The following is a 72089-nucleotide window of genomic DNA, read 5'->3' as shown; positions in this document are numbered from 1 at the left end:
CTGCAGTGTTCCTCCATTCCTATGTTCTTATGTGGGACAGTGATGAAGAAGTTTCTTGGCAAGTGGTTCAGCTATGTTATAGAAGCCATTGTTCTGGTTGAAGTTGTTGGATATAGAGATAAGCGATGATTCTAGGATTCTTTGGTATTGAGTGTTGTCTTCTCTGGCGATAATACAACCAAATACAACCATTTAATAAACTACAGAAACTCAAGACTTATCACCAAAGAAGACAACACTCAATACCGAAGAATCCTAGAATCATCACTTATCTCTATATCCAACAACTTCAACCAGAACAATGGCTTCTATAACATAGCTGAATCACTTGCCAAGAAACTTCTTCATCACTATCCCACATAAGAACATAGGAATGGAGGAACACTGCAGAAGGTCTACTCACATCCTTATCCAATCTCCCTTCCAAGCCACCCAAGATTTTACACTCTATAACCCCACTCGGTAAATCATCAAGTGCAGCATTCTCCACCTGACCCGGCATTCTGAACCTGACTATAAATACTCGTGTACCTTCCACCCCCAGGTAGATCTGTTTGTGACTTGAAAAAACCCACTGTGTGAGCAAAACGTTGTCATAAAGGATCACATTATATTGCATGTGTGTTTATATTTCCAGGAGATACTGGCATTGGTTTAGGGTGGTAGAAGATAGGAAGGGCAGCAGTACTGTCAGTAGCCCTATATATCTCTAACAACACTGGAGAAGTTAAGTTTTGTGTTGTCTTTTTCTATCACTTAATCGCTTAACTTACTTGCTACACTGTTAATGCTACACTTTATCACTGTCTGGTGCTATAGCCTTTATTGACTCCTGCTGCTTGAGTACCATGCATATCATAGAATCACTGAAGAAGGCACATTCTCCCCTCTCTCTTCCTTCTTCACTCTCATACTTTTCAACAACTTCTTTCTTAAATTCCAAAGGAACTTTATTTGGGCCCATGGTTGCTTATTTTGCAGTTGCACTCAATCAATAACCACAAAAAACAATGGATTTTAGCAAAATGTTTGGGTATATGAGCAGAAGCTTCCTCACTCGCCCAGAGACACAGCCAGACTGATGCGAGCGGCTGGCAGTGGTGGGTTGATGCGTCCTGTACAACCGATAAGTGAAATAACGGCTGATAACCGGAAGCCAAAAAACCAGCCAATAAGCGAGTTGGCCGATAAGCGGAACGGCCAATAACCGAGGGTCCACTGTACGAGCAAACTGAGTTATGAGCTAGGTGACGGAACAGATTAAACTTCTAAGTCAAGGTTCCACTGTACCACCAAATGCATTAACTTACTCCACATTCTTTTATATCAATCTAACATGTTATAATTTTATTCCCTTTACTTTCTGTTGTTCTCATTACCTTGCTCTTTTCAATATTCACGTTAAATTTTCTTTTTATGTAGCTTTCTAAAATTACCTACTAAGCTCTGCAGCTTTAACTCTGAACCTTCCCATAGCAATGTGATACATTGTCCAGGGCCACACCACTCCTTAACCCTTTCAGGGTCCGTCTCTTAGATCTACGGCTTTGCATTCAGGGTCCAAACCGTAGATCTACGCCAAAATTCTAGCAGCGTCAAATTTAGTGGAAGGCTGGTAGGCCTACATCTGAGAGAATGGGTCTGGGTGGTCAGTGTGCACACCATAGAAAAAATCTGGACGCCCGCATGGCATTGTGGGAATGCCGGCAAAGTAGCTTTGTTCATTGTGCCTGGTGGCAAGGAAGCTCTCACTCCCCACTCACTCTCCGGGCGAATTCTGACTCTCCTCTTCACAACTTACAGTTCTAAGACTGATGGAAGTGGAGCTGAAGACGAATTCTATGGTTTTGAACCATATGGTACAACTGTGCCATATGGTACAATGGTACTATATGGTACAATGGTGCCATGTCATACAATGGTATATGGTACAATGGTATCGTATGGTAGAGTGGTACCATATGGTACATTATACCTTATGGTACAGGGACCCTAATAGAAACAAGTCTATCTGACTTTTTTGGGTTATCCTAGGTTCTCCAAACATATGCTGCTAAGTATGATATTCTATGTAACTTTATTTGTGTATAACTAAATAAACTTACTTATGATGCCACATGCACTTGAGTAAGTTTATTCAGGTGTACAGAAATACAATTACATAGATTATCATACATAGCAGCATACATATAAAATCCTAGGATAACCCAAAAAAGTCATGGTGACTTATTTCCATAGTTATAACTGTATCTGTACTGTATGGTGTCCTGTACTGTATGGTACCCTGTACCATATGGTACCCTGTACCATATGGTACCCTGCACCATATGTTACCCTGTACTGCATGGTACCCTATACCACATAGTACAGTGGACCCCCGGTATTCGATGGCATCGGTATTCAATAAATCCGGCATTCGATGCATTATATCGCAAAAATTTTGCCTCGGTATCCGATCGAAAACCCTGTATTCGATGCGATTCGTACGAGACGTGTCCACGTGTGGCCTGAACTGCCCCGTGTGTGCCAGTGTTTACAAGCCAGCCAGTGTGCGCGCATCTAAGGATATATTCGGTACATTCCATATTATCCATATTATCACTGTTTTTGGTGCTTGTTTCTGCAAAATAAGTCACCATGGGCCCCAAGAAAGCTTCTAGTGCCAACCCTTCGAGAAAAAAGGTGCTAATGACTATTGAAATGAGGAAAGAGAAAATTGCAAAGTACGAAAGTGGAGTGCGTGTGTCGGAGCTGGTCAGGTTGTATAGTAAACCCCAATCAACCATCTCTACTATAGTGACCAGGAAAATGGCAATCAAGGAAGCTGTTCTTGCAAAAGGTGCAACTGTGATTACGAAACAGTGACCACAAGTGTTAGAAAATGTTGAGAGACTGCTATTGGTGTGGATAAATGAAAAACAGATAGCAGGAGATAGCATCTCACAAGCGATCATTTGTGAAAAGGCTAGGCAGCTGCAAGACGATTTGGTAAAGAAATTGCCTGCAACTAGTGCTGATGTGTGTGAATTTAAGGCCAGCAAAGGTTGGTTTGAAAGATTTAAGAATCATAGTGGCATACATAGTGTGATTAGGCATGGTGAGGCTGCCAGTTCGGACCAAAAAGCAGCTGAAAAATATGTGAAGGAATTCAAGGATTACATAGACAGTGAAGACTTGAAACCTGAACAAGTGTTTAATTGCGACGAAACAGCCAAGAAGAAAATGCCAAGCAGGACCTACATTACTCAGGAGGAAAAGGCACTCCCAGGACATAAGCCTATGAAAGACAGGCTTACTGTGTTGATGTGTGCCAATGCTAGTGGTGATTGCAAAGTGAAGCCTTTATTGGTGTATCACTCAAACTCCCAGAGTGTACAGGAAAAACAATGTCCTCAAGGCTAATTTGTGTGTGCTGTGGAGGGCAAACAGTAAGGCATGGGTCACTAGGGACTTTTTCTATGACTGGTTACACCATGCATTTGCCCCCACTGTGAAAAATTACCTAACTGAAAAGAAATTAGACCTTCAGTGCCTCCTGGTATTAGACAATGCCCCTGGTCATCCTACAGACTTGGCAGAGCGACCTTCTGGGGACATGAGTTTCATTAAGGTTAAGTTTTTGCCTCCTAATACCACTCCTCTCCTGCAGCCCATGGACCAGCAGGTCATTTCCAACTTCAAGAAACTGTACACAAAAGCTATGTTTCAAAAGTGCTTTGTAGTGACCACAGAAACTCGACTGACTCTAAAAGAGTTTTGGAAGAATCACTTTAATATCCTCAGTTGTATAAACCTGATAGGTACGGCTTGGGAGGGAGTGACTAAGAGGACCTTGAACTCTGCTTGGAAAAAACTGTGGCCAGAATGTATAGACAAAAGGAATTTTGAAGGGTTTGAGGCTAACCCTGAAAAGCCTATGCCAGTTGAGGAATCCATTGTGGCATTGGGGAAGTCCTTGGGGTTGGAGGTTAGTGGGGAGGATGTGGAAGAGTTGGTGGAGGAGGACAATGAAGAACTAACCACTGATGAGCTGCTAGATCATCTTCAACAGCAAGAGGCCAGACCTGAGGAAACTGCTTCGGAGGGGGGGATAGAGAAACTGAAGAAGTTGCCTACTTCAAAGATTAAGGAAATGTGTGCAATGCAGCTTAAAGTGCAAACCTTTTTTGATGACAATCACCCTAACACAGCTTTTGCAAGCCATGCTGGTGACTATTACACTGACAATGTTGTGAAACACTTTAGGAATGTCATAAAGGAACAGGAGGTACAGGCCACTATGGACAGATATGTTGTGCGACAGAAGTCCAGTGACTCTCAAGCTGGTCCTAGTGGCATTAAAAGAAGAAGGGAAGTAACCCCGGAAAAGGACTTGCTACCTCAAGTCCTAATGGAAGGGGATTCCCCTTCTAAACACTAACACCTCTCCCCTCCTCCCATCCCATCAATCATCACCAGATCTTCATTAACCCTTAAACAGTCCAAACAGATTGACGTTCAAATTCGTAGTGCTACAAAAGTAGATCTACTTTTTTTTTTACATATTTTCAAATGTAACAAAAAAAAAAAAATGTAGATAAAAGTTTTTTTACACGTTTTCAAATGTAAAACAATGTTACGTTGGTTGTCCCTTATTACTTTGATAGTAAGGTTCTCACTACATGTTCTAGTGTAGGGTAGCTTTTTACTTAATGGCCTTATCTGTCTAGGGGTAATACTTATATTATGGCTGATCATCCTGAGTGTCTCTGATATTCTTTCACCAGCCCTCTTCACAGGTTATGTAAACTACTACTATAAAAATATAACTGTATTCTAAATAGATATGTACAGAAGATACAATCACAGCCTCACATGTTCAAAACAAAAATCTACACACTCCATAGCTGTTCTCCCACATGGTGTATCTCATTAACCTTATCCTTCTCTCTTCTTGACATAACTCTGGGCTAACCAGTGTTTTGACACACTTTAGTCACCCTGGGTATGGTGGCCACAACTTAAGTTACAAAAACTCACCCGTGGAGCACACATAATGCCCCAAAAGATAGAAAGAAGGACCCAGAGATCCTGCCACCTCCATGTCAACAAGAGAAGAGAGAGAGAGAGAGAGAGAGAGAGAGAGAGAGAGAGGGAGGGGGAGGAGCCTAGCTAAGCTCCTCCCACACCCACCAAAACAAAAGACTGTTGCCAAGCACAATTCTCCAGTTACCACAATTCTACCACACCTTAATTTTACTTTTACAAAAAGAAATACAACTTCATAAACTACTTATTTAAATTGTGTGTTTGTGTGTCTATAGTATAACCTATTATATTGAGAAAAAAGGCTTGACCCAGCTGCCTCTCAGTCATAAGAGTGATCAGCCCTTATGACATTTAGAGCAAAGTCCCCATCAATTCAATATAATTAGGTATTCCAGAGTAACTGTTACTTATAAATACATGTTGGGTCCTATAGCCCCATAACAAACAAAAAAGATCTTCATTTTTTTACATACTTTCAGATGTTGAAAAAACGTATATATATGTTTGGACCATTTAAGGGCTAAAGGTAAGTGTCAATTATTCTATTGTTATTGTAATTATTCTATTGCATTAAACTTAATATTTCATGTGGTAAAAATTTTATTTTCATACTTTTGGGTGTCTTGCAGGGATTAATTTGATTACCATTATTTCTTTTGGTGAAAATTGATTCGCTTTTCAATATTTTCGGTATTCGATGAGCTCTCAGGAACTGATTAATATCGACTACCGGGGGTCCACTGTACAATGTACCATATGGTACCCTGTAACATATGATACTGTGTACCATATGGTCAATAGGTGTTGGTGGCAAGAAACACCAGCCAAGACTGAGTGAGTGGTGACGCAAGCTAGCTAGTAACTCCACAGTTTCCGAGACAAAGTGCTTTGTCATCCACCTCAAGGAACACGTCAAGTTCCTGTACACTTGTAAATACATAATAAAACATTACTAATATACAACATTTTTGCATATTTTTGTTGTAAACAACTATTGTAAACAAAATAATAATGAAAATATTAGTGTGTTTATTGTGTTGAATACAACAGTACCATATTTATTTATTTATTTATTTATAAATTTTAGCATACATACAGAGGTACAAAAAAATACAGGTAAGAGCAGCATGCCAAAGCCACTTATATGCATAGCATTATGGGCTGGCTTAAAATTAACTTAAGATTAACTAAGCAATGATGAAATCAGTGATAAGACATTATTGTAAACAGATAACTATAAAATACAAATGAGTATTACAAAGACAGGTCATGTGGTTGCATGCATTGCTGTTCATTCAGGTAGTGTATTTAAAAAAAAAATAACAAAGTTAGGTTTAACATTTGTGTGATATAATTGTGAGTAACATTTAGGATATACAATTTATATGGTTCAGTTATTCAGTATTTATTTGGTTTTGAGTGAGTAAGTGAACTTTGAGAAGAGACTTGAATTTATAAACAGGTAGTGTTTCTTTTATATTTAAAGGTAATGAATTCCAGATTTTAGGGCCTTTTATGTGCATTGAGTTTTTGCATAGCGTGAGATGGACACGAGGAACATCAAAGAGTGATCTGTGCCTTGTATTATGGTCATGTGTTCTGTTGAGGTTGGCAAGGAGATGTTTGAGGGGAGGGTTAATATCAGAGTTAAGTGTTCTATGTATGTAATAAGTGCAATAATAAGTATGGATGTTTTGTATGGTGAGTAGGTTGAGTGTTTTGAATATTGGTGGAGTGTGCTGCCTGTAGTGAGAATTTGTTATCATTCTAACTGCAGCCTTTTGTTGGGTAATTAGTGGTCTGAGATGGTTAGTTGTTGTTGAGCCCCATGCACAAATGGTACAATGAAGCATATGGTATCATTGTACTGTATGGTACAATGTACCATATGATACCATTGCATATGGTACCATTGTATCATATGGTACCATTGTACCAAATGGTGCCATTATACCATATGGTACAATTGTATCATATGGTACCATTGTATCATGTGCCATTGTACCAGTGTACCATATGGTACCATTGTATCATATGGTGCCATTGTACCATATGGTACAATTGCACCCTATGGCACCATTGTACCATATGGTACTATATGGTACCGTTGTATTCAACACAATAACCGCACTAATATAATGATAATGATAAACAAATTAGTGTAGTTATTGTGTTGAATACAATGAGTGTACCCTTATACAATATACATTATACTGGTCTCACAGGCCACAAATGTTATTAGAAAAAGAAAAAAATTAGAAAAGAAAAAAATATAAAAACATAAAATAAAAAAATGGGATTTTGCGGAAGTAACTGATGTTGCCACCACCCGGTCATTTTGGGTCAACTTCCCGCCGCTGTATCTCGGTAAGTACTGATCAGAAAACAAAAAATTTTGTCTTATTACCTTCACAAAAATATACTCTTTAATTCTGAAAGAAAAAATAATTTTTTTTTTTCAAAATTTCTTGGACACTGGAGCACCACTTCAGATTTTGGCCTTGGACCCTGAAGGGGTTAACACTAAGTTTTTATTTCTCTTAGTACTCACTTCTCCATTTCATCATATTTTTTTTAGTTATGGTTTGATGTGTGAACACTTGCAAATTTCTCAAAAGAACAGGCTCTCAAAAAAGATAAAATTCCATATTATTATTAGTTTATTTTTATTTTTTATTAACACATCAGCCGTTTCCCACCTAGGCAGGGTGACCCCAAAAAAGAAGAAACACCTCTATGATCATTCGCTCCATCACTGTCTTGCCAGAGGCATATTACACAGTTAAAAAACTGCAATATATCAACACCCTCCTTCAGAATGCAGGCACTGTATGTATTTCCCACCTCCAGGACTCAAATCTGGCTAACCAATTTTCCTGAATCCCTTCATGAATGTTACTCTGCTCACACTCCAACAATACATCAAGTCATAAAAAACCATTTGTCTCCACTTGCACCTATCAAACACGCTTGTGCACAGCACACTTGCTGGAAGTATAAGCCCCTCGTTCACAAAAACCTTTACCCACTCCCTCCAACCCTTCCTAGGCCAACCCCGACCCTGCCTTCCATCCATTACAGATTTATATGCTTCCCTAGTCATTCAAATGAGAGAATGGGTGAGGTTTTGTCAACAAATTTTGTTGAGAAGAATAAAAAAAAATGTTTTGGAGTGAGATTAATAAGTTGAAAAAGCCTAGGGAGTGACTGGATTTAACAGTTAAAAAAAAAAAAAGGGGAGTTATTAGATAATGATGTGGAGGTACTAGGAAAATGGAGGGAATATTTTGAGAAACTGATGAATGTAGATGAAGACAAGAAGGCAGTGATTTCTTGCACTTGCCAGTGAGGTACAACATTTCTTAGGAGTGAGGAAGAGCCAGATGTGAGTAATGGGGAAGGCATGTGAAACAGAGAGTACAATGAAAAGGGGTAAAGCAGCTGGGATTGAGAGGATCAGACTGTGTTGTTAAAAGTAGGTGGGGATATAGTTCTGGAGTAGTTGGTGCTTTGGTTCAGTAAATATAAGAAAAGGGGGAGGTGCTTAAGGAATGACAGTGTGTGTGCATAGTTCCTCTGAATAAACAAATAGAGGATAAAAGAGTGTATAAAAATTATAGGGGAATGAGCCTGTTGAGTTCTAGGTAGTAAGTTGGTAGACAGGGAGGTACCACCATCCTGCCAAGTGAGTGTGAAATGGAAACCTGTAATTGTTTTACACGATGGTAGGATTGCTGGTGTCTTTTTTTCAGTCTTATAGACATGCAAGATTACAGAGTTTATTTAATTTTCCTTGAGAATCAAACCTAGAGTTTATTAAACACTGTATTGGCCATCAATTTAGTGCTGTTTATGAGGGAGTCTACCCCTAGAGTGAAACAACCTCAAAACAACCAGTCAACCTCTCTTTCATAAAATGCTCAAACCTCTCTTAAGAAATCTTTATAACTAGTAAATTCACTTTCACTGGTCTTACCCAGTAACATTACCCTTCTTGTATAACAGCCAGGGATAGATCTTGCCACCATGGCCTGGTGGCAAAAGCTCTCACTCCACATGGTGAGGGTCTGGGTTTAATTCCTGGCGAGAGTTGAAACACTGGGCATGTTTCCTTACATTGGTTGTCTATGTTTACCCTTCTTCTTCTTCTTCTTTCCAAAAAACTGGCCATATCCTACCAAGGCAGGGTGTCCCAAAAGGAAAAATGAAAGTTTCCCCTTTTAAATTCAGAAATATATACAGAAGGGGTTACTAGCCCCATGCTCCTGGCATTTCAGTCTCCTCTTACAACATGCACGGCTCACAGAGGAAGAATTCTTTTCAGCTTTCCAATGGAGATAAGAGGAAATAAGCAAGAACAAGAACTAGTATGGAAATAGAAGAAAATCCAGATGTGTGTGTATATAAATGCTTGTCTATGCATGTGCAGTGTGACCTAAGTGTAAGTAGAAGTAGCAAGATATACCTGAAATCATGCATGTTTGCGAGACAGAAAAAAGACACCAGAAATCCTACCCTCATGTAAAACAATTACAAGTTTTCATTTTACACTCACTTGACACGACAGCAGTACCTCCCTGGGTGGTTGCTGCTCTATGTTCACCTATCAGTATAAAATGGGTACCTGGGTTGCATCCTGGGACAAAATTGACCTAATTTGCCTGAAATGCTCTGCATAACAAGTGGTTTTCAGTATTGTAATATGTCATGGATGTCAGCAAGGCCTGTATACCTTGTACATGTCTTCTTTCTTTCTTTCAATGCACTGGCCATATCCCACCAAGATGGGGTGGCCCAAAAGAAAAAACGAAAGTTTTTCCTTTTACATTTAGTAATATATACAGTAGGTGTTACTAGCCCCTTGCTCCCAGCATTTTAATTGCCTCTTATGACATGCATGGCTTATGGAGGAAGAATTCTGTTCCACTTCACCATGGAGATAAGAGGAAATAAACAAGAACAAGAACTAGTAAGAAAAATAAAAGAAAATCCAGAAGGGGTGTATATATATGCTTGTACAGCATGTGTAATGTGGCCTTAATGTAAGTAGAAGTAGCAAGATGTACCTGAAATCCTGCATATTTATGAGACAGAAAAAAAGACACCAGCAATCCTACTATCATGTAAAACAATTACAGGCTTTCGTTTTACAATCGCCTGGCAGGACAGCAGTACCTCTCTGGGTGGTTGCTGCTCTATGTTCACCCATCAGCATAAAATGGGTACCTGGGCCACATCCCAGGAAAAAATTGACCTAATTTGCCTGAAATGCTCTGTATAACAAGTGGTTTTCTATATAGTAGTATGTCACCGATGTCAGCAACGCCTGTATACCTTGTACAAGTACTTGTAGAAATAAAGATATTATTACAGTGATACCTATCATATCCGAACTATATGAGCTGAGACCGGTTCAGAAATGCGGAGTTTCCGGATACGTGAGGGGAAAAAATGCGCATCTGTACTGTCATATTGCTATCCGTACCCCGTCATATCGCCATCGGCGATGGTGTTGTGGGTTTAAAAAACGAGTCCATCATTGTCTAGAGGTGGGACCAGACACACTGGGCTCAAATAAGAGCCTCCCAGATTTCATGGACCACAGGACCATAACTTTTCAAATGGGCTGTGTGCTCTAAATACTCCAAAAGTGTTTTGACATCTGCCCTTGCTGCTTAAGTTTTTGGTCTTGGAGGCATTGGGTTGTCGTCGTCGTCGTCACTTTTGGAATGTTCTGAGTGCAACACTGATTCTGCAATCTCTGCAGATGCCTTGAAATCTGATAGGTCAATCTGCTTGCTGAGCTTTTCTGCAGCTGTTTTAAATTTGATGTCATGAACCATCATACCACTACCACGCTGCTGTAGGCACCACTTCATCATGCACTGATTGAGTTCCAAACTCTGTGGCTTCACCATCACTTTTCTTTCAGCACTTTTTCCAGTTTTTGAGGCAGCAGAAAACTCACTTGTGTAGACCATAATCTTATCATGAGCCTTCTTGATATCACAGAGGGTCAACTTTGGGTGGCGGGGGTGATGAAGAGCACAGCTCCTAGTAGTCAACCGGTACATTAAAGTGCGTGCCAAGTTTGATTCAGCCTTTTGCCATATTCTAACAGCTGTTTGGATGTCTCAGTAATAATTTTAGAATTTTACCCTTTCCCAGGGTCTATTTGGATATTGGCGAGGTTTGGATAATGGCAGGCTGGATATGTGAGGTATCACTGTATGTTATTATAAGCATAAGGGCCCCTAATCCTAGAGGGGCCCCAGAAGTGACTTTAGTCCACAGTGCTTAAAAATTCTGGGTCTACTGTATGAGAAGGGATTGTGAAGTGGCCCCCCTATAACGGTTTAAGCTTCAGGGCCCCAAAAAAGTAGGTCCACCACTTCACACAGTTGGGTGGTCACACTTGAGGCTCCTATTATAATGAGAGGACAAGGGTTCAGTCCCCTTAGAGAACTGAATCGACAAACGTTTAACACAATTATATATGTAATTCACATCCTTGTATTACACTATTATCTTCCTTTTATTCTAGTTATTACTTCAGCTGCTAGTGGACTGTTCTCATTTTGCACTGTGCAACTATGACAAAAATAACTTGCCTTACTATAATACAATACAGTAAATATATTATGGTTTACCTTTTGTTACCATGGCCTAGTTTTCCATCATCACCTTCTCCCCATGAATAAACATCTCCATCTGCAGTAAGGGCAAGGCAGTGCTTCCCGCCAGAGTTGACTGCAACTTTACGGATAACAATGTGCTGGACTGATTCTAGAAGGGTTGGGGTTGAGACTGATTCTACCCCACCAATACCAAGCCGTCCACCTGCTCCATATCCAGTAGCATAAACCTATAATAAATTTACATATCCATTTCAGTATAAAAAGGCATAGTATTTTGGCAAAGACTGTTGGAGAATGGGCAAACTAGATAATTAACAAAACATAACAGGTCTTTTAAGGCACTTCAGTCAATCAATCAATCAAAGTTTATTCTCAATAAAGATTACAATGTGGGGTTTACATATTATAAAATATTGGTTACAATGTGTGGTTTACATATTATAAAATATTGGTTACAATGTGTGGTTTAAATATTATAAAATACTAATTACAAAGAGAGCCACTATCATGCCTAGTATGACTAGGCATTTCAGGCAGACTAAGAATAATTCAAACTCTATATTGATACAGGTTATGGAGCATATTGATATTAAGCCTAGATAACTGCATTACAGTTCGTAAATTTAGCACTGAGAATGGTTTTGTCTTGGCATGATACATAGTTTCTATTAAAGCTCCTATATTGCAGTATCTCAGGCAAACTGATAACTAGTTTAAGATTCATTAGGAAATAGCTTTATTAGGTAATTTTATGTTTACAGTCATTTGGTTGAGTTTGAGTGTAAACTAGGGGGGGATCACAGATATCGAGAGTAGGTCTAGTTTGTTTTTTGTGTGTGTATGATACAAGTAAGAGAATAAGTGGTTTTCATGTAGTTAGCTGATGGTGGGGTGTGTCATGGAGATAAGATGTTTTCTAATGGTAGTTTTGAACGTGATGGTTGTGTCTGCGGTTCTAGGGCTTTCAGGTAGGGTGTTCCAGATTTTAGGTCCTTTTATGTACACTGAATTTTTGTATAGGTTTAGCTGGACACGGGGAATGTCATAGAGATTTTTGTGCCTGGTGTTATGCCTGTGGGTCCTGTCACAACTATCAAGAAAGTGTTTTAGTTTAGGGTTAATACTGGAATTTATGGTTCAGTAAATGTAGGTTGCACAGTAGTAAGTGTGGATGTTCTGTACAGTGAGTAAGTTTAGATCTTTGAAGAGTGGGGGGGGGGGGAGGGGGTTTGCCTGGGATTGGATTGCGTGATTATTCTTGCTGCGGCTTTTTGTTCGGTTATTGTTGGCCTTAGGTGTGTTGCTGCTGTTGATCCCCAGGCACAAATAGCATAGGTGAGGTAGGGATATATGAGTGAATAGTATAGTGTGAGAAGGGCTGATTGTGGCACGTGGTAATGTATTTTGGAGTGGATTCCAACCGTTTTGGATACTTTTTTTGTTATGTGTTGGATATGTGCTGAATTTCAGGTTGCTGTCGAGGTGTAGGCCCAGGAATTTGCCCTCAACATTTAGATTTAAAGAAAGCATTTGCTATATAGTAATTCTTTGTGGAATTGTAATCTTCAAATTATGAAACACTGGAGGAATAAAAGGCAGATTAAATATTTTGTTTGATTAGAAATATATAAAGTGATATGAGGTAAAAATGTCTGATTAAGTAATGTCACCAGCGGGGTGTTGCAAGGATTAGTGTTTGTCCTTAAAGTGTTTTTAACCCTTTGTGGATCCAAGCTGTAGATCAATGCCTTGTCCACAGGGTCCAAGCTGTAGTTCTACGCCATGAGCTCAACTCACTCATATAAGCTGTGAATGGTAAATTTGTGCCTAGATATGACAGAATGGATCTATGTGGTAAGTGTGCATCATATAAAACAAATCCTGCAGCATGCAGTGCATAATGAGAAAAAAATTGCGACTGTGTTTTTTGCATTAAAATACCGACCTTACATTGTATTTTAGTGTGGTTTTTACAGTTGTATTCGTGGTTTCTTGGTCTCATTTGACAGAATGGAAGATATATTACAGAAATAGAGATGATTTTGACTGGGTTTAGTAACGAAAATAGCTTGAAATTGAGCTCAAATTAGCAGAAATGTTTGATTTTTGCCAATGTTCAAGAGGAAACAAATGATGTTGCGCATCCAATACACGTCACCTGGTGGGTCTAATTTTTTTTTATATTTTTTTTTTATTATCACACCGGCCGATTCCCACCAAGGCAGGGTGGCCCGAAAAAGAAAAACTTTCACCATCATTCACTCCATCACTGTCTTGCCAGAAGGGTGCTTTACACTACAGTTTTTAAACTGCAACATTAACACCCCTCCTTCAGAGTGCAGGCAGGGGTGTTAATGTTGCAGTTTAAAAAAAACTGTAGTGTAAAGCACCCTTCTGGCAAGACAGTGATGGAGTGAATGATGGTGAAAGTTTTTCTTTTTCGGGCCACCCTGCCTTGGTGGGAATCGGCCGGTGTGATAATAAAAAAAAAAATATAAAAAAAAAAAATTTTTTTAGACCCACCAGGTGACGTGTATTGGATGCGCAACATCATTTGTTTCCTCTTGAACATTGGCAAAAATCAAACATTTCTGCTAATTTGAGCTCAATTTCAAGCTATTTTCGTTACTAAACCCAGTCAAAATCATCTCTATTTCTGTAATATATCTTCCATTCTGTCAAATGAGACCATGTTCATGAATGCGCTTATATTGTTTATACAATTATTACAATACTTCCTCTCCTCACTTAGTGACGTACTTGTTTACTGACGCCTCGGACTTACGACGGGCTCTCTGACCAGTATGCACGCCTAAATAAAGTATATGAGAGCTGATTTCCTTTATTCTGTTTATTATAATATACAGTACACTACCGTATAAACATTTAAAAATATACTAGAAATGTTAAAAATGGTGCAAAGGTGACATTAAAACAATATCAAAGATAGTTGACACAAACCCACTACCATTATAGTATGCTCCTTACTTAGCGACGAATTCATTTACCAATGTGGTCTTAGGAACAGAACTCCATCATTAAGTGAGGAGAGGCTGTACTGCATAACAGTAAATCTATTTTTTGGTGCGAATAAAAATTCTTTACGTAAATATCAAAATGGAATTCATCTGTAAAGCCTGGAAACATAACTAATAAACAGAAGAAATGTTATTTTAGTGCCAGGAATGCCTGCACTATTTATTCTGGACCCTATTTTGAAATTGGAATATTTTGAACTTTGTGTGAATTTGGCCAAATTACAAATTTTTGACCACTCTATTGGGTAGTTGAAATAGTTGATTGGGCAGTTTCTTGTGCTCAATTGATAAAACTGAAGTATTACTAGTGAAATAGCTAAAAATTTGGTCAACTGGAATAATGTAATTGGCCTAAAATAGGAGTCAAAGTGGGCAAAATTGCTAATGCATAAATATCACTGATGCAGTAAAATTTTTGAGTGTAATTTCATCAATTTCCCATCAAATTTCATACTTTTTGTTTTATTACCTTGAGAAAAAGATTCTCTACTATTTCATAACAAAAAATAACAAAAAATTTTTTTTTGAAAATTCTTGGACCCTGTGGACAAGGCGTAGATCTGTGACTTGGACCTTCAAAGGGTTAAACTACATAAATAGCCATGGCAGAAGGACTTGGACCTTCAAAGGGTTAAACTACATAAATAGCCATGGCAGAAGGAATAAAAACTATATGGTCAAATCTGTTTATGATGGAAAGACTCTGCAACATAAAAAAAAATTACTGAATCCATGTAAGACCCAGATAGGTTAAGACCCAGATAAGTTGAGCAAGTGGAGTGATAAATGAATGATGGAATATAATGTGGATGAACATCATTACACCTAGGTAGTAGGTTGGTAGACATATTTTCTGTCTCATAAACATGCAAGATTTCAAGTACAGTGGACCCCCGACCAACGAAGGCATTGTCTAACGATAAATTCGACTAATGAAGCGTTTGAGCGTAAAAATGTTGGCCCGACCAACGATGAAAAACTTGACCAACATGATTCGTCCCGAATGCGTCTGCATATCCCATCTGGCCTGAGCACGCCTTAGCTGCCCTGCTGTCAGTTAGTGTGCCAGTGTTTACGAGCCAGTGTGGTCGCATCCACACATACATTCGGTACATTTTGTATTATTCCAGTGTTTTTAGTGCTTGTAACTGCTAAATAAGCCACCTTGGGGCCCAAGAAAGCTTCTAGTGCCAATCCTGTGGTAAAAAGGGTGAGAATTACAACTGAAATGAAGAAGGAGATCATCACAAAGTATGAAACTGGAGTGCGTGTCTCCCAGCTGGCCAGGTTGTACAACAAACCTCAAGCAACCATTGCTACTATCTTGGCCAACAGAAAGGCAATCAAGGAAGCTGTTATTGTGAAATGTGCAAGTATGTTTTCGAAACACATATCACAAGTACAGTGGACCCCTGGTTAACGATATTTTTTTCATTCCAGAAGTATGTTCAGGTGCTAGTACTGACTGAATTGGTTCCCATAAGGAATATTGTGAAGTAGATTAGTCCATTTCAGACCCCCAAACATACATGTACAAACGCACTTACATAAATACACTTACATAATTGGTCGCATTAGGAGGTGATCGTTAAGCGGGGGTCCACTGTACTTGAAGATGTTGAGAGACTGTTACAGGTGTGGATAAACGAAAACAGATATCAGGAGATAGCATCTCTCAAGTGATATGTGAAAAGGCAAGGCAGTTGCATGATGATTTAATTAAAAAAATGCCTGCAACTAGTGGTGATGTGAGTGAATTTAAGGCCAGCAAAGGTTGGCTTGAGAGATTTAAGAATTGTAGTGGCATACACAGTGTGATAAGGCATGGTGAGGCTGCCAGTTCGGACAAAAAAGTGGCTGAGAAATATGTGCAGGAATTCCAGGGATACATAGAGGCTGAAGGATTGCAACCCCAACAAGTGTTTAATTGTGACGAAACAGGCCTGTTTTGGAAGAAAATGCCAAACAGGACCTACATTACACAGGAGGAAAAAGCACTCCCAGGACACAAGCTATGAAGGACAGGGTTACTTTAATGTTGTGTAGTAATTCTAGTGGGGATTGCAGAGTGAAGCCTCTACTCGTGTATCACTCTGAAACTCCCAGTGTGTTTAGGAAAAACAATGTCGTCAAGGCTAATTTGTGTGTGATGTGGAGGGCAAACAGTAAGGCATGGGTCACTAGGGACATTTTCTATGACTAGTTTTATCATGTGTTTGGCCCCACTGTGAAAAATTACCTCCTGGAAAATAAATTAGACTTTAAGTGCCTCCTGGTATTAGACAATGCTCTTGCTCATCCTTCAGACTTGCCAGAGCTAATTTCGGGGGAGTTGAGCTTCATAAAAGTTTTTGCCTCCTAATACAACTCCTCCCCTCCAGCCCATGGACCAGCAGGTCATTTCAAATTTCAGAAAACTGTACACCAAAGCAATGTTTCAAAAGTGCTCTGAAGTGACTGCAGACACTTGATTGACCCTAAGAGAATTTTGGAAAGATCACTTTAGTATCTTCAATTGCATAAACCTTATTGGTAAGGCTTGGGAGGGAGAGACTAACAGGACCTTGAACTCTGCTTGGAGGAAACTGTGGCCAGAATGTGTACAAGAGAGGGATTTTGAAGGGTTTGGGGCTAACCCTGAGGAGCCTATGCCAGTTGTGGAATCTATTGTGGCATTGGGGAAGTCCATAGGGTTGGAGGTTAGTGGGGAGGATGTGGAAGAGTTGGTGGAGGACGACGATGAAAAACTAACCACTGATGAGGTCACAACTGAGGAAATTGCTTCAGAGGAGGGGAGAGAGAAACTGAGGAAGTTGCCTTCTTCAACGATTAAAGAAATGTGTACAATGTAGATAAAGGTGCAAACCTTTATGGAGGAAAATCACCCTGACACAGCTATTGCAAGCTGTGCTGGTGACTTTTACAATAAGAATGTTGTGAACCACTTTAGGAAAATCTTAAAGGAACGCGAGGTACAGAGCTCTATGGACAGATTTTTGGTACGGCAGAGGTCCAGTGACTCTAAAGTTGTTCCAAGTGGCATTTAAAAACAAAGAGGGGAAGTAACCCCAGGAAAGGACTTGCTACCCAAAGTCCTTATGGAAAGGGCTTCCCCTTCCAAACAACTGTAAACTCCTCCATCATCTCCCCTCCTCCCATCTCATCACTCATCACTACATCTTCAATAAAGGTATGTATCATTTATTCTTCATTTAGTACAGTACATAATTTATTGTGCATGTATCCTTCTTTTTCTGTGTAGGAAAATGTATATTTCATGTAAAAAAAATTTTTTTTTTTGGTGTCTGGAACGGATTAATTTGATTTCCATTATTTCTTATGGGGAAAATTAATTCAACTAATGATACATCGACTTAACGACGGGCTCTTTGGAACAGATTAATATCATTGGTCGAGGGTCCACTGTACATCTTGTTACTTCTACTTACACTTAGGTTACACTACACTTGCATATACAAGAATATATATATATATGTACACCCCTCTGAGTTTTCTTCTATTTTCTTACTAGTTCTTGTTCTTATTTCCTCTTATTTCCATGGCGAAGTGAAGCAGAGTTCTTACTCCGTAAGCCATGCATGTCGTAAGAGGCGACTAACATGCCAGGAGCAAGGGACTAGCAACCCCTTCTCCTGTATACAGTACTAAAAATAAAAAGAAGTTTTGTTTGTTTTTGTTTTTTTGGGCCACCCTGCTTCTGTGGGATATGGCCAGTTTGTTGAAAAAAGAGCATAACACCTAGGTAGTAGGTTGGTAGACAGCAGTCGCCCAGGGAGGTACTTCTGTCCTACCAAATGAATACAAAACGGAAGCCTGTAATTGTTTTACATGATGGTAGGATTGCTGGTGTCTTTTTTTCTGTCTCATAAACATACAAGATTTCAGATACGTCTTTCTACTTCTACTTACACTTGGGTCACACTACACGTGCATGTACAAGCATATATATACACACCGCTCTGGGTTTTCTTCTTCTTACTAGCTCTTGTTCTTTATTTCCTCTTATCTCCATGGGGAAGTGGAACAGAATTCTTCCTCCATAAGCCATGTGTGTCATAAAAGATGACTAAAATGCCAGAAGCATGGGGCTAGTAACCCCATCTCCTGTGTATATTACTAAATTTAAAAGGAGAAACTTTTGTTTTTCCTTTTGGGCCACCCTGCCTCAGCGGGATACGGCTGGTTTGTTGAAAGAAGATTTATTATTCCTGTCACCATACAACAAACAACTTCCTTTGGGCTCAAATGTCTACTGCTGTTTAATATTCTATGTATGCCTCTGTTTACTTTGGCTCATGAGTTCTAATTCTTAATTAACCAAAATTTTATTGCAAAACAACAAATTAATGCCATTTGTGGGCTTCGTTAAAAAACATATTCACTAACCTTTCCATCAGCAGTAACAGCAAAAAGTGTCTGTTCTCCACCAATGAGCTGTATGGGTCTGAGTGCAGTCAGAGTATCACATGGGGTTGGTAGTTTAACTTTGGCTCCTTCTACACCACCCAACTGGCCACGGTGGTTATGTCCCCATCCATAGATGCTCCCACTTCCTCCCCATGATAAAGTCCAGTCTTCTGGACGTCTGAAATTTTAACAGTAATACACTTTCTGAGCAGATCTTTCAAACAAAATACATGTACTTTATCAATAAATAACACTGTTGTACTTTAGATGAAAAATGGTATGGAATGTCATTGTTTATAAGCAGTCCATAAGTAGAAAATGAAAGCAATGCAGTACAACACCTCTAATCTGAAAGCATTAAGATGAGAATCTAAGTACAGTGGTACCTTGGGATACAAATTTATTTCGTTCTAGAAGGCTGTTCGAGTGCTGATACTGAACGAATTTGTTCCCATAAAGAATAATGTAAATTAGATTAATCCGTTTCAGACCCCCAAAAATACACTTACAAAAGCACTTACATAATTGTTCGAGTTTTGAGCTGTTTATATCCAGAGGTACCACTGTACTTGATAATATTTACACTTGTATTAACCCTTTCAGGGTTGGCAGGCCCTCTCCCAAACCTGTTCTCAGGGTCAGTAAATATTCGAAAAAAAAAAAATTGCCATCAATACTTATCGAGATATGGAGGGGTGAAGTTGATAGAAATTGAACCGCATACGGGAACATCGCCGACTGCCGGTCACCCAGTAATAGTTTATTTTGTTTTTTTCTACTTTTTTCTTTTATTTTTTAATATTTTATTTTTTCAAGTAACTTTTATGGCCTCTGAGACCAATATAAAGGGTGGCCCGGTGGCCTGGTGGCTAAAGCTCCCACTTCACACACAGAGGGCCCGGGTTCGATTCCCGGTGGGTGGAAACATTTTGACATGTTTCCTTACACCTATTGTCCTGTTCACCTAGCAGCAAATAGGTACCTGGGTGTTAGTCGACTGGTGTGGGTCGCATCCTGGGGGACAAGATTGAGGACCCCAATGGAAATAAGTTAGACAGTCCTCGATGACGCATGACTTTCTTGGGTTATCCTGGGTGGCTAACCCTCTGGGGTTAAAAATCCGAACGAAATCTTATCTTATCTTATATTCACTCACTATATACTACACAATAACAGCACAAACTTTGCTGTCATTATACTGTTTACAAAACATGTTTACACAAACCAAAAATAAAAAATGTTGTTTATTACTATTTTTCTATCATATATATACTCATATAGTCACTGGACAGGCTCCTATAACTACAAGAGGTTCTGAAAACTTGTAGTTGTGTGTGAGTGGACTTGTAAATATGCTGAGTCACCGGTGTGTCATGTGTCACAATGATGCATCGTACTCCCCTCACTAACCTCACTGCCTTCCACAACATCCCTTCCTCCCCACACACCTATCTTGCTTCATTCCATCCTCTCGTCCCTTCCTACCTACCTTCCCTCCTCCTCCTCCTCCTCATCTCTTTCATACCTACTTTCCCTCCTTCCTTCCCTCCCTCCTTCCTTCCCTCCTTTCTTCCCTCCCTCCTTCCTTCTCTCCTTTCTTCCCTCCCTCCTTTCTTCCCTCCTTCCTTCCCTCTTTCCTTCCTTCCTTCAAGTAACTTTTCTGGCCTGTGAGACCAATATAAGGTGCTGCATATTGAATGTATATTCACTCATTGTTTTTTTTTTTTATTATTATCACACTGGCCGATTCCCACCAAGGCAGGGTGGCCCGAAAAAGAAAAACTTTCACCATCATTCACTCCATCACTGTCTTGCCAGAAGGGTGCTTTACACTACAGTTTTTAAACTGCAACATTAACACCCCTCCTTCAGAGTGCAGGCACTGTACTTCCCATCTCCAGGACTCAAGTCCGGCCTGCCGGTTTCCCTGAATCCCTTCATAAATGTTACTTTGCTCACACTCCAACAGCACGTCAAGTATTAAAAACCATTTGTCTCCATTCACTCCTATCAAACACGCTCATGCATGCCTCCTGGAAGTCCAAGCCCCTCGCACACAAAACCTCCTTTACCCCCTCCCTCCAACCTTTCCTAGGCCGACCCCTACCCCGCCTTCCTTCCACTACAGACTGATACACTCTTGAAGTCATTGTGTTTCGCTCCATTCTCTCTACATGTCCGAACCACCTCAACAACCCTTCCTCAGCCCTCTGGACAACAGTTTTGGTAATCCCGCACCTCCTCCTAACTTCCAAACTACGAATTCTCTGCATTATATTCACACCACACATTGCCCTCAGACATGACATCTCCACTGCCTCCAGCCTTCTCCTCGCTGCAACATTCATCACCCACGCTTCACACCCATATAAGAGCGTTGGTAAAACTATACTCTCATACATTCCCCTCTTTGCCTCCAAGGACAAAGTTCTTTGTCTCCACAGACTCCTAAGTGCACCACTCACTCTTTTTCCCTCATCAATTCTATGATTCACCTCATCTTTCATAGACCCATCCGCTGACACGTCCACTCCCAAATATCTGAATACGTTCACCTCCTCCATACTCTCTCCCTCCAATCTGATATTCAATCTTTCATCACCTAATCTTTTTGTTATCCTCATAACCTTACTCTTTCCTGTATTCACCTTTAATTTTCTTCTTTTGCACACCCTACCAAATTCATCCACCAATCTCTGCAACTTCTCTTCAGAATCTCCCAAGAGCACAGTGTCATCAGCAAAGAGCAGCTGTGACAACTCCCACTTTGTGTGTGATTCTTTATCTTTTAACTCCACGCCTCTTGCCAAGACCCTCGCATTTACTTCTCTTACAACCCCATCTATAAATATATTAAACAACCACGGTGACATCACACATCCTTGTCTAAGGCCTACTTTTACTGGGAAAAAATTTCCCTCTTTCCTACATACTCTAACTTGAGCCTCACTATCCTCGTAAAAACTCTTCACTGCTTTCAGTAACCTACCTCCTACACCATACACTTGCAACATCTGCCACATTGCCCCCCTATCCACCCTGTCATACGCCTTTTCCAAATCCATAAATGCCACAAAGACCTCTTTAGCCTTATCTAAATACTGTTCACTTATATGTTTCACTGTAAACACCTGGTCCACACACCCCCTACCTTTCCTAAAGCCTCCTTGTTCATCTGCTATCCTATTCTCCGTCTTACTCTTAATTCTTTCAATTATAACTCTACCATACACTTTACCAGGTACACTCAACAGACTTATCCCCCTATAATTTTTGCACTCTCTTTTATCCCCTTTGCCTTTATACAAAGGAACTATGCATGCTCTCTGCCAATCCCTAGGTACCTTACCCTCTTCCATACATTTATTAAATAATTGCACCAACCACTCCAAAACTATATCCCCACCTGCTTTTAACATTTCTATCTTTATCCCATCAATCCCGGCTGCCTTACCCCCTTTCATTTTACCTACTGCCTCACGAACTTCCCCCACACTCACAACTGGCTCTTCCTCACTCCTACAAGATGTTATTCCTCCTTGCCCTATACACGAAATCACAGCTTCCCTATCTTCATCAACATTTAACAATTCCTCAAAATATTCCCTCCATCTTCCCAATACCTCTAACTCTCCATTTAATAACTCTCCTCTCCTATTTTTAACTGACAAATCAATTTGTTCTCTAGGCTTTCTTAACTTGTTAATCTCACTCCAAAACTTTTTCTTATTTTCAACAAAATTTGTTGATAACATCTCACCCACTCTCTCATTTGCTCTCTTTTTACATTGCTTCACCACTCTCTTAACCTCTCTCTTTTTCTCCATATACTCTTCCCTCCTTGCATCACTTCTACTTTGTAAAAACTTCTCATATGCTAACTTTTTCTCCCTTACTACTCTCTTTACATCATCATTCCACCAATCGCTCCTCTTCCCTCCTGCACCCACTTTCCTGTAACCACAAACTTCTGCTGAACACTCTAACACTACATTTTTAATCCTACCCCATACCTCTTCGACCCCATTGCCTATGCTCTCATTTGCCCATCTATCCTCCAATAGCTGTTTATATCTTACCCTAACTGCCTCCTCTTTTAGTTTATAAACCTTCACCTCTCTCTTCCCTGATGCTTCTATTCTCCTTGTATCCCATCTACCTTTTACTCTCAGTGTAGCTATAACTAGAAAGTGATCTGATATATCTGTTGCCCCTCTATAAACATGTACATCCTGAAGTCTACTCAGCAGTCTTTTATCTACCAATACATAATCCAACAAACTACTGTCATTTCGCCCTACATCATATCTTGTATACTTATTTATCCTCTTTTTCTTAAAATATGTATTACCTATAACTAAACCCCTTTCTATACAAAGTTCAATCAAAGGGCTCCCATTATCATTTACACCTGGCACCCCAAACTTACCTACCACACCCTCTCATTGTATGCTACACAATAACTGCAGTTATTATATTGTTTACAAAACATGTTTACACAAACCAACAATAAAAAATGTTGTTTATTACTGTTTTTCTAACACATCTATACACATATAAAGTCACTGGACACTTCTCAGAACTGCTACAGCTTCTGTAAAGCTCGAAGTTGTTGTGTGGGGGTGGACTTGTAAATATGCTGAGTCACCGGCCTAATTAGTGTCACAATGACAAATAACACCACCACTCACCACCCTCACTGCCTGTCAACACCCATCCCTTCCTCCCCACCCCACCAACCCACATGGAAATAAGTCGCTGAATTTTTTGAGTTACCTTTGGTTGACGGTCGCCTTCCGTTCTTCCCTCCTTCCTTCGTTCTTTTCTTCCTTCCCTCCTTTCTTCCTTCCCTCCTTCCTTCCTTCCTCTCATCTCTTCCTTTCTTCCTTCCTCTCAGCTCTTCCTTTCTTCCTTCCTCTCATCTCTTCCTTCTTCCTTCCTTCCCTCCTTCCTTCCTTCCTTCAGGCTGGTTTCCTAGGCATTGCTTTCAGTCACAAACTCAAAACCATGAAATTCATCTTCACTGACACTTCCATCTGTGTTTGAACTGTCACTTGGGAACAAAAGAGCCCCAATTAGCCGAGAAGTGAGGAGTTTCATAGAGGAGTGAGGAGTTTCTTACCGCTAGACATGGTGAACAAGGTGTAATAAAATGGCTTTCCCACAATGCACCATTGGGTCCCCAATTTTTTTTATACCACGCACACTGACCATGGAGACCCATTCCCTCACATCCAGGACTACCAGCCTTTTTCTGCTTGATTTGAGGACACTAGAATTTATGCGTACTAGTACGGCACCAACCCTGAAAGACATACTGTTGGTAGAATTACTGACAATTTTTTTTTCAATGAACCGGCCGTATTCCACCAAGGCAGGGTGGCCCAAAAAGAAAAGCGAAAGTTTCTCTTTTTAAATTTAGTAATTTATACAAGAGAAGGGGTTACTAGCCCCTTACTCCCGGCATTTTAGTCGCCTCTTACAACATGCATGGCTTACGGAGGAAGAATTCTGTTCCACTTCCCCATGGAGATAAGAGGAAATAAACAAGAACAAGAACTAGAAAGAAAATAGAAGAAAACCCGGAGGGGTGTGTATATATATGCTTGTACATGTATGTGTAGTGCGACCTAAGTGTAAGTAGAAGTAGCAAGACGTACCTGAAATCTTGCATGTTTAAGAGACAGAAAAAAGACACCAGCAATCCTACCATCATGTAAAACAATTACAGGATTCCGTTTTACACTCACTTGGCAGGACAGTAGTACCTCCCTGGGAGGTTGCTGTCTACCAACCTACTACCTACTAATTACTGACAATATGTAAAGTAAAAGGACACGAGTGCAACTAATGTGATAATTTATTGTGGCAATGTTTCGCTCTCCAGGAGCTTTATCAAGCTGTTACCAAACGGCTTGATAAAGCTCCTGGAGAGCGAAACATTGCCACAATAAAATGTCACACTAGTTGCACTTGTGTCCTTTAACTTTAAATATTTACACTTGTTTCAAGTTTATTTTTGGCACTATCTAGGTGCCAATATTATTTGAAATGCTGGGAAATGAAGTATGTGTTAAGGCTCCTGATACTTGAGTGCAGGTGGCTGTACTCTTAATCACTTTTTCTGCATCCACATGTTCAAAAAGTATTACATGCAATGGGCAGGTACAAGTACACTATAATGCCTAGTTGACTAGAATCACTGTGAGCTGGCTCTGTATAGTGAACTGATCTCTTCACTTAGTCACTTTTACCTATTCCACATAAATTATATTTATGATTTGATTTTCTTCCCATATGATCTCTTAACCTAGTCACTTTTACCTATACCACATGAATTATATTCATGATGTCTTTCCCATAAATGTTTTTATTTCATAATAGTTGAAAATAATTTAATATCGGATCAGTACTGGCAGCCTCCACATCCATAAGTGTCTGGTGGAATTTTTTCAGGGAATAAGGGCAAAGGTTTCCAAGAGAAAGGGGTAAAGGGATAAGCAAACCATCAAAGTGGTTTTCTATTCCTGATACAGACCTGATCAAGTGAGGAAGCACCTGCCCACTCCTCTCCCTTCCTTCCTTCCTTACATCCTCCAGCTGATGCCCATGCCTATATCCTCAACACTTTTATCACTTTCTTCACTATATAGAATCTTCTTTTCAAGGCTTTTCACCAGCTGGCTGCACCAGATTTTAAAGTGCCAGCAAATATATTAGCACTTGCAGCGCTTTTCACATTCTGTATGCTTACCTGAGGCATCAGCATTAACAACTAATGTATATTTGCTATCCTGAGCTCATACATCACCACAAAAAAAGTTCAGAAATTTTTTTGTTAATAAGCCCTCCAGACTTATACACAAAAATGCTTGGGTTGGTCCACCAGGAGAAGACTGAACACAAGGAGTATGATGCATTAATGATCGTAGGAGTGAGGAATTTCCTAGCTAGCCACTCTTCCATCCACCATGAGGCCTGGTCACAGACCAGGCCATGGGGGCAATGATCCCTGAAACCATCTCCAGGTATATTTCAGGTATACACAGCACTTGGGGAATGAGAGATAATCAAGTTTTATCCACAAAAGGGGAGGGGTAGCTCCAATTCCTTGGATCAATAGCCTTTCACTAACATCAAGGCAGACCCACTGAAGAAAGAGATGTTGAGAAAGGACATTGGCACACAATGTAAGAAAAATTAACATATACTTAAACCACTTAGACTGTGCAAGAAGGTTTACACTGGCAGCCCCGCTCTTGTCATTATATTTATTTGTGCAGCAATTTTGCCTTATTTATTAATGATTTTCTCTCTTAGTCACTAAGGGGGCTAAATATAGTGTCACTGCAATTTGAAAATATAAAGCAGACAAATCACTTATTAATTACCTGTTAAACCAAAGCAACAATTGTTCATCATGTTGATGTAAAAACATATTATGGTCTTCATGTTCAAGAGACAGTACCTCTCCTTCACCAAGCATTTCACAAAGCTTCTTTCGTACCTGATGAAAAACAAACTTCCATGTATTCAATGTATATCCTTCATAAATGTACATTATTTTCCTTAAGCTATTATTTACAACAAAATCTGCACTGAAATTATTTCAATATTTAATTATTTACTATACTTCATAGACAAGATAGAAACTTTGGTACTTATTACATACATCACTACAGAATCCAGATGGCAGAGAAGTTCGCTCAATTAGTGATTTTATGACTCTGCAAGCGACGCAGTAGCGTCTAAACCATGCCCACTTGTGTGCTTCACCAGAACCAACTCCATTGTCTAACTCCAGGTCACAGGCTAGCCCAACTAATACCTAATCAGGAAAAAAAATCACAATCAAATTATGAATAATAAAATGAAAAAATCAAAAGATTAATCAACCTAAGCCTTTCCACAGCTAATTAACCCATTCAGAATTGATAATTAAATAAATGTAAAAGTTGAATTAGGTAATAGGTTGGTAAACAGCAACCGTCCACGGAGGTACTACCGTCCTGCGAAGTGAGTGTAAAATTAAAGCTTGTAATTGTTTTACATGATGGTAGGATTGCTGGTGTCATTTTTTCTGTCTCATAAACATACAAGATTTCAGGTACATCTTGCTACTTCTACTTACACTTAAGTCACACTACACATACATGTACAAGCATATATATATATACACCCCTCTGGGTTTTCTATTTTCTTTCTAGTTCTTGTTCTTGTTCTTGTTTATTTCCACTTATCTCCATGGGGAAGTGGAACAGAATTCTCCCTCCATAAGCCATGCGTGTTGTAAGAGGCGACTAAAATGCCGGGATCAAGGGGCTAGTAACCTCTTCTCCTGTATATATTACTAAATGTAAAAGGAGAAACTTTCGTTTTTACTTTTGGGCCACCCCGCCTTGGTGGGATACGGCTGGTGTGTTGAAAGAAAGAAGAAGAATGCTATGATTAACCTCATCCTTCATAAATCCATCCGCTAACACATCAACTCCCAAGTATCTGAAAACATTCGCTTCTTCCATACTCCTCCCCAATTTGATATCCAAATTTTCTTTATCTAAATCATTTGATACCCTCATCACCTTACTCTTTTCTATGTTCACTTTCAACTTTCTACCTTTACACACACTTCCAAACTCATCCACTAACCTTTGCAATTTTTTCTTAGAATTTCCCATAAGCACAGTATCATCAGCAAAAAGTAACTGTGTCAATTCCCATTTTGTATTTGATTCCCCATAATTTAATCCGAACCCTCTCCCGAACACCCTAGCATTTACTTCTTTTACAACCCCATCTATAAATACACCTACCATCCGACTTACGACTGAGTTCAGTTCCGAGAAACCGGTTGTAAGTCGAAATGGTCGTAAGTCGAACTTTACTACTGAATATCAACAAAACATTTTTGTAATGACTTTGTTTTATTGTATTATTTTGGTATTTCATGTTTTACTTTACTTTTTATGTTGTTAGTACTGTATTTTATACCGTAAGGTTTAGGATAAACACTGTGTACAACACAAATAGTTGTTTATTTCCCAGAAATTTGGCATATAAAACACGGTCGTAAGTCGAGTGGTCGTAAGTCGAGCAGGTCTTAAGTCGGATGGTAGGTGTATATTAAACAACCATGGTGACATTACACATCTCTGTCTAAGACGTACTTTTACTTTGAAGTAGTCTCCCTCTTTTGGGTCTATATGAGAAAGATTTTTTTAAGAATATTAATATAGTGTAATTCGATACCAAATAAGTTAAAATAAAAAATTATAAGATTATTAAAGTATCGTGTAGGCTAGCTGTTGCTGGTTACGAAGGTGACCCCATAATAGTTCAGGCTTCAGGACCCCAGAAATGTAGATCCGCCACTGCCATGGGATGTGTAATTGTATTTTATATAAAGCAAAATTGGGTACATGGGCAGTATATTGCTACTCTACTCTTTGATAGTAGCATTAGCAGAAAAAAAAACTACTTTTACCCAGATAACTGCAGGAGGGGTGTTAATGTTGCAGTTTAAAAACTGTAGTGTAAAGCACCCTTCTGGCAAGACAGTAATGGAGTGAATGATAGTGAAAGTTTTTCTTTTTCGGGCCACCCTATCTTGGTGGGAATCGGCCAGTGTGATAATAATAACTGCAATCAAATCTCTGTCCTAGATTTTTGCTTGGCCGACTTCATGGGACTGAAAAATGACTTGGGTGGGCTAAATTGGGATGTACTGACTATGGGTCAGGTAGGTGATCTTGGTTGCCAATATGACATTTTTCAGAGCATAGTTCTAGCTGCCCAGACAACTTTTGTTCCGAGTAGGGAAATTAGATCTAACAAAAATGATCCCAAATGGATGAACAATAGATTAAAACATCTCATTGGTCAAAAGAGAGGCATATATAGGGGTATCAAAAGAGGGGATGGGCAGTTAAGAAATCAATATATTCAATTAAAGAGAGAAATAAAGAAAGGAATAAGAAAAGCAATAAGGGATTATGAGGCTAAGGTCGCAAGGGATTCAAAGACTAACCCAAAAGGGTTCTTTCAGGTATACAGAAGTAAGTTTAGGGACAAGATTGGCCCACTTATGAGTAACTCTGGTCAGATCACTGACAGTGATAAGGTTATGTGTGAAATTCTCAATACCTACTTCCTCTCAGTTTTCACCCAGGAAAATACTAGCGATATTCCTGAAATAATAGCTTACGTAGAACTGGATGATAATAAACTATGCACAATTGCGGTAACTAGTGACATGGTCCTCAGACAAATAGAGAAACTAAAACCTAACAAATCCCCAGGTCCTGATGAACTGTTTGCAAGGGTGTTAAAGGAATGTAAAGGGGAACTTAGAATACCTTTGGCTAATCTTTTTAACATATCACTACAAACTGGCATAGTGCCTGATAAGTGGAAAATGGCAAATGTAGTACCTATTTACAAGGCAGGTGACAGGTCCTTGGCTTCGAACTATAAACCAATAAGCCTTACCTCCATAGTGGGAAAATTTATGGAATCAATAATTGCCGAAGCAATTTGTAACCATCTTGATAAGCAGAGATTGATTAATGAATCTCAACACGGTTTTACAAAGGGGCGTTCCTGTCTTATGAATTTACTAACTTTTTTCACTAAGGTGTTTGAGGAGGTAGATCATGGTATTGAATACGATATTGTGTATATGGACTTCAGTAAGGTTTTCGATAGAGTTCCACACCAGAGGCTATTGAGGAAACTTAAGGCACACAGAATAGGAGGAGAAATTTTTTCCTGGGTAGAGGCATGGCTGACAAATAGGCAGCAGAGAGTTTGCATAAATGGGGAGAAATCAGAATGGGGGCACGTCACAAGCGGTGTTCCTCAGGGGTCAGTGTTGGGCCTGTTGTTGTTCACAATTTACATAAACGACATAGATGAGGGAATAAATTGTGACATAAACAAATTTGCTGATGACACCAAAATAGGCCGTCCAATTCATTCTAATGAGGACACTAGAGCACTCCAGGATGATTTGAATAGACTGACGCAATGGTCGGAGAAGTGGCAGATGCAGTTTAACATTGACAAATGCAAAGTTCTAAATGTTGGACAGGTAAATAACCATGCCACATATAAACTAAATAATGTTGATCTTAATACTACATTTACCCCTGGCACCCCAAATTTACCTACTACTCCCTCCATAACATTTTTACCCACTTTAGCATTGAAATCCCCAACCACCATTACTCTCACACTTGATTCAAAACTCCCCACGCATTCACTCAACATTTCCCAAAATCTCTCTCTCTCTCCTCTACACTTCTCTCTTCTCCAGGTGCATATACACTTACTATAACCCACTTTTCACATCCAACCTTTATTTTACTCCACATAATCCTTGAATTAATACATTTATCGTCCCTCTTTTCCTGCCATATCTTATCCTTCAACATTATTGCTACTCCTTCTTTAGCTCTAACTCTATTTGAAGCCCCTGACCTAATCCCATTTATTCCTCTCCACTGAAACTCTCCCACCCCCTTCAGCTTTGTTTCACTTAAAGCCAGGACATCCAGCTTCTTCTCATTCATAACATCCACAATCATCTCTTTCTTATCATTTGCACAACATCCACGCACATTTAGACTTCCCACTTTGACAATTCTCTTCTTCTCATTCTTTTTAGTAATCTTTACAGGAAAAGGGGTTACTAGCCCATTGTTCCTGGCATTTTAGTTGACTTTTACAACACGCATGGCCTACGGAGGAAAGATTCTTATTCCACTTCCCCATGGACATAAAAGGAAAAAGTAATAAGACAAAGAACTATTAAGATAAAATCAAAGAAAACTTAGATGCGTGTGTATAAATAAATGTGTACATGTATGTGTAGTGTGACCTAAGTGTAAGTAGAAGTAGCAAGACATACCTGTAATCTTGCATATTTATGAGACAGACAAAAGACACCAGCAATCTTACCATCATGTAAAACAATTACAGGCTTTCGTTTTACACTCACTTGGCAGGACGGTAGTACCTCCCTGGGTGGTTGCTGTCTACCATCCCACTACCTACAAAATCATTCATAACGTATGTAAATATAATACATGGAATCTTATTCATTTATGCAATAAAGAGGAAATAATGGCTTCCATATTCCAGAAAATTTCACACTGCAAGGGTTTCAAATTATTAAAGTTGCATTGGTATTGCATTATACTAAAGTTAATATGAAAGTAATGAATGAATGGAAAATTGCGCAATGACAGGAAAAGCATAGATGGGTTAAAATATAAAGAGAAAATCGAAAGTGTTTGAAGGGGTATGGTTTGCCATCAAAGGTGTTTCAATTAGATTCCATAAGAAATGAATTTGGTCAGATACCTTAGCATGGTACTGGTTTGCCATAAAGGAAATTCAAACTGCTTAATACGTAAAAATACTTTAATATGTATTCTTTCTTCTTTCTTTCAACACACTGGCCATATCCCACTGAGGCAGGGTGGCCCGAAAGGAAAAACGAAAGTTTCTCCTTTTCTTCTTCTTTCTTTCAGCACACTGGCCGTATCCCACCGAGGTGGGGTGGCCCAAAAGGAAAAACGAAAGTTTATCCTTTTACATTTAGTAATATATACAGAAGAAGGGGTTACTAGCCCCTTGCTCCTGGCATTTTAGTCGCCTCTTACAACACGCATGGCTTACGGAGGAAGAATTCTGTTCCACTTCCCCATGGAGGTAAGAGGAAATAAACAAGAACAAGAACTAGTAAGAAAATAGAAGAAAACCCAGCAGGGTGTGTATATATATGCTTGTACATGTTGTGTGTAGTGTGGCCTAAGTGTAAGTAGAAGTAGCAAGACGTACCTGAAACCTTGCATGTTTATGAGACAGAAAAATGGACGCCAGCAATCCTACCATCATGTAAAACAATTACAGGCTTTCGTTTTACGCTCACTTGGCAGGACGGTAGTACCTCCCTGGGTGGTTGCTGTCTACCAACCTACTACCTAGGTTTAATATGTACTATGATGCTAAATCTTTACCTTAAAGAATTGAGAATGCATCAGATGCTTTCCTCCCCGAACTAGAGGATCTTCGTATTCAGCCTGGCGAAGAAGAGCTTCTGGCAACCCTTTCAGCAGGCTGACAAGAGGCATTTCAGGAGTAGTTCTGACTTCGACCAGCGGTTTCACAAAACTACCGGATGATTCTAAGCTCTCTGTGCTTCCTCGTAATGAAGGTGGGGCAGGAGGAGCAAGTGACTGGGGTGCTGAGGTAGGCACACTTGGAACTGATGAGGACTGAGGAACTGGAGAAATAGGTCTAGATGGAGCAGGTGTAGAACTAGAGGAATATGATGCTGAGAGAAGAGCTCTAATATTGAGTCCAGATCCCAAATCTGTGGTAACAATCTTTCGAAGAGTTTTGAGACCCCACATGCGCTGACTAGGTGCTGTAACAAACAAATATTGAATAAGAACAGTATTTATAATAGAAAATGGAGAGTTGGATGACTTTTCAAACTTTACAAAATCCTATGAGAATTTAATTTCATTAAATTTCATTATATATATCAGGTTACAAACAGGAAAATAATTCTCTTTTTTATTAACACATCAGCTGTTTCTCACCAAGATAGGGTGGCCTGAAAAAAAAAAGCTTTCACTATCATTCACTCCATCACTGTCTTGCCAGAGGCATGCTTACACTACAATTACAAAACTGCAACATTAACACCCTTCCTTCAGAGTGCAGGAACTGTACTTCCCATCACCAGGACTCAAGTCCAGCTAACTGGTTTCCCTGAATCCCTGCTCACACTCCAACAGTACGTCAAGTCCTAAAACCTATTTGTCTCCATTCACTCTTACCTAACACGCTCACACATGCTTGCTGGAAGTCCAAGCCCCTTGCACACAAAACCTCCTTTATCCCCTCCCTCTAACCTTTCCTAAGTCGATTTCTACCCCGCTTTCCCTCCACTAAAGATTTATACACTCTCAAAGTCATTTTATTTTGTTCCAGCCTCTCTACATGTCCGAACCACCTCAACAACTCCTCCTCAGCCCTCTGGATATAAGTTTTGGTAATCCAGCACCTCCTGCTAATTTCCAAACTACAAATTCTCTGCATTATATTCACACCACACATTGCCATGAGACATGACATCTCCACTGTATCCAGCCTTCTTGTTGAAACATTCATCACCCATGCTTCACACCCATATAGGAGCATTGGTATAACTATACTCTCATACATTCCCCTCTTTGCTTCCATGGACAAAGTACTTTGTCTCCACAGACTCCTCAGTGCACCACTAACCATTTTTTCCATGCCAGTTCTATGATTTACCCCATCTTTCATAGACCCATCTGCTGACATGTCCACTCCTAAATATCTGAATACATTCATCTCCTCCATACTCTCTCCCTCCAATCTGATATCCACTCTCTCATTACCTAATTTTTTTGTTATACTCATCACCTTACTTTCCTATATTCACTTTTAATTTTCTTCTTTTACATACCCTACCGAACTCATTCATCAGCCTCTGCAACTTCTCTTCAGAATCTCGCAAAATCACAGCGTCATCAGCAAAGAGCAACTGTGACAACTCCCATTTTGTGTCGATTCTTTATCTTTTAACCCTACACCTCCTGCCAACACCCGAGCATTAACTTCTCTTACAACCCCATCTAGAAATATATTAAACAACCACGGTGACATCACATCCTTGTCTAAGGCCTACTTTTACTGGGAAATAATCTCCCTCTCTCCTACATACTCTAAACTGAGCCTCACTATCCTTGTAAAAACTTTTCACTGCTTACAATAATCTACCTCTTATTCCATACATTTGCAACATCTGCCACATGGCCCCCCTATTTACCTTGTCATATGCCTTTTCTAAAGCCTTAAATGCCACAAAAACCTCTTTACCCTTATCTAAATACTGTTCACCTCTATGTTTCACTGCAAACACTTGGTCTACACACCCCTTACCTTTCCTAAAGCCTCCTTGTTCATCTACTATCCTACTCTCTGTCTTACTCTTAATTCTTTCAATAATAACTCTATCATACACTTTACCAGGTGTACTCAACAGACTTTTTTTTTTTTTCAACAAACCAGCCGTATCCCACCAAGGTAGGGTGGCCCAAAAAGAAAAACGAAAGTTTCTCTTTTTAAATATAGTAATTTATACAAGAGAAGGGGTTACTAGCCCCTTGCCCCCAGCATTTTAGTCACCTCTGACAACACGCATGGCTTACGGAGGAAGAATTCTGTTCCACTTTCCCATGGAGATAAGAGGAAATAAACAAGAACAAGAACTAGAAAGAAAATAGCAGAAAACCCAGAGGGGTGTGTATATATATATGCTTGTCTTCTTTAAACACACCGGCCGTATCCCACCGAGGCGGGGTGGCCCAAAAGGAAAAACGAAAGTTTCTCCTTTTACATTTAGTAATATATACAGGAGAAGAGGTTACTAGCCCCTTGCTCCCGGCATTTTAGTTGCCTCTTACAACACGCATGGCTTACGGAGGAAGAATTCTGTTCCACTTCCCCATGGAGATAAGAGGAAATAAACAAGAATAAGAACTAGAAAGAAAATAGAAGAAAGCCCAGAGGGGTGTGTATATATGTATATATGTAAAGCAGCTGGAACTGATGGGATCATGACAGAAATGTTAAAAGCAGGGGGGGATATAGTGTTGGAGTGGTTGGTACTTTTGTTTAATAAATGTATGAAAGAGGGGAAGGTACCTAGGGATTGGCGGAAAGCATGTATAGTCCCTTTATATAAAGGGAAAGGGGACAAAAGAGATTGTAAAAATTATAGAGGAATAAGTTTACTGAGTATACCAGGAAAAGTATACGGTAGGGTTATAATTGAAAGAATTAGAGGTCAGACAGAATGTAGAATTGCGGATGAGCAGGGAGGCTTCAGAGTGGGTAGGGGATGTGTAGATCAAGTGTTTACATTGAAGCATATATGTGAAAAGTATTTAGATAAAGGTATGGAAGTTTTTATTGCATTTATGGATTTAGAAAAGGCATATGATAGGTAGTAGGTTGGTAGACAGCAACCACCCAGGGAGGTACTACCGTCCTGCCATGTGAGTGTAAAACGAAAACCTGTAATTGTTTTACATGATGGTAGGATTGCTGGTGTCTTTTGTCTGTCTCATAAATATGCAAGATTACAGGTATGTCTTGCTACTTCTACTTACACTTAGGTCACACTACACATACATGTACATGTTTATTTATACACACTCATCTGAGTTTTCTCTGATTTTATCTTAATAGTTCTTGGTCTTATTACTTTTCCTTTTATGTCCATGGGGAAGTGGAATAAGAATCTTTCCTCCGTAAGCCATGCGTGTTGTAAAAGTCAACTAAAATGCCGGGAACAATGGGCTAGTAACCCCTTTTCCTGTAAAGATTACTAAAAAGAATAAGAAGAAGAAAATTGTCAAAGTGGGAAGTCTGAATGTGCGTGGATGTTGTGCAAATGATAAGAAAGAGATGATTGTGGATGTTATGAACGAGAAGAAACTGGATGTCCTGGCTTTAAGTGAAACAAAGCTGAAGGGGGTGGGAGAGTTTCAATGGAGAGGAATAAATGGGATTAGGTCAGGGGTTTCAAATAGAGTTAGAGCTAAAGAAGGAGTAGCAATAATGTTGAAGGATAAGCTATGGCAGGAAAAGAGGGACTACAAATGCATAAATTCAAGGATTATGTGGAGTAAAATAAAGATTGGATGTGAAAAGTGGGTTATAGTAACCGTGTATGCACCTGGAGAAGAAAGAAGTGTAGAGGAGAGAGAGAGATTCTGGGAAATGTTGAGTGAATGCATGGGGAGTTTTGAATCAAGTGTGAGAGTAATGGTGGTTGGGGATTTCAATGCTAAAGTGGGTAAAAATGTTATGGAGGGAGCAGTAGGTAAATTTGGGGTGCCAGGGGTAAATGTAAATGGGGAGCCTTTAATTGAGCTATGTGTAGAAAGAAATTTGGTAATAAGTAATACATATTTTATGAAAAAGAGGATAAATAAATATACAAGGTATGATGTAGCACGTAATGAAAGTAGTTTGTTAGATTATGTATTGGTGGATAAAAGGTTGATGGGTAGGCTCCAGGATGTACATGTTTATAGAGGGGCAACTGATATATCAGATCATTATTTAGTTGTAGCTACAGTTAGAGTAAGAGGTAGATGGGAAAAGAGGAAGGTGGCAACAACAAGTATGAGGGAGGTGAAAGTGTATAAACTAAGGGAGGAGGAAGTTTGGGTGAGATATAAGCGACTATTGGCAGAAAGGTGGGCTAGTGCAAAGATGAGTAGTGGGGGAGTTGAAGAGGGTTGGAATAGTTTTAAAAATGCAGTATTAGAATGTGGGGCAGAAGTTTGTGGTTATAGGAGGGTGGGGGCAGGAGGAAAGAGGAGTGATTGGTGGAATGATGAAGTAAAGGGTGTGATAAAAGAGAAAAAGGTAGCTTACGAGAAGTTTTTACAAAGCAGAAGTGTTATAAGAAGAGCAGAGTATATGGAGAGTAAAAGAAAGGTGAAGAGAGTGGTGAGAGAGTGCAAAAGGAGAGCAGATGAAAGAGTGGGAGAGGCACTGTCAAGAAATTTTATTGAAAATAAGAAAAAATTTTGGAGTGAGTTAAACAAGTTAAGAAAGCCTAGGGAAAGTATGGATTTGTCTGTTAAAAACAGAGTAGGGGAGTTAGTAGATGGGGAGAGGGAGGTATTAGGTAGATGGCGAGAATATTTTGAGGAACTTTTAAATGTTGAGGAAGAAAGGGAGGCGGTAATTTCATGCACTGGCCAGGGAGGTATACCATCTTTTAGGAGTGAAGAAGAGCAGAATGTAAGTGTGGTGGAGGTACGTGAGGCATTACGTAGAATGAAAGGGGGTAAAGCAGCTGGAACTGATGGGATCATGACAGAAATGTTAAAAGCAGGGGGGGATATAGTGTTGGAGTGGTTGGTACTTTTGTTTAATAAATGTATGAAAGAGGGGAAGGTACCTAGGGATTGGCAGAGAGCGTGTATAGTTCCTTTATGTAAAGGGAAAGGGGACAAAAGAGATTGTAAAAATTATAGAGGAATAAGTTTACTGAGTATACCAGGAAAAGTATACGGTAGAGTTATAATTGAAAGAATTAGAGGTAAGACAGAATGTAGAATTGCGGATGAGCAAGGAGGTTTCAGAGTGGGTAGGGGATGTGTAGATCAAGTGTTTACATTGAAACATATATGTGAACAGTATTTAGATAAAGGTAGGGAAGTTTTTATTGTATTTATGGATTTAGAAAAGGCATATGATAGAGTGGATAGAGGAGCAATGTGGCAGATGTTGCAAGTTTATGGAATAGGTGGTAAGTTACTAAATGCTGTAAAGAGCTTTTATGAGGATAGTGAGGCTCAGGTTAGGGTGTGTAGAAGAGAGGGAGAATACTTCCCGGTAAAAGTAGGTCTTAGACAGGGATGTGTAATGTCACCATGGTTGTTTAATATATTTATAGATGGGGTTGTAAAAGAAGTAAATGCTAGGGTGTTCGGGAGAGGGGTGGGATTAAATTATGGGGAATCAAATTCAAAATGGGAATTGACACAGTTACTTTTTGCTGATGATACTGTGCTTATGGGAGATTCTAAAGAAAAATTGCAAAGGTTAGTGGATGAGTTTGAGAATGTGTGTAAAGGTAGAAAGTTGAAAGTGAACATAGAAAAGAGTAAGGTGATGAGGGTATCAAATGATTTAGATAAAGAAAAATTGGATATCAAATTGGGGAGGAGGAGTATGGAAGAAGTGAATGTTTTCAGATACTTGGGAGTTGACGTGTCGGCGGATGGATTTATGAAGGATGAGGTTAATCAAAGAATTGATGAGGGAAAAAAGGTGAGTGGTGCGTTGAGGTATATGTGGAGTCAAAAAACGTTATCTATGGAGGCAAAGAAGGGAATGTATGAAAGTATAGTAGTACCAATACTCTTATATGGATGTGAAGCTTGGGTGGTAAATTCAGCAGCGAGGAGACAGTTGGAGGCAGTGGAGATGTCCTGTCTAAGGGCAATGTGTGGTGTAAATATTATGCAGAAAATTCGGAGTGTGGAAATTAGGAGAAGGTGTGGAGTTAATAAAAGCATTAGTCAGAGGGCAGAAGAGGGGTTGTTGAGGTGGTTTGGTCATTTAGAGAGAATGGATCAAAGTAGAATGACATGGAAAGCATATAAATCTATAGGGGAAGGAAAGAGGGGTAGGGGTCGTCCTCGAAAGGGTTGGAAAGAGAGGGTAAAGGAGGTTTTGTGGGCGAGGGGCTTAGACTTCCAGCAAGCGTGCATGAGCGTGTTAGATAGGAGTGAATGGAGACGAATGATACTTGGGACCTGACGATCTGTTGGAGTGTGAGCAGGGTAATATTTAGTGAAGGGATTCAGGGAAACCGGTTATTTTCATATAGTCGGACTTGAGTCCTGGAAATGGGAAGTACAATGCCTGCACTTTAAAGGAGTGGTTTGGGATATTGGCAGTTTGGAGGGACATGTTGTGTATCTTTATACGTATATGCTTCTAAACTGTTGTATTCTGAGCATCTCTGCAAAAGCAGTGATAATGTGTGAGTGTGGTGAAAGTGTTGAATGATGATGAACGTATTTTCTTTTTTGGGGATTTTCTTTCTTTTTTGGGTCACCCTGCCTCAGTGGGAGACGACCGACTTTTTTAAAAAAAAAAAAAAAAAAAAAACATGTATGTGTAGTGTGACCTAAGTGTAAGTAGAAGTAGCAAGACATACCTGAAATCTTGCATGTTTATGAGACAGAAAAAAGGAAACCAGCAATCCTACCATCATGTAAAACAATTACAGGCTTTCGTTTTACACTCACTTGGCAGGACGGTAGTACCTCCCTGGGCGGTTGCTGTCTACCAACCTACTACCTAGACTCAACAGACTTATTACCCTATAATTTTTTATTTACCTTAATTATTATCCTTAAAGCATATGAAATATTAAGCAACTTCTTGGTGTTCACATATGAAAACCTGTACATGGTACAAAAACACAGTGATGAACATATATGAAGTGATCGAAAGTACCTAAAGATGAAAGCTGAGCACATAGAGCCAGGGATGCAGCTAAACGAGACAGAATAGCAGTCTGGGTACACAATGGCAAAAGAGAATCCAGAAGACACATGGGTAGGTCCACCAAGGGCCGAGACAAAAGTCGGCGGTCACTGTGTAGATCCCGTGGAGTAGCACAAGGCATTAGAGGGAAAACTGTAAAGCGCCACCCCCAACCATTTACTGATCCATCACTGGTAAACTTCCATCTCAATTCATCACCTGCAGATAAAAGAGAGAAACCTTAAATGAGTTATTCAGTTATATTTAACAATGAAATAATTTTTTCTCTGAATTGAAATGCTTTTTTTCACAATTATGCTCCACTACAGAAAACAAAGCACATAGATATTTTATAATTTGCATGCTTCATATTTCTTTTAAACATCTGGATGTGTTTATCACACTTTCACTGAAAAAATTAACCAAGTGAAAACTGAAACTGTACTATAGAGAAGAATACAAAGATTCTAAAATTTTCACAAGTATAATTTAAACAAACAAGTGATAATAGATCACAAAAAGATATACATGCCTCTTAGCCCTCAAATGTTCCCTTATGCAATGGTCACTCAATAAACTTTCTCTTATTCAAACTTAAGTACAACTAAAGCCCTTGCCAGTTTCAATTTGAAACTGGTTAACCAAGCAATTTGCAGCAAGAAATATTAATGTATCAAAGAAAAATGACACAACTATCACCTGTGGCAAAAATGGCAGTTCAGCATAATTATATGTACCAAGTGTAAGCACCATCTACTTTAATTTCTTTAAGACTGACTCAAGAAACCACAACCCTTCCTCCATGCAAAACATAATGGGAACATCACCATCCTAAACAAAAATAGGTACAGCAAGAATAAAGCAAATTTTAGAATTATTTGAAGGAGGCCCTTCAAAAAGATGGCAAATAAACAAAATCATTGAGCTTAAGTGTATCACAAATTTGCAGGGACAATTTTTTTTAATACACTAGTTGTCTCCCACAGAGGCAGGGTGACCCAAAATAAAGAAACACTTTCATCATCATTCACACTATCACTATCTTTGCAGAGGTGCACAGATATGTCAGTTTAGATGTCACTCTAAACAGAAAATATCCCAAAATTTTGATATAGACTAAAATAAAAATATTATACAGTGGTACCCCGAGTTTCAGCCATAATTCGTTCCAGAAGGCCGTTCGAGTGCCGTTACCGAACGAATTTGTTCCCATAAGGAATAATGTAAATTAGATTAGTCTGTTTCAGACCCCCAAAAATACACTTACAAAAGCACTTACAATAATACACTTACATAACTGTCCGAGTTGGGAGCTCTACGAAACTTGAGGTACCACTGTACTTCAGTGAATAAAAGCAAATGTTCATTATTAAAAAATTATTACTGTATTTGCCATAAAAATTATACTGCAGTATTATTATTTGGAATACTGTACATGTAGGAAAACATACCAGCAATACGAACTTCAGTTGACCAGTCAGACCATTCCCTTCCTGATCGAGTGCAAATGATCTTGCCTGCTCCATCCATGATAGTCAGGGGATCATGCTTTCTTTCTGTTGAACACTGTCGATCAAATTCAACCCTCAGAGCCTCTGCACCTAAAGCGCATAAAAATAATGAATTTTTGAGGAAATAATTTTTTAACACAAAAGCCCTCTCCCACTAAGGTAGGGTGACTCAAATTATTTAATTCTTGTGCTGGACAATTAGAAAGGAAAATGTGTTTAGCACAAAAAAGTTATTAAAATGTTAATACTGTTATCACATACCTAGAATTTTAACAGCTCCAGTCAAGGTTACATCATCTGTATATGGATGTGAGCTTTCTTGGACAACAGGCTGAGGAACTGATCGCATTGCTTCTGTGTCTGATGCTGCATCTTCAATTTCAGTTACGCACAACTCAGTAAGCATCCCAGCTACAATATGATTTTCCCGTGCCAAACCTGAAAAAAAAAAAAAATGTCGGTTTCTTAAGTTTAAGTTTCAAACAAGCCTGCTAGATGTTCAAGCCTTCAGCACTTAGAACTTCCAGAACCCCTCTCTATAACCCTTTCTGGGACAATCGCTGTCCCTCCTCCTTTTCACCCCAGGCTTATATACCATCTTAGTCATCCTACTCTGTTCTAACTTCTGTAAATTCCCAAACTACCTCAACATTCCCTCCTCAGCCCTCTGAATTTTACTTTTGGTAACCCCATATAATTTTTTCATCTCCAGGCTCCAAATTCTCTGCATAATATTCACACTACATACAGGAGGGCACCACTTATACAACAGGTTAGGTTAAAGGCTGCCGCCGTAAAGTGAATCACAATTTTTTTCACTTATAAATGCATATAAACACTTCATAACATGTTTACACTATCATATATTAAGTTAGCAACAAAAGTAGGCATTAAAAACAATAAAATAATAAAATACACATTTGTCGTCTTAACGTAGGGTGAGAGGTGAGTAGAATTTATTGTAGGAAGTCAGATGTGGTATGAGTGGTAGCTTGCCTGGCTACCACACCTACACGTAATATCCGACATTTAAAGTGCCCCAGAGTGATAAAATGCATATACAGTACACTCATTATTTACCTTAAAATATTTGTAGTCTTAATGTGGGTGAGAGGTGAGTATTTATTGCAGAAAGTCAGGTGTGGTAGATCACCCAGATACCGTACTTACATGAAATATATGATATTTAAAGCGTCCCAGGATGATTATTATTATTACCATCGACATACCTTGCTCATTGAGTTTAATCATTTCTAAAAACTACGTTTAGATGCCATTGTAAATGAGGGAGAATGAGAGACATGCGGAGAATGGAAACAAACAGATGAACACGTATTAATTCCTGTCCACTTACAGTTCACACGTTCATTTTTGCATATGTTTGTGAAGCTTTTGTCCACAGTGCAAACACTTTACAATGTGTACAAGTTGTCTTCACGTTGGTGCAGTAGAATAAATAACAGCAACACTCCCATTCTCATGCAATACACAATTTTTAGAGAGAATGACACTATGAATGAAGGCATATGAAAGGAATATTTTTCTACAGTTAGCCCAGTAATACTGTTTTGTACACAGTTTCTCTGGTGTTGGACTAGAAAAATGCAATTCTTTCTGTCTCTCCTACAAGCCACCCAGCAACCACATCTCATATTTATGTCAATTTATTTTACTATGGTTGTGCATATTATGTTTATATGATATGTAGAATGCTTCTTATATAATTTTGAAAGAAAAATATCACAGAGGGATTAATGAAAAATGTCTATATTAACGTAATATACGAAATTTAAAATGCCCCAGAGCAATTACAGTGGACCCTCAACCAGCGATATTAATCCGTTCCTGAGAGCTCATCGTTAATCGAAATAATCGTTAGTCAAGTTAATTTTCCCAATAAGAAATAATGGAAATCAAATTAATCCGTGCAAGACACCCCAAAGTATTGAAAAAAAAAAAATTTACCACATGAAATATTAATTTTAATGCACACAAACTGAAGAAGACATGCACAGTTACATGACACTTACCTTTATTGAAGATCTGGTGATGATTGATGGGATGGGAGGAGGGGAGAGCATTGATCTTCTTAGTGTTTAGAAGGGGAATCCCCTTCCATTAGCAGTTGAGGTAGCAAGTCTTTTTCTGGGGTTAGTTCCCTTGTTCTTTTAATGCCACTAGGACCAGCTTCAGAGTCACTGGACTTCTGTTGCACAACATGTCTGTCCATAGATACCTGTACCTCTCGTTCCTTTATGACTTTCCTAGAGTGGTTCACAACATTGTCAGTGTACAGGTTGCCAACACGGCTTGCAGTAGCTGTGTCAGGGTGATTTTCATCAATAAAGGTTTGCACTTCAAGCCACTTTGCACACATTTCCTTAATCTTAGAAGTAGGTAGGCAACTTCTTCAATTTCTCTTTCCCCTCCTCCAAAGCAGTTTCCTCAGGTCTGCCCTCTTGCTGTTCAAGATGATCTAGCAGCTCATCAGTGGTTAGATCTTCATTGTCCTCCACCACCAACTCTTCCACATCCTCCCCACTAACCTCCAACCCCAAGGACTTCCCCAGTGCCACAATGGATTCCTCAACTTGCATAGGATTCTCAGGGTTAGCCTTAAACCATTCACAATCCCTTTTGTCTACACATTCTGGCCACAGTTTTTTCCAAGCAGAGTTCAAGGTCCTCTTCGTCACTTCCTCCCAAGCCTTACCTATAATGTTTACACAATTGAGGATGGTAAAGTGATCTTTCCAAAACTCTCTTAGAGTCAGTTGAGTTTCTGAGATCACTACAAAGCACCTTTCAAACATAGCTTTTGTGTACAGTTTCTTGAAGTTGGAAATGACCTGCTGGTCCATGGGCTGCAGGAGAGGAGTGGTATTAGGAGGCAAAAACTTCACCTTAATGAAGCTCATGTCCCTAACCATACCCCCGGCCGGGATTGAACCCGCGGTCATAGAGTCTCAAAACTCCAGCCCGTTGCGTTAGCCACTAGACCAGCTAGCCACAATAAGATTCATCCAACTAGGTATATTTCTACACCATAGGAAAGTTAGCACAGGCACCTCTGTGACCACAAATGCAAGTTTTTACAGACGAATCTCCAGCTAGTGTGGCCGTGACGAACTCTAGCGCAAGTCCCTTCACTGCCGTCAACATGACTCAAGAAATCGTAATGACACGATTGCAAACAAACCATACCCCCGGCCGGGATTGAACCCGCGGTCATAGAGTCTCAAAACTCCAGCCCGTCGCGTTAGCCACTAGACCAGCTAGCCACAATAAGATTCATCCAACTAGGTATATTTCTACACCATAGGAAAGTTAGCACAGGCACCTCTGTGACCACAAATGCAAGTTTTTACAGACGAATCTCCAGCTAGCGTGGCCGTGACGAACTCTAGCTCAAGTCCCTTCACTGCCGTCAACATGATTTAAGAAATCGTAATGACACGATTGCAAACAAACCATACCCCCGGCCGGGATTGAACCCGCGGTCATAGAGTCTCAAAACTCCAGCCCGTCGCGTTAGCCACCCCCGGCCGGGGGTATGGTTTGTTTGCAATTTTGTCATTACGATTTCTTTGTTTGCAATCGTGTCATTATGATTTCTTGAGTCATGTTGACGGCAGTGAAGGGACTTGAGCTAGAGTTCATCACGGCCACGCTAGCTGGAGATTCGTCTGTAAAAACTTGCATTTGTGGTCACAGTGGTGCCTGTGCTAACCTTCCTATGGTGTAGAAATATACCTAGTTGGATGAATCTTATTGTGGCTAGCTGGTCTAGTGGCTAACGCGACGGGCTGGAGTTTTGAGACTCTATGACCGCGGGTTCAATCCCGGCCGGGGGTATGGTTTGTTTGCAATCGTGTCATTACGATTTCTTGACTCATGTCCCTAGAAAGTCACTCTGCCAAGTCTGAAGGATGACCAGGAGCATTGTCTAATACCAGGAGGCACTTAAGGTCTAATTTCTTTTCAATTAGGTAATTTTTCACATTGGGGGCAAATGCATGGTGTAAAAAGTCGTAGAAAAAGTCCCTAGTGACCCATGCCTTACTGTTTGCCCTCCACAGCACACACAAATTAGCCTTGACGACATTGTTTTTCCTGAACACTCTGGGAGTTTCAGAGTGATACACCAATAAAGGCTTCACTTTGCAATCACCACTAGCATTGGCACACATCAACAGAGTAAGCATGTCTTTCATAGGCTTATGTCCTGGGAGTGCCTTTTCCTCCTGAGTAATGTACGTCCTGCTTGGCACCCATGGGACAAGTGGGGCGTGCTCAGGCCAAAGTGGACGTGTCTTGAACGGAACAAATAGTGTTGGTCAGGTTTTTAAGTGCTAGTCGAGGCAAAATTTTTGCATTAAAATGTATCGCTAGTCAGATTCATCGTTAATCGATGCCATCGCTGGTTGAGGGTCCACTGTATTGTTATTGTGCTTATTGCATCAACAGTACCGAGACACTCTTAGTGACTTTAACCCCTTAACCCTTTCAGGGTCGAGAGGCCCTCTCCTAAACTTGTTCTCAGGGTCGAAAATTTTTCGGAAAAAAAAAAATTATTTTTTCTTATGAAATGATAGAGAATCTTTTCCTGATCATAATGACACCAAAATTATGAAATTTGATGGAAAACTTATGGAATTATGCTCTCGCGAAGTTAGCGGTCTCGATGATGTTTACACTTCGGCAATTTCACCCACTTTGAGCCCTATTTTCGGTTAATTCTAGTGAACTAGTCGACAAAAATCATAATTATTTCACTAGAACTCCATTTTTTCTGTCGAATGAGTACAAGAAGCCACCCATTTCAACTATCCAATAAGGTGGTCAGAAACTGGCAATTTTGTGAATTTCACACAGATTTCAAAAGATGCCAATTTCCAAATAGGGTCCAGAATAAATGAGACAGATATTCCTGGCACTAAAATAACATTTTCTTTGTTCATTAGTCATGTCCCCAGGCCCCTCTTACATCTCTTTTGCTTTCCACTTTGAATTTTTATTCTCACAAAAAATAGAAGATTTACTGTTATGCAGACTACTGCATTAGTGTAGAAATGGTCTAAATAATATCAGCGCACTTGTGAACGAATATTAGACTCACTAGTTGACGTGTATTGGATGCATGGCATGATTTGTTTACTTTTGAACTTTAGCAAAAATCGAACATTTCTGCTACTCTGAGCTCAATTTCAATGTACTTTTCATTGTGAAACCAATCAAAATCATCTCAAATTCTGTAACATGTCTTCCATTCAATAAAATGAGACAAAGAAAACAAGAATACAACCATAAATACCATACGAAAATACAGTGCAAAGTCGCTGTTTTAAACCAAAAACATGGTCAGAGTTTTTTTTTTCTCATTATACACTGTGTGCTGCAGGATTTTTTTATACTGTGCACACTGACCACATAGACCCATTCTTTCATATACAGGCCTACCAGCTTTCTCTCACTAGATTTGAAGGCGCTAAAATTTCCGTGTACTACAACGTCAATAACCCTGGCGCGTAAGCCATACTAGTATGTCGGAAACCCTGAAAGGGTTAACTGTCCAAATGCAGATCTAGGTTCACTTGCCCAGCACTCTGAATATTTAAAAAAAAAAAAAAAAAAAAAAAAAAAAAAAAAAAAAAAAAAAAAAAAAAAAAAGAGGACGACATTTTTTTACATAATATAAAAAATATTTGGGAGTGGACGTGTCAACGGATGGGTCTATGAAAGATGAGGTGAATCATAGAATTGATGAGGGGAAAAGGGTGAGTGGTGCACTTAGGAGTCTGTGGAGACAAAGAACTTTGTCCTTGGAGGCAAAGAGGGGAATGTATGAGAGTATAGTTTTACCAACGCTCTTATATGGGTGTGAAGCGTGGGTGATGAATGTTGCAGCGAGGAGAAGGCTGGAGGCAGTGGAGATGTCATGTCTCAGGACAGTGTGTGGTGTGAATATAATGCAGAGAATTCGAGTTTGGAAATTAGAAGGAGTTGCGAGAATACCAAAACTATTATCCAGAGGGTTGAGGAGGGGTTGATGTGGTTCGGACATGTAGAGAGAATGGAAAACAACAGAATGACTTCGAGTGTGTATAAATCTGTAGTGGAGCGAAGGCGGGGTTGGGGTCGACCTAGGAAGGGTTGGAGGGAGAGGGTAAAGGAGGTTTTGTGTGCAAGGGGCTTGAACTTCCAGCAAGCATGCTTGAGTGTATTTGATAGGAGTGAATGGAGACAAATGGTTTTTAATACTTGACGTGCTGTTGGAGTGTGAGCAAAGTAACATTTATGAAGGGGTTTAGGGAAACCGGCAGGCAGGACTTGAGTCCTGGAGATAGGAAGTACAGTGCCTGCACTTTGCAGGAGGGGTGTTAATGTTGCAGTTTAAAAACTGTAGTGTAAAGCACCCTTCTGGCAAGACAGTGATGGAGTGAATGATGGTGAAAGTTTTTTTTTTTTGCGCCACCCTGCCTTGGTGGGAATCGGCCAGTGTGATAATAAAAAAAAATTCTAGTCAGTATGTACTTATGGAGATATAAGGCCACAAAGTCGGCACTTGTCGCTGACCTGAAGGCAACATGAAGCAATGCTGCTTGCAGAAGTGTTGCCGATATACCTTTTTCTCATTTTTTTTTTTTTTACCCTTTCAGGGTCGACAGGCCCTCTCCCAAACTTGTTCACAGGGTCGGAAAAAAAAAAAATTATGAAATCATAGAGCATACTTTTTGTGAGTATTATAGACCCCCAAAAAATTGTTGTGATCAATTCTTACCGACATATGGAAGCATGAAGGAAGAAAGGAAGGCAGTCAGGTCAGTTAGGTCGGTCAGTCGGTCGGTCTGGTCGGTCTGGTCGGTCTGGTCAGTCAGGTCGGTCAGGTCGGTCAGGTCGGTCAGGTCGGTCAGGTCGGTCAGGTCGGTCAGGTCGGTCAGGTCGGTCAGGTCGGTCAGGTCGGTCAGGTCGGTCAGGTCGGTCAGGTCGGTCAGGTCGGTCAGGTCAGTCAGGTCGGTCAGGTCGGTCAGGTCAGTCAGCCAGCCAGCCAGACAGCCAGCTAGACAGCCAGATAGAGAGCCAGACAGCCAGCTAGACAGCCAGATAGAGAGCCAGCCAGACAGCCAGCCAGACAGCCAGCCAGTCAGCCAGACAGCCAGCTCCCTTCCCTACTACCCACACTGCCTCCCCCCCTCTTACTGCCTATCCCCACCACTCAGACTGCTGGAGAGTGAGGTATTCCTTACGTTTTGCTTAGTTGCACATGTGGACTGAATTACCATTCCCACAATACTATGCAGGTGCAGATTTTTTTCCTACTGCACACACTTACCACATAGACCCATTCTATCACATGTAGGCTTATCAGCTCTCTCCTGCTCAATTTGAAGGTGCTAGAATTTATGCGTACTAGTACGTCAATAACCCTGGTGCATAAGCCGTACTAGTACGTCGGAAACCTTGAAAGGATTAATTTGTATAATTTTTATGTTCTGATGATTACAATTTGTAGTAGTTCTTGTGATTTCACAGTAAATCTTCGTTCTGACACTAATATTAGGTACTGAAATAGTACTCAAATAGTCACAAACACAGTGACAGGTGAACATTTTCACCTACCTTAGTCACAAACTATTGTCTAGAAATATATACATAGTACTTATAGGTCCCAGCAATGTTTTGGATATGCAGGAGTATATAATAATAATAATAGTAAGTTCCCTTGAAGCATGACAATGCTGAGAGTGCAGGAATGGTGACATTTGATGAGCATACACTGCAGCCTTGGCTTTATATATTTTCACTGTTATGTCAGTATAGCTACTGAACTCCCCATACTTATACTTGTGTAGTATATTGTAGGTTGTATCCATGTATATATTTAGGCTCTCTTTCAGTAGGCTCAGCGACTAGCATGTGTGACGTCACATGATGCGCATGTGTGCGTGAGAATCCCTGTAACTCTCTCAGTTCCCGCATAGGTCTACGCCAGGCAAGACACAGCAGGTTGGCTCTCTCCCTTCATACTCTGCTAATATAAGTGTTACCATCCAACAAGTGTGTTTTACTCCAATCATCATATCTCCTACGAACCCCCACTACAGTTATGCATAAACATGTGTGTCTGTCTGTTTGTCTGTCTACCTCTGTCTGTTTAGCTCTCTGACTGTCTGTCTAGCCCTGTGTGTCTGCCTGTCTGTCTGCCTGAGTGTGTCTGTCTTTCTGTCTGCTTGTCTCTCGTCTCAGAGAGTTGCTCACGAACCAACTGGTATTACACACGATCACGTCTGCTTCTTAACCCTTTGAGGGTCGACAGGCCCTCTCCGAAACTCGTTCTCAGGGTCGGCCAAATTTAAAAAAAAAAAAATATTATTTTCTCTTATGAAAAGATAGAGAATCTTTTCCCGATCATAAAGACACCAAAAGTTTGAAATTTGATAGAAAACTTACGGAATTATGCTCTCGCAAAGTTAGCGGTCTCGGCGATGTTTACGCATCGGCGATTTTGCCCATTTTGAGCCCCATTTTCGGCCAATTTCACTGTACTAGTCGACAAAAAACATAAATATTTCGCTAGAACTCCATTTTTTCTATCGAATGGGTGCAAGAAACCACTCATTTATGAAATTCAACTATCCAGTACAGTGGTCAGAATTTAGCAATTTTGCCAATTTCACACAAATTTCAAAAGATGCCAATTTCCGAATAGGGTCCAGAATAAACAAGAAAGACATTCCTGGCACTAAAATGACATTTCCTCTAGTCATTAGTCATGTCTCAAGGCCCCTCTTATATTCTTTTGCTTTCCACTTTGAATTTTTATTTTCACAAAAAATATAAGATTTACTGTTATGCAGACTACTGCATTAGTGTAAAAAATGGTATAAATATTATTGGTGCACTTGTGAAAGAATATTAGACTCACCAGTTGACGTGTATTGCACGCTTGGCACAATTTGTTTACTTTTGAAGTTTAGTAAAAATCGAACATTTCTGCTACTTTGAGCTCAATTTCAAGGCACCTTTCTTTGTAAAACCAGTCAAAATCATCTCAATTTCTATAATATGTCTTCCATTCTATAAAATGAGACCAAGAAAACTAGAATACAACAATAAATACCATACGAAAATACACTGCAAAGTCGCTGATTTATTAAAAAAAAATGGTCAAAGTTTTTTTTTTCTCATTATGCACTGTGTGCTGCAGGATTTTTTTTAGACTGTGCACACTGACCACATAGACCCATTCTTTCATATGAAGGCCTACCAATTTTCTCCCACTAGATTTGAGGCCGCTAGAATTTATGAGTACTAGTACGTCAAAAACCCCTACGCGTAAGACGTACTAGTACGACGAAAACCCTCAAAGGGTTAAACAAGTGAAAATGCGTATTACTTGCCAATTGCCAGTCATTATTATTATGTATGAGATCTACAAGCAGAGTATAGCACTTCGTCTAGATTTTTTGGGTTATCCTAGGTAATTTACACTATGTATAATTGTATTTATGTATGTGTTCCTATGAGATAGAGACAGAGATACAGAGAAAGAGATAGAGAGACATAGATAAAGTGGTACCTCGAGTTTTGAACAGCTCCCAACTCGAACAATTATTTAAGTGTATTTTTGTAAGTGCTTTTGTAAGTGTATTTTTGGGGGTCTGACACAGACTAATCTTATTTACATTATTCCTTATGGGAACAAATTCATTCGGTATTGGCACTCAAACAGCCTTCTGGAACAAATTAAGTTCATAACTCAAGGTACCACTGTACAGCCAGACAGATGGAGATAGAGACAGCCAATCAGCCAGTCAGCTGCCAGCCAGCCAGCTGGTCAGCCAAGTACAGTGTAGCAATTTGTCTAGATTTTTTTGGGTTATCCTAGGTAATTTACACTATGCATAATTGTATTTATGTATGTGTTCCTGTGAGATAGAGATAAAGATAGAGAGAAAGACATAGACAGAGACAGATACAGCCAGACAGACAGAGATAGAGACAGCCACTCAGCCAGCCAGCCTGCCGAACATGTATTACACATTCCAGAATTGTTCCTTTTTACTTAGGGCTTAGGTTATAAGACATTCTGGCAGTATGACACTACCAGCTGTACCAAAATTGAAAGGATGTTGCACAAATGTTGCATATGGGATATTATTGAGGTTTTTGATATTTCCGCAACCACTTGTGGCCACATCCACCTCAAAGTCACTAAACTCAGGGTCAACATCACTTTCCTCTTAAAAGGGGAGTGTTAATGTAACATGACATCAGTAAATCCTTGGTATTTGCCGTGCTGTTTGCTCTAACTGGTGCTCAATTGATCTGGTGCTCCCACAAGGTACTAAGTTGTCCCAGATTTTTTTAATACTGCACACACCAAGGGTTAAGAGTCATTCTATGCTGACCAGGCATGTCAGGCCAATTGTGCCAAATTTGGAGGCAAGAAAAATAAAACGTAAATCTACATTTGGAGTGCCAGCGGTAAGAACATAGATCTGCATTTGGACAGTTAAGAGGTTAATGTGTACCTGCATGCCAGCACAGTGTGTAAGTTTATTTAGGTACAGGTACACGTAAGTGCAATTATCAGAGTATACATAGCATACGCAATAACTTGAAAACACTTGAAATTTTGAAGTTTCCGTACTCAAGAGACGCAGAGCTCACAGAGGATGTAAACAAACATAGTTTTGTGTGGATGCTGTAAAAGCAAATCAAGGAGATGTATAAACAAATTTTTGGTCATAATCTTAAATGTCCGTATTAGTGAAGCGCCATAAAGCGGAGCCCTCCTGTATTACCCTAAAACATAACATCTCCACTACCTCCAGTCTCCTCCTCACCACAATGTTTAAAACACATGCCTCACACCCATATAAGTGTTAGTACTACTATATCCTTGTATGTTTTCCTTTCTTTGCCTCCATGGATAAAGTTCTTTGTCTCCAGAGATGCCTTAACACACTACCTACCTGTTTCTCTTAATCAATTTCACAGATCCATCTGCTGACAAATCCAATACATTTAATTTGTCCATATTCCCTCAATATATAGTTTCTTTTTTACACATCAGATGTTTTCCACTGAAAAAGGGTGTCCTAAATAAAAATACTCATCATTCACTATCATTCATTCAACAGTTGTCTTGCCAGAAATATGTGGATATTAAGGTTTAACATTATTAGCTCTAGAGTTAATGGGGTTTTAGAACTGTTAAGGGAAACCACATTTTAAACAAAGAACATATTTTACTAATGTTTAAATTTACTTGGAAATATATTACAGTAAAATCTCCATTTTCAAAGAGTACATAAACACTATAAATTTTCAGTTTTATCTTATCACACCTATCAAAACTTTTGTGATAGCAGGAGCAGCTCGTGGACCAGCTCGACCAGCAACAGCCAGCTTCAGTAGATCCACTAGAACTCGAGCATCATCTTCAGTGAGTCTTCTTGTGAAATCATCAAGCCCATTTGAACCAATTTCATCTTCCGGGGCATCTGCTTCTTCTGACACCTAGAATGTCAAAAGTAATGAATAAGAAATATTTCTACAAGCTACATTATCAAATTAATACTGGAACTTTTGCCTCACATTTATATCTGCCAGCCAGAGAAAAATAAATTAAGGAAAGTCAATTAAAGATAAATTTATCAAAATTATATAATAAAAGTCACAAGACTGTATGAAATCTATGGTAAGAATAATTATCAAGGAAATAGTAGACTTAATGATAATAGAATAACCGAATACTCCTAGATACCACCAGCAATGCAATATTACTGTCCTCTCATCAATTGTGCCGATCTTAAAAAAAAAAAAAAATACTGACTGAAAATAAAAATTTTCGCTTTTGTTCTCAATTTTCATTGTTAGTATTTTAAGAAACTCAATGAGCGTGTGATTGTCACTGTGGCTGACAAAGCCATAATGAAAGTGGGTTTTAGCAGGTCACCCTACTTTTTGGAAGATTACCTTTGAGATATAAAAAGAAAAAGCAAATAGGTCTATAACATAAATGTCACATACAACAAGCTAAGGGTAGAAAAAGTAGACAGTGATATAAACTAACAAGTGGTAATTCAAAAACACTTTAAGTAGGAAAAATCTTTAGTTTATGACATTTCATCCACAGCAAGTATTTATAACTTGAAATAGGTTAAATAAACGTTTTGCTGCTTAAATTGCCTTTTAATTACATACAGATAAATCATTTGTGGTGACATTTGTTATAGGTTTTTCTTTCTTACTGTCACATCACTGAAACAAAAGCTAGTAATGATCTTACAACATCAGCTTTAGTGGTGAGTGTAGCTGCCAGAATGCTCATGGCAGAATGTGAGAGCCTGGATGCACGAGAGGAGAGAGACCCAGTCGAGGGAACTGAAGCCAACTGAAGAAGTACACTTTCTTCACTGTCTGGACTAGTGCCACAGCTCTGCAAAAACCAAACAAAATTATATTAATAACAATGTGTTTTGCCACATTGGCCATATCATCAGTTGAAAGTTTCATGCCTTGAAGCCACTTTAACAATTTCCTCCCAAAGAAGTCCCCTTCATTGTAACTTCTACCAAATTGGCATGTGTCAAAGCTAGCTCATGAACAACAGCAGTTTTCCCACAGTGAATTAAATTACTACTAACTTTTCTTTGCTTTCCACTATTGTTCATTAAAGAAAACTGACTCCCTGTTTAGCTCTAACTTATATTTTATTAAATTCCTTTAACCCTTAAACTGTCAGTACATCAGTGGGATCAGTGTTGGCACCATAGAATCTATGTATAAATCACAGTGCCCTCAAATATGCAGTAAGCAGCAAATTTTGGTGTAGACATGAGTGAATGGGTCTTTGCAGCAGGTGACAGCAGTTCAAAAAAAAAATCCTGTCCACACAGTACATGATTAGAAAAGCTAATAAACTCTGACCTTTTGTTTGGTTCAAAACATCAATTCTGAGCCATTGTCTAGGGTGTTTTCTAATCGTTTTAATGAATGTTTCTTAACAGAATATAGATAAAGATAAAGATTTATTTCTTTGTAAAGGTGTGTAATTACAATTTTTGTTTGCTAAGTACAAAGAAAGCCACTATCATGCTGGGGCATTTCAGGCATACTAATCCTAATACATAGTAACTACTTAAAACTAGACAAGATAATAGTGGTTAACTTTATTACAATCTTATTTAATCTTAATACTAATGTGAGGTAATCAAGGTGAAGGTTTATAAGAATAATAATCTTGAAGTTGCACATCATAAAAACTATATTACAATTAATGGTTCAAGCAGCAATATTTCATGGATTGGCAGATGTTTTAAAGACTAGAGGTCACATAATATAACTAATTTGAAATTGTTTTGGTTGATTTGGTTAGTATTGAGAGATCAGATGATTTTTTTTTAACAAAGTCCTAAATTTTTAAGTAGAATGGTGTATTAGTGAAACGGAAAACTCTTTGGTCGGATTCTGGCCAAACAGTGGCTTGAAATAGGCCTCAACATGGAGAAAAATATTCCATTTTTGTCAATTTTCCTGAAAAAGGGTAAGGCTTCTTTCCCTTGGTCTGTTAATCTTAGTTATATTTTATTAGCCGAGAAATAGGATAATGTAGTTAGATTTTGTGTGCCCTCCATTTTGATGGTAAGTTTTACAGGAGAGACCTGGGGATATGATTAATGAACAAAGGGAATGTTGCTTTAGTGGCTGAAATGCATATAGTGTTTATTTTGAACTCTTTTTTTTTTTTAATTAGAATTTGTTGAATTTTATGTAAAATTGGTCAAATTAACTACTTTTGTGCAGCTGAACAGGCACTTTCTTGCACTCAGAATGGAAGGCATACTAGCAAAATAGCTAGTGATTGGGTCGAATTGAGCAATGGGTTGACTAAAATAGGTCTCAAATTGGGTGAAATCCCTGATTTGTAAAATGCACCCGACTGTCAACTTTGCACCTGCACAGCTGCATAAATTTTCATTCAAATTTTTAATTATTTTTTTTGTATCATCACCTTCAAAAATGGTTTATCATTTCAAAATTTTTTTTAAATCACAGCACCATCAAGCACTTTTAAGGTTGCTTAAGTGGCTGGAAGATTGCTTTAGTGGCTGGAACACCTACAGTTTTTGTTTTGAACTCTTTTTAAATTGGATTTTTTGACAGTAATGTAAAATAGGCCAAATTACTGACTTAGGGGCTCTTAATAAAGTATTTCTGATGGTTTAAAGGGCAGTTTCATATGAGCAATTAAAAATATAGAACACATATTAGCAAAACAGGGTCAGTTTGACAACTGAAATTAGCCTAAAATAGGCCTCATAGTGGGTGAAACTGCTACTACGGAAAGTGCTCTCTGATCAACCTTGCACATATGTAATTCCTTTTTTTTTTTTTTTTAACAAGTCGGCCGTCTCCCACCGAGGCAGGGTGACCCAAAAAGAAAGAAAATCCCCAAAAAGAAAATACTTTCATCAACATTCAACACTTTCACCTCACTCACATATAATCACTGTTCTTGCAGAGGTCCTCAGAATACAACAGTTTAGAAGTACATGTATATACGTATAAAGATACACAACATATCCCTCCAAACTGCCAATATCCCAAAACCCCTCCTTTAAAGTGCAGGCATTGTACTTCCCATTTCCAGGACTCAAGTCCGGCTATATAAAATAACCGGTTTCCCTGAATCCCTTCACTAAATATTACCCTGCTCACACTCCAACAGCTCGTCAGGTCCCAAATACCATTCGTCTTCATTCACTCCTAACATGCTCATGCACGCTTGCTGGAAGTCCAAGCACCTCGCCCACACAACCTCCTTTACCCCCTCCCTCCAACCCTTTCGAGGACAACCCTTACCCTGCCTTCCTTCCCCTACAGATTTATACGCTCTCCATGTCGTTCTACTTTGATTCATTCTCTCTAAATGACCAAACCACCTCAACAACCCCTCTTCAGCCCTATGACTAATACTTTTATTAACTCCACACCTTCTCCTAATTTCCACACTCTGAATTTTCTGCATAATATTTGCACCACACATTGCTCTTAGACAGGACATCTCCACTGCCTCCAACCGCCTCCTCACTGCTGCATTCACAACCCAAGCTTCATACTCATATAAGAGTGCTGGTACCACTATACTTTCATACATTCTCTTCTTTGCCTCCATAGATAATGTTCTTTGTCTCCACATATACCTCAATGCACCATTCACCTTTTATCCCTCATCAATTCTATGATTAACCTCATCCTTCATAAACCATCCGCTGATACATCAACTTCCAAATATCTGAAAACATTCACTTCTTCCATACTCCTCTTCCCCAGTTTGATATCCAGTTTTTCTTTATCTAAATCATTTGATACCCTCATCACCTTACTCTTTTCCATGTTCACTTTCAACTCTCTACCTTTACACACACTCCCAAAATCGGCCACTAACCTCTGCAATTTTTCTTTAGAATCACCCATAAGCACAGTATCATCAGCAAAAAGTAACTGTCACTTCCCATTTTGTATATGATTCCATATAATTTAATCCCACCCCTCTCCCGAACACCCTAGCATTTACTTCTTTTACAACCCCATCTATAAATATATTAAACAACCATGGTGACATTACACACCCCTGACTAAGACCTACTTTTACCGGGAAGTAATATCCCTCTCTTCTACACACCCTAACCTGAGCCTCACTTTTTTTTTATTATTATTATCACACTGGCAGATTCCCACCAAGACAGGGTGGCCCGAAAAAGAAAAACTTTCACCATCATTCTCTCCATCACTGTCTTGCCAGAAGGGTGCTTTACACTACAGTTTTTAAACTGCAACATTAACACCCCTCCTTCAGAGTGCAGGTACTGTACTTCCCATCTCCAGGACTCAAGTCCGGCCTGCTGGTTTCCCTGAACCCCTTCATAAATGTTACTTTGCTCACACTCCAACAGCATGTGAAGTATTAAAAACCATTTGTCTCCATTCACTCCTATCAAACACGCTCATGCATGCCTGCTGGAAGTCCAAGCCCCTTGCACAAAAAACCTCCTTTACCCCCTCCCTCCAACCTTTCCTAGGCCGACCCCTACCCCGCCTTCCTTCCACAACAGACTGATACACTCTTGAAGTCATTCTCTTTCGCTTCATTCTCTCTACATGTCTGAACCACCTCAACAGCCCTTCCTCAGCCCTCTGGACAACAGTTTTGGTAATCCCACACCTCCTCCTAACTTCCAAACTACGAATTCTCTGCATTATTTTCACACCACACATTGCCCTCAGACATGACATCTCCACTGACTCCAGCCTTCTCCTCGCTGCAACATTCATCACCCATGCTTCACACCCATATAAGAGCGTTGGTAAAACTATAATCTCATACATTCCCCTCTTTGCCTCCAAGGACAAAGTTCTTTGTCTCCACAGACTCCTAAGTGCACCACTCACCCTTTTCCCCTCATCAATTCTATGATTCACCTCATCTTTCATAGACCCATCCGCTCCACTCCCAAATATCTGAATACATTCACCTCCTCCATACTCTCTCCCTCCAATCTGATATCCAATCTTTCATCACCTAATCTTTTTGTTATCCTCATAACCTTACTCTTTCCTGTATTCACTTTTAATTTTCTTCTTTTGCATACCCTACCAAATTCATCCACCAATCTCTGCAACTTCTCTTCAGAATCTCCCAAGAGCACAGTGTCATCAGCAAAGAGCAACTCTGACAACTCCCACTTTATGTGTGATTCTTTATCTTTTAACGCCACGCCTCTTGCCAAGACCCTCGCATTTACTTCTCTTACAACCCCATCTATAAATATATCGAACAATCATGGTGACATCACACATCCTTGTCTAAGGCCTACTTTTACTGGGAAATAATTTCCCTCTTTCCTACATACTCTAACATGAGCCTTACTCTCCTCGTAAAAACTCTTCACTGCTTTCAGTAACCTACCTCCTACACCATACACCTGCAACATCTGCCACATTGCCCCCCTATCCACCCTGTCATACGCCTTTTCCAAATCCATAAATGCCACAAAGACCTCTTTAGCCTTATCTAAATACTGTACACTTATGTGTTTCACTGTAAACACCTGGTCCACACACCCCCTACTTCACTATCCTCATAAAAGCTCTTTTCAGCATTTAGTAACTTACTACCTATTCCATATACTTAAAACATCTGCCACATTGCTTCCCTATCAACTCTATCATATGCCTTTTCTAAATCCATAAATGCAATAAAAACTTCCCTACCTTTATCTAGATACTGTTCACATATATGCTTCAATGTAAACACCTGATCTACACATCCCCTACCCACTCTAAATCCTCCATAAGTATTACATCAAATTTAACATTTTAGGTGTCATCACCTTTGGATTTTTTTTTTTTCAAAAGAGGGCTTTCAATCTAAGGGTTGTGGACAGTTTAGGGGCTAACTGCTTAACTACTTCTAACCCTTCAAACACTGTTTCACTCAGTGCTAAAATATCCAGTCATAATATCTAAAATAATCAATATTAACCTTTTGAGGGTCAAGACCCGTTTGCAAACTTGCTCCAAGAGTCGAAAAAATTAAAAAAAAAAAAAATAATTTTTTCTCATGAAATGATTGAGAATCTTTTTCTGAAGGTAATGAAACCAAAAGCATGAAATTTGATAGAAAACTTATGGAATTATGTTCTCGTTAGCAGCCTTGGCGATATTTATGCATCGGCGATTTTTCAGACTTTGAGCCCTATTTTGGGCAAATTCCATTGTTCCAGTCGACCAAGCTCATAGCTATTTTGCTAGAACTATTTTTATTCTATCGAGTGAGTACAAGAAACTGCCCATTTACCTATTTCAACTACCCATTTTTAAACCTACCCCATACCTCTTCGACCGCATAGGCAATGGGGTCGAAGAGGTATGGGGTGGATTTAAAAATGTAGTGTTAGAGTGTTCAGCAGAAGTTTGTGGTTACAGGAAAGTGGGTGCGGGAGGGAAGAGGAGCAATTGGTGGAATGATGATGTAAAGAGAGTAGTAAGGGAGAAAAAGTTAGCATATGAAAAGTTTTTACAAAGTAGAAGTAATGCAAGGAGGGAAGAGTATATGGAGAAAAAGAGAGAGGTTAAGAGAGTGATGAAGCAATGTAAAAAGAGAGCAAATGAGAGAGTGGGTGAGATGTTATCAACAAATTTTGTTGAAAATAAGAAAAAGTTTTGGAGTGAGATTAACAAGTTAAGGAAGCCTAGAGAACAAATGGATTTGTCAGTTAAAAATAGGAGAGGAAAGTTATTAAGTGGAGAGTTAAAGGTATTGGGAAGATGGAGGGAATATTTTGAGGAATTGTTAAATGTTGATGAAGATAGAGAAGCTGTGATTTTGTGAATAGGGCAAGGAGGAATAACATCTTGTAGGAGTGAGGAAGAGCCAGTTGTGAGTGTAGGGGAAGTTTGTGAGGCAGTAGGTAAAATGAAAGGGGGTAAGGCAGCCGGGATTGATGGGATAAAGATAGAAATGTTAAAAGCAGGTGCGGATATAGTTTTGGAGTGCTTGGTGCAATTATTTAATAAATGTATGGAAGAGGGTAAGGTACCTAGGGATTGGCAGAGAGCATGCATAGTTCCTTTGTATAAAGGCAAAGGGGACAAAAGAGAGTGCAAAAATTATAGGGGGATAAGTCTGTTGAGTATACCTGGTAAAGTGTATGGTAGAGTTATTATTGAAAGAATTAAGAGTAAGACGGAGAATAGGATAGCAGATGAACAAGGAGGCTTTAGGAAAGGTAGGGGGTGTGTGGACCAGGTGTTTACAGTGAAACATATAAGTGAACAGTATTTATATAAGGCTAAAGAGGTTTTTGTGGCAATTATGGATTTGGAAAAGGCGTATGACAGGGTGGATAGGGGGGCAATGTGGCAGATGTTGCAGGTGTATGGTGTAGGAGGTAGGTTACTGAAAGCAGTGAAGAGTTTTTATGAGGATAGTGAGGCTCAAGTTAGAGTATGTAGGAAAGAGGGAGATTATTTCCCAGTAAAAGTAGGCCTTAGACAAGGATGTGTGATGTCACCGTGGTTTTTTAATATATTTATAGATGGAGTTGTAAGAGAAGTAAATGCGAGGGTTTTGGCATGAGGCGTGGAGTTAAAAGATAAAGAATCACACAAAGTGGGAGTTGTCACAGTTGCTCTTTGCTGATGACACTGTGCTCTTGGGAGATTCTGAAGAGAAGTTGCAGAGGTTGGTGGATGAATTTGGTAGGGTATGCAAAAGAAATGTTAAAAGCAGGGGGGGATATAGTGTTGGAGTGGTTGGTACTTTTGTTTAATAAATGTATGAAAGAGGGGAAGGTACCTAGGGATTGGCAGAGAGCATGTATAGTCCCTTTATATAAAGGGAAAGGGGACAAAAGAGACTGTAAAAATTATAGAGGAATAAGCTTACTGAGTATACCAGGAAAAGTGTACGGTAGGGTTATAATTGAAAGAATTAGAGGTAAGACAGAATGTAGGATTGCGGATGAGCAAGGAGGTTTTAGAGTGGGTAGGGGATGTGTAGATCAGGTGTTTACATTGAAGCATATATGTGAACAGTATTTAGATAAAGATAGGGAAGTTTTTATTGCATTTATGGATTTAGAAAAGGCATATGATAGAGTGGATAGAGGAGCAATGTGGCAGATGTTGCAAGTATATGGAATAGGTGGTAAGTTATTAAATGCTGTAAAGAGTTTTTATGAGGATAGTGAGGCTCAGGTTAGGGTGTGTAGAAGAGAGGGAGACTACTTCCCGGTAAAAGTAGGTCTTAGACAGGGATGTGTAATGTCACCATGGTTGTTTAATATATTTATAGATGGGGTTGTAAAGGAAGTAAATGCTAGGGTGTTTGGGAGAGGGGTGGGATTAAATTATGGGGAATCAAATTCAAAATGGGAATTGACACAGTTACTTTTTGCTGATGATACTGTGCTTATGGGAGATTCTAAAGAAAAATTGCAAAGGTTAGTGGATGAGTTTGGGAATGTGTGTAAAGGTAGAAAGTTGAAAGTGAACATAGAAAAGAGTAAGGTGATGAGGGTGTCAAATGATTTAGATAAAGAAAAATTGGATATCAAATTGGGGAGGAGGAGTATGGAAGAAGTGAATGTTTTCAGATACTTGGGAGTTGACGTGTCGGCGGATGGATTTATGAAGGATGAGGTTAATCATAGAATTGATGAGGGAAAAAAGGTGAGTGGTGCGTTGAGGTATATGTGGAGTCAAAAAACGTTATCTATGGAGGCAAAGAAGGGAATGTATGAAAGTATAGTAGTACCAACACTCTTATATGGGTGTGAAGCTTGGGTGGTAAATGCAGCAGCGAGGAGACGGTTGGAGGCAGCGGAGATGTCCTGTTTAAGGGCAATGTGTGGTGTAAATATTATGCAGAAAATTCGGAGTGTGGAAATTAGGAGAAGGTGTGGAGTTAATAAAAGTATTAGTCAGAGGGCAGAAGAGGGGTTGTTGAGGTGGTTTGGTCATTTAGAGAGAATGGATCACAGTAGAATGACATGGAAAGCATATAAATCTATAGGGGAAGGAAGGCGGGGTAGGGGTCGTCCTCGAAAGGGTTGGAGAGAGGGGGTAAAGGAGGTTTTGTGGGTAAGGGGCTTGGACTTCCAGCAAGCGTGCGTGAGCGTGTTAGATAGGAGTGAATGGAGACGAATGGTACTTGGGACCTGACGATCTGTTGGAGTGTGAGCAGGGTAATATTTAGTGAAGGGATTCAGGGAAACCGGTTATTTTCATATAGTCGGACTTGAGTCCTGGAAATGGGAAGTACAATGCCTGCACTTTAAAGGAGGGGTTTGGGATATTGGCAGTTTGGAGGGATATGTTGTGTATCTTTATATGTTTATGCTTCTAGACTGTTGTATTCTGAGCACCTCTGCAAAAACAGTGATAATGTGCGAGTGTGGTGAAAGTGTTGAATGATGATGAAAGTATTTTCTTTTTGGGGATTTTCTTTCTTTTTTGGGTCACCCTGCCTCGGTGGGAGACGGCCGACTTGTTGAAAAAAAAAAAAAAAAAAAAAAAAAAAAAATGCAAAAGAAGAAAATTAAAAGTGAATACAGGAAAGAGTAAGGTTATGAGGATAACAAAAAAATTAGGTGATGAAAGATTGGATATCAGATTGGAGGGAGAGAGTATGGAGGAGGTGAATGCATTCAGGTATTTGGGAGTGGACGTGTCAGCGGATGGGTCTATGAAAGATGAGGTGAATCATAGAATTGATGAGGGGAAAAGGGTGAGCGGTGCACTTAGGAGTCTGTGGAGACAAAGAACTTTGTCCTTGGAGGCAAAGAGGGGAATGTATGAGAGTATAGTTTTACCAACGCTCTAATATGACTGTGAAGCATGGGTGATGAATGTTGCAGCGAGGAGAAGGCTGGAGGCAGTGGAGATGTCATGTCTGAGGGCAATGTGTGGTGTGAATATAATGCAGAGAATTCGTAGTTTGGAAGTTAGGAGGAGGTGCAGGATTACCAAAACTGTTGTTCAGAGGGCTGAGGAAGGGTTGTTGAGGTGGTTTGGACATGTAGAGAGAATTGAGTGAAACAGATTGACTTCAAGAGTGTATCAGTCTGTAGTGGAAGGAAGGCGGGGTAGGGGTTGGCCTAGGAAAGGTTGGAGGGAGGGGGTAAAGGAGGTTTTGTGTGCGAGGGGCTTGGACTTCCAGCAGGCATGCGTGAGCGTGTTTGATAGGAGTGAATGGAGACAAATGGTTTTTAATACTTGACGTGCTGTTGGAGTGTGAGCAAAGTAACATTTATGAAGGGATTCAGGGAAACCGGCAGGCCGGACTTGAGTCCTGGAGATGGGAAGTACAGTGCCTGCACTCTGAAGGAGGGGTGTTAATGTTGCAGTTTAAAAACTGTAGTGTAAAGCACCCTTCTGGCAAGACAGTGATGGAGTGAATGATGGTGAAAGTTTTTCTTTTTCGGGCCACCCTGTCTTGGTGGGAATCGGCCAGTGTGTTAATAAAAAAAAATAAAAAAAAAATACTTGTTTAATTACCATAACCTGTTTTAATACCACATTTACTATCTTAGAGTAGTTCCTTAGTAGTCCCAGTGTGTTAATAATAATAAAATTAAAATGATCAGAAATCTGGCCAATTTCACACAAAATTCAAGAAAGGTCAATTTCAAAATAGGCTCCAGAATAAATAATGTTAACATTCCTGGCACTAAAATAAAATTTTCTCTGTTCATCAGTCATGTCTCCAGGCCCCTCTTATATTATTACACTTGCTTTTTATTTTGAATTTTTATTAACACAAAAAATAGAAGATTTACTGTTATTCAGACTACTGCATAATGGTAATAATTGTATGAATAATGTCAGTGCATTTGTGAGTACATATTAAACCCACCAGTTGATTCTTGGACTTCGGCAAAAATCTAGCATTTTTTCTACTTTGAGCTCAATTTCAAGCTAATTTTTTTCTGTAAACCATTCAAAATCATCTCTTTTTCTGTAATATATCTTACATTCTATCAAATGAAACCAAGAAACCAAGAATATAACCATAAAAACAATACAAAAATTCACTGCAAAGTTGCTGTTTTGCACTAAAAACACAGTTGCAGTTTTCTTCTCATTATGCACTGTGTGCTGCAAGATTTTTTTATACTGCACACACCGACTACACAGACCCATTCTCTCATATGTAGGCCTACCAGCTTTCTCCCACAAGATTGGAAGCTACTAGAATTCAGGCATAGTATTACAGGATCAATCCTGGCTTCAAAGCCGTAATATTATGGGACTGACCCCGAAAGGGTTAAATCCACACCTAGGTAGTAGGTTGGTAGACAGAAACTGCGCAGGGAGGAACTACCATCCTGCCAATTGAGTGTAAAATGGAAACATTTAATTGTTTTACATGATGGAAGGATTGCTGGTGTCTTTTTTGTCTCATAAACATGCAGGATACCAGGTATATCCTGATACTTCTACTTACACTTACGTCACACTACACATACAAGTACATGCATATATATACACACCCACCTGGGTTTTCTTCTATTTTCTTACTAGTTATTGTTCTTGTTTATTTCCTCTTATCTCCATGGAGAAGTGGAGCAGAATTCTTCCTCTGTAAGCCATGTGTGTCGTAAGAGGTGAATAAAATGCCGGTAGCAAGGTGCTAGTAACCCCTTCTACTGTATATATTACTAAATTTAAAAAGAGAAACTTTTGCTTTTCTTTTTAGGTCACCATGCCTAAGTGGGATACAGCCGGTTTGTTGAAAAAAAAAATCCACACTAATTAAAACGATCAAATTTCAAGATAAACTTCTTAATATTTTTTATGACAAAAAATGGTGACCAACTTATTTCTCCTGGCATTTTGGTGATCTCCTTTAACATTCATGACCATGAGAGACAGGATGTAAACTTAACTGGTGCTTAGGGAGCTCTTCTATTATGTTTATTGGCTTATGACTACATTTGTTTAAATACAGTATTGTACAATGTAGGAGATACAATACCTCAATTATTTGCTTTTTGCCTCTGGCAAGACAGTGATTGTGTGAATGATGGTAAAAGCGTTTCTTTTTTGGGTCACTAACTTGGTGGGAGATGGCTAGTGTTAAATAAAATACAGTAAAACCTCTCCTCACTAAACGATGGAGTTCTGTTCCTAAGACCATGTCGGTAAACAAATTCATCGCTAAGTGAGGAGCATTCTATAATGGTAGAGAGTTTGTGTCAACCATCTTTGATTTTGTTTTAATATCACCTTTACACCATTTATAACATTTCTGGTATATTTTTAAATGTTTATACAGCAGTGTACTGTATATTGTAATAACAGAATAGAGAAAAACAGTTCTAATATACGTTATTTAGGTATGCATAATGGTCAAAGAGCCAGTCGCAAGTCTGAGTCATCGGTAAACGAGTACGTCACTAAGTGAGGAGAGTCTAAATTTATAGGAGAATGTTTTGCTAAGTAGAACTGCATTATTTGGACTATACAATTCAAACAATACCAGAGCTGTAGGAACTGCAGCAGCATCAAGAGCAGAAGCAGGAGCCTCTCCACCTCCCTCAGCTATTTCTCCTCCATTGGGGCTAGAAAGCGATGATGATGAGTCTGCTATAGCATCAGTTAGGGATTCTGGCGTTGGTAGTCCTCCAACTTTTGGGATGGGTTCACAAACTGAAAACAGAAAAACAAACTCATAAAAAATAAGCCATATATCAATATGACCACAATGTTAAAAAATTAATAATAAGAACTTTTTTTGATGTATTACTCATTAAGAAAGAGAGCAATATGTCAAAAACAAATGCTAAGTCCACTTCTGCAATGTAATGGCTGCTTTTCTTTATGCACAACAGATAAACCCATAAACTGAGCATGGGGAAGAGTAAGATAGCCCTGATAATCATGTTGTGGGCAGTTTTTTCTTCTTGCTATAGTATAGGATCATAGAGCCTCAAAAAAAGAAAAACAGCATAATGAAAAAAGAAAAAGTTTCCTACTTCACATAACACATAAATATATTTTAAAATAAAAAATTAATCATAACACTTGCCTGTGGTGCAGCTGCAATACTGACCCAACACAACCTGGACTATAAACAGGTCTAAAGTGGAATCCTGTCCTGGCATAATGTTAAAGTTATGGGATGGTATGGCCCATACTAATATAAATGTGAGGCAGCAACATGACCAGTGACCAACTAGACTAGACCAAACCATGGTATAGGTGGGGATTGAACTCAAGGTGAGTCGTAAAACTCCAGACCGATGAATTAACCACTGGGCCAGCTGCCTACAATAAGAATCATCCAACTAGGAATATTTATACTCCATAAGAAGGTTAGCATAGGCACCACTGTGAACACAAATGCAAGTTTTTACAGATGAATCTCCTGCAAGTGTGGCCGTGATGAACTCTAGCCATCATCATGACTCAAGAAACATAATGACACGATTGCAAACAAGCCCAGTGGCTAACACATCTGTCTGGAGTTTTACGACTCACCGCGAGTGCAATCCCCACCCATACCGTGGTTTGTTTGCAATTGTGTCATTATGATTTCTTGAGTCAGTTTAGACTAGACCACTTGGTTCTTTAAAGACCGCTTTTGGTATTTATGCATTGTATGACAGGGTTCATGGTGTCTGCATTTTGTTACACACTAACTTTCTTCTATGATTACAGTTTCTTGTGTATATACATGACTGAAATGATCAGGATTGTTTTTGCTAGCAGGTAGATTTATTTATTTAGTAATTTTACATACAGAGGTACAAAAAAATACAGGTAAGAGCAGCATGCCAAAGCCACTTATATGCTTAGCATTACGGGCTGGCTTAAAATTAACTTAAGATTAACTAAGCAATGATGAAATCAGTGATAAAACATTATTGTAAACAGATAACTATAAGGCACAAATGAGTATTACAAAGACAGGTCATATGGTTGCATGCATTGCTGTACATTCAGCCGAATGGAGTATTCTGTTAGGTAGTGTATTTAAAAAAATAACAAAGTTAGATTGGGTCCTAGGTTTAACATTTGTGTGATATAATTGTGAGTAACATATAGGATATACAATTTATAAGGTTCAGTTATTCAGTATTTATTTGGTTTTGAGTGAGTTACCTGGAGTTTACCTGGAGAGAGTTTCGGGGGTCAACGCCCCCGCGGCCCGGTCTGTGAGTAAGTGATCTTTGAGAAGAGACTTGAATTTATAAACAGGTAGTGTTTCTTTTATATTTACAGGTAATGAATTCCAGATTTTAGGGCCTTTTATGTCCATTGAGTTTTTGCATAGCGTGAGATGGACACTAGGAACATCAAAGAGTGATCTGTGCCTTGTGTTATGGTCATGTGTTCTGTTGAGGTTGGCAAGGAGATGTTTGAGGGGAGGGTTAATATCAGAGTTAAGTATTCTATGTATGTAATAGGTGCAGTAATAAGTATGGATGTTTTGTATGGTGAGTAGGTTGAGTGTTTTGAATATTGGTGGAGTGTGCTGCCTGTAGTGAGAATTTGTTATCATTCTAACTGCAGCCTTTTGTTGGGTAATTAGTGGTCTGAGATGGTTAATTGTTGTTGAGCCCCATGCACAAATTCCATAGGTGAGATAGGGGTAAATAAGAGAGTGATAAAGGGCCAGGAGGGCTGACTGTGGAACATAGTACCGTATCTTCGATAGTATGCCTACAGTCTTGGAAATTTTCTTAGAAATTTGTTGTATATGTGTATGAAATTTGAGTCTATTATCAAGGTGGATTCCTAAGAATTTTCCCTCTGTTAGCTTTGTGATAGGTGATCTGTTTATCGTAATGTTATGAGGTACATCTGTAGCTCTGTTACCAAACTGAATGAAGTAGGTTTTGTAAATGTTTAGTGTAAGTTTGTTAGTCCTCATCCAAGTAGATATTTTCTGTAATTCGGTGTTTACAGTATTGGCTAGCGTGACTGGGCTCGGGTGAGAGAAGACGTATGTAGTGTCATCTGCAAAAAGTGTGGGTTTGAGTAATTGCGAAGCATTTGGTAGGTCATTTATGTATAGGAGAAAGAGAAGAGGGCCAAGGACACTTCCCTGTGGGACACCAACTGTAATTGGTTGAGCGGAAGAGCTTGCCCCATTTGTGTACACATATTGGCTTCTGTTGCTGAGGTATGACTTGAGGTAGTTGAGGGAGTGCCCTCTAATACCATAGTGTGACAATTTTACGTGGAGCAAGTCATGGTCAACTGTATCAAAAGCTTTACGTAAATCAATGAAGATCCCCAGTGGGACTTCTTTTTTCTCTATTGCAGTGTATATATGTTCTAGCATGTGTATAATAGCATCACTAGTATTTTTATTAGGCCTGAATCCAAACTGGCAGGGGTTGAGAATGTTTTGGGAGATGAGGTAGGAGTAGATTCGTTTATGAATTAATTTTTCGAAGATTTTTGAGAGAGGGTGTAAATTGGATATTGGCCTATAGTTATTCAACTCTGTTTGGTCTCCTCCTTTATGGATCGGGGTGACCCTTGCTATTTTGAGAGCTGTAGGGAAGGTGGAGGATTCAATGGATTTGTTAAAGAGTGTTGCAATGATAGGTGATAGTACTTGTGACACTTTTTTGTATATAAAGGGTGGTAAGGTATTTAAATCTCCTGCCTTGTTTTTTAGTGCGTTGATAATAAGGGAGACTTCGTATGGGTTAGTCGGAGCTAGGAACAGTGTGTTCGGGTAGTTGCCAGTGAGGTAGTCATTTGGTGGGGTATCTGAGCTTGGGATTTTATTGGCAAGGTTTTGTCCTATAGTGGAGAAGAAATCATTGAGTCTGTTTGCTGTTTCTGTTGGTGGGAGTTGGGGTTCATCTGATTTTGCTAATTTTATTTCGCTATTTCGTGATATCTTTTTTGTTCCCAGAATTTCTGATAGGGTCTTCCAGGTCTTTTTTATATCACCTCATAAGTTGGATAATCTGTTCTCATAATACAGTTTTTTTGCCCTTCTTATCAGGCTGGTTAGGATTGACGAGTAACGTTTTGTTTGGTCTCTGGTTATGTGACCCATTCTGTACTGTTTTTCATATCGGTGTTTTGTATTTATGGATTTGAGAATGCTGGGTGTTAGCCAGGGACTGTTCAGTCTCTTAGCTGTCATCTGTTTAGTTTTTTTAGGGCAGTGCTTGTTATAGAGGTATTGGATCTTTTTTAGAAAATTATTAAAACATTCGTCAATATCTGTATAGATTTCTAACTCAGTGTGCCAGTCAATGTTTGTTGCTGCTGTTGTGAAGTTATTAATGGCTGCCTCATTGTGAAGTCTGAAGGTGACTTTAGTAGTGTCTTGGGGTATTTTACCAAGAGTTGTTATGAGGAAAGTAGGGTAGTGGTCTGTGGTATTATCTGTAATTATGCCTGATTTTAAAGGGGATATGGTGTTGATCCAGATGTGGTCAAGTAGGGAAACACTAGTCTCCGTAACTCTTGTAGGTTTTGTTACTGTTGGTAGCAACATGCAGTTACTCATTGTGTTTGTGAATTCAGTAACGTGTGGGTCCTGGTCTTGCAGGAGATTTATATTGAAGTCACCTGAGAGTAGTAAGTGATCTTTGTTCATGCGTGCATCAGTTATCATACTTCCTAGGTTTTGACTAAATTGGCTAATGTTTGATTGTGGAACTCTGTAGATGTTTATCACTGTGAGAGGTTTTTGTAGGTATTTGGATTTGAATTTAGCTATTATATATTCCCCATGTTCATCCCTTGTGCAAGTATTAGTGATACATTCTAGTTGGTCTGAGTAGTATATAGCTGTGCCACCCCCTTGTTGGTCTGGCCTACAGTTGTGTATGGCTGTGTAACCAGGAATGGCATAGACATCTGTAGTATCAGGCTTTAGCCAGGTTTCAGCTAGTGTAATGATGGACATATTGGCATGCAAGGAATTTAGTAATGCTAGGAGGTCATCATAATGCTTGCTTAACCCTTTGAGGGTCGACAGGCCCTCTCCGAAACTCGTTCTCAGGGACGGCCAAATTTAAAAAAAAAAAAAAATTATTTTCTCTTATGAAAAGATAGAGAATCTTTTCCAGATCATAACGACACCAAAAGTTTGAAATTTGATAGAAAACTTACGGAATTATGCTCTCGCAAAGTTAGCGGTCTCGGCGATGTTTACGGATCGGCGATTTTGCCCACTTTGAGCCCCATTTTCGGCCAATTTCACTGTACTAGTCGACAAAAAACATGAATATTTCGCTAGAACTCCATTTTTTCTATCGAATGGGTGCAAGAAACCACCCATTTATAAATTCAACTATCCAGTACAGTGGTCAGAATTTAGCAATTTTGCCAATTTCACACAAATTTCAAAAGATGCCAATTTCGGAATAGGGTCCAGAATAAACAAGAAAGACATTCCTGGCACTAAAATGACATTTCCTCTAGTCATTAGTCACGTCTCACGGCCCCTCTTATATTCTTTTGCTTTCCACTTTGAATTTTTATTCTCACAAAAAATATAAGATTTACTGTTATGCAGACTACTGCATTAGTGTAAAAAATGGTATAAATATTATTGGTGCACTTGTGAAAGAATATTAGACTCACCAGTTGACGTGTATTGCACGCTTGGCACGATTTGTTTACTTTTGAAGTTTGGTAAAAATCGAACATTTCTGCTACTTTGAGCTCAATTTCAAGGCACCTTTCATTGTAAAACCAGTCAAAATCATCTCAATTTCAGTAATATGTCTTCCATTCTATAAAATGAGACCAAGAAAACTAGAATACAACAATAAATACCATACGAAAATACACTGCAAAGTCGCTGATTTATTAAAAAAAATGGAAAAAGTTTTTTTTTTCTCATTATGCACTGTGTGCTGCAGGATTTTTTTTAGACTGTGCACACTGACCACATAGACCCATTCTTTCATATGAAGGCCTACCAGCTTTCTCCCACTAGATTTGAGGTCGCTAGAATTTATGAGTACTAGTACGTCAAAAACCCCTACGCGTAAGACGTACTAGTACGACGAAAACCCTCAAAGGGTTAAAGATCTGATATTGTAGTTAAAGATAGTTATGTTGTTGTTGGCTCTGAGAAGTGCCTTTGATTGTTCTGCTGTGTAGTAATTACAGTAACTGTTTGAATCATTTAAGTCATTAAATAAGAGGTTGGTATCAGGATCAATGCTTGTAATCATAAGATTTGTAGTGAATCTATAGTTAGAATTAAGTATCAACAAAGTAAATATTCTAAAGCTAAAAAAATAGTACCTGAATTATTTAACAAATGTAAAAATAATGAGCTAAGGTAGTTTTTTAAGCTAAAATAAAGGAGACAATATAAAAGGGACTAAAATAATTTGTGGTGAACAAATAAAGTGATGATCAAATAATGGAGCTTGGGAATATGATAGTAGGTAGTACTTTAAAGGTAATTCTTTAAAGTTAGAATTATAATATAAAATTATAATATAAAAGGGACTAATATAAGTTGTGGTGAACAATAAAGTGGTAATCAAATAATTGCACTAAGGTCTAATATAATGACTTTTGTGGAGTCTATGTTTTGAGCTAGAATGAGCTATAGTACAACTAGATTTAATCTAATAATATAACAATACAAATTAAAAATAGCACCAGTCTCTCACTAGTAATTGCAATATGGTCTAATATAATGAATTTGGTATTGACTATAGTACAACTGAGTTTAATCTAATAATATAAAAAAGCCACAAGACTCTCAATTGTAATTGCACTAAGGTGTTATATAAGTTGTTTACAAGAATTAGAGTATAACTAGATTTAAATTGACAAGATAAAATATACAAGTTAAAGGTAGCAAAAGAATAAAAAAAGGTAAAAAAAAAAAAAAAAAAAAAAAAAAAAAAAAAAAAAAAAAAAATATATATATATATATATATATATATATATATATATATATATATATATATATATATATATATATATATATATATATATATATATATATATATATATATACATATGAGGTAGTTGGTACTAGTTAGCAAAAGATAGTTAAGGGCCTTGAACAATAATATAATTGAAATATACACTAATTGCACACACAATATAGTCACTAAGATATGAAAACAATCTTAGAGTAGGAATTATAATATAAACTTATAATATAAAAATACAAATTGAAATGGTACTTGCAATTGCACTAGAGTCTGGTATAGGTTGTTGACAAGATCAGGAGTATAACTAGATTTAAATTGACAAAATATAATTCACAATTAAAGTACCAAAAGAATAATAGTAAAAATGAGCTTAAGCCAATCCTCATTTTAGGATGAAGGGCTTATACCAGTAGATCTTCTACAATTACATCCACACCATTAAGTCTTTTCAATACCCTGGCTTTCAAAAATCATTCAAAGCAGATTAAGAGCTCTTTATTTTTTTGTACAGTGGTATTCAGCTGTCTCCTACACAAAATTGGTGCTGGTGTTAGGATTCCAGAAGCAGTTCAAGGAACCTGAGCACACAATAATATATAGAGAAGACAGACAGACAGATAGACAGACACAGATAGACACAGGCAGGCAGACAGACAGACAGACAGACAGACAGACAGACAGACACAGACAGACAGACAGACAGACAGACAGACAGACAGACAGACAGACACACACACACACACACACACACACACACACACACACACACACACACACACACACCACGAACTCGCACTCGACCCCCGCAACCTCAACTAGGTGAGTACACACACATACATACATACACACACACACACA

General features: G+C 39.0%; 1 protein-coding gene across 1 annotated transcript; it reads right to left on the bottom strand.

The window, feature by feature from the left end:
- Positions 1-11649: 11649 nt before the first annotated feature.
- Positions 11650-65052, bottom strand: LOC138851793 (E3 ubiquitin-protein ligase HERC2-like). Its single transcript, XM_070081268.1, has 11 exons — positions 64826-65052; positions 53066-53215; positions 52122-52293; positions 41029-41205; positions 40708-40857; positions 39227-39475; positions 32155-32564; positions 26805-26960; positions 26524-26639; positions 19112-19310; positions 11650-11893 (listed from the first exon to the last, which is right to left on the bottom strand). Exons 2-11 carry the CDS (start codon positions 53105-53107, stop codon positions 11675-11677), a joined length of 1890 nt encoding a protein of 629 aa, XP_069937369.1. The 5' UTR covers positions 53108-53215; positions 64826-65052; the 3' UTR covers positions 11650-11674.
- Positions 65053-72089: the final 7037 nt, after the last annotated feature.

This window comes from Cherax quadricarinatus, chromosome 6 (genome assembly GCF_038502225.1).
Source record: "Cherax quadricarinatus isolate ZL_2023a chromosome 6, ASM3850222v1, whole genome shotgun sequence".
Classification (NCBI taxonomy): domain Eukaryota; kingdom Metazoa; phylum Arthropoda; class Malacostraca; order Decapoda; family Parastacidae; genus Cherax; species Cherax quadricarinatus.
The sequence above is the reverse complement of the archived record's forward strand: the minus strand, read 5'-3'. Positions and strand labels throughout refer to the sequence as shown.

What these genes read in the sequence shown, in the direction of transcription:
- LOC138851793 (XM_070081268.1), bottom strand. Translation starts at nt 53,107, where the DNA reads ATGAGCATTCTGGCAGCTACACTCACCACTAAAGCTGATGTT. An exon ending in TGGAGCTGTTAAAATTCTAG is followed by an intron (nt 40,858 to 41,028) that starts GTATGTGATAAC and finishes TATGCGCTTTAG; the next exon opens with GTGCAGAGGCTCTGAGGGTT. An exon ending in AACTGAAGTTCGTATTGCTG is followed by an intron (nt 39,476 to 40,707) that starts GTATGTTTTCCT and finishes TTTTATCTGCAG; the next exon opens with GTGATGAATTGAGATGGAAG.